At 43.1% G+C, this 72,089-nt stretch overlaps 1 protein-coding gene and 1 long non-coding RNA gene across 2 annotated transcripts; one reads left to right on the top strand and one right to left on the bottom strand.

Moving 5' to 3' along the window:
- Positions 1–24,425: 24,425 nt before the first annotated feature.
- On the bottom strand, positions 24,426–33,527 carry LOC118566351 (phospholipid transfer protein-like). Its single transcript, XM_036148146.1, has 15 exons — positions 33,421–33,527; positions 33,182–33,304; positions 32,982–33,069; positions 32,413–32,541; positions 31,999–32,154; positions 31,873–31,924; positions 31,539–31,700; positions 27,675–27,842; positions 27,500–27,550; positions 27,229–27,393; positions 27,083–27,150; positions 26,967–27,006; positions 26,817–26,868; positions 25,835–25,911; positions 24,426–24,604 (listed from the first exon to the last, which is right to left on the bottom strand). Exons 2-15 carry the CDS (start codon positions 33,291–33,293, stop codon positions 24,518–24,520), a joined length of 1,407 nt encoding a protein of 468 aa, XP_036004039.1. The 5' UTR covers positions 33,294–33,304; positions 33,421–33,527; the 3' UTR covers positions 24,426–24,517.
- A 31,965-nt stretch (positions 33,528–65,492) lies between these two features.
- On the top strand, positions 65,493–65,866 carry LOC118566362. Its single transcript, XR_004932958.1, has 2 exons — positions 65,493–65,728; positions 65,799–65,866. It is a non-coding gene; the product is annotated as an uncharacterized LOC118566362 (long non-coding RNA).
- The last annotated feature ends 6,223 nt before the right edge of the window (positions 65,867–72,089 follow it).

The raw sequence follows: 72,089 nt of genomic DNA, 5'->3' as shown, positions 1-72,089 counted from the left end.
GCTCTGGATGTTGTGGGGCTGTGTTGGTTAACGCGGCTCTGCAGCATTGCGTGGACATTGGGGGCAGTTCTCAAGTATCTTGGGGTCTTGTTCACGAATGAGGGGAAGATGGAGCGGGAGATCAACAGGCGGATTGGTGCAGTGTCTGCTGTGAAGCGGGCGCTGTACCGATCCGTTGTGGTGAAGAGAGAGCTGAGCCAAAAGGCAAAGCTCTCGATTTACCGGTCGATCTACGTTCCTACCCTCATCTATGATCATGAGCTTTGGGTCGTGACCGAAAGAACGAGATCCCGGATACAAGCGGCTGAAATGAGTTTTCTCCGTAGTGTGTCTGGGCTCTCCCTTAGAGATAGGGTGAGGAGCTCAGTCATCCGGGGAGGACTCAGAGTAGAGCCACTGCTCCTCCACATCCAGAGGAGCTGTTTGAGGTGGCTCGGGCATCTGGTCAGGATGCCTCCTGGACGCCTCCCTGGTGAGGTGTTCCAGAGGAAGACCCAGGACACGCTGGAGGGACTATGTCTCTCTGCTGGGAATGCCTTGGGATTCCTCCAGAGGAGCTGGCCCAAGTGGCCGGGGAGAGGGACGTCTGGGCCTCCCTCATGAAGCTGCTACCCCCGCCATCCGACCCCGGATAAGCGGAAGAAGATGGATGGACGGAGACGGACGGAGAAACATGACATAAGCGGGTCGAGAAGATGGATGGATGGATGGCCTTTCTGAAATAATTAAACATAAAGTTAAAGTCAAGATAGCCAAAGAGCAGGCCAGATACAGAAAAATAAACCATTCAAATTCTGTTGCATTTTTAAAATTACAGAATAACAAAACAGAAAAATATTATAAACTTGTGTTTGACATCCAAGAATAGTCTGTGATGCTCAGACCAGGTGAGGAGAGCAAAATGTAGTCCATTAATCAAGCTTGGGTAAGATGCCATCAACCTGCTGGATCTGGAACAAAGACTCCTATATCTTTCTTTAGAGGGTAGGGGTAACAACCCAACCATGCAAGCAATGCTGAAGGTCATTAATGATGTAAATGGTTTTGTGAACACACTGTTAATGGTTGATTACCAGAAGAATGGAGAGATGAGAACAAATGACTTCTCTGTAAGTATTGACAATCTTTCTCCAGTGATTTCTCTCCAGCAGTTTGCAGCTTGAGAACCAGAAATTGAGATCCTAGGGGAGGACAAATGCCCTCTATAGAAGGTCCTGAGTTGATGAGTTGTTAGAACCTGCTTACATTGGAGCCTAATTGTTCCAGTGACGCATCTTAACAATAGCTTTGTGAAAAAGGTCAGTTTGTTGTCTTGGTGAGCTTGTGAATGTGTCCTAAAAGCCAACTCAAACTCTTCCTTAGACATTATTTCATTGGTGCATGCCTACAGACATCCACACTTTTCCAAAACCTGAGGGTTTACTTGAATTTCCCTCAATCATGAACGGCGTGTGTTCAAGGTGATCGCGGGAGGCCACTCTGAGATTTTGATTCAAATCGTATACAGGGAAGTACTTAAAACATTGAAGGGTGAGGGGGCATGAAATGGTAAGAGAAGGGTACTTTTTGACACTTTGCGTTGGTTTGGGAGAACAATTTGACAAAGTGCTGGTGAAGATTTTCAGTCATCCAGGTCATGGTCTTTCCAAAAATTTAAAAAACAAAAAAACTGGACTTTTTCCCGAAGTTTGAAGACTTTTTGCTTCCTATCCTGGAAGCTTTCTCAATTCAAAAAGTCTGGAGTAATGTGGCATTGCAACCTTTATACTACTACCTAACAAAGGCCTTGTAATTGCTTAGATAACATGCACATTGAACAGAAACAGTTCCACCCCCTTAGTAATGGGGAGTCGTTAAAGTCATTGTATGCCAGGAGATTGATTGACTGGTCCACTCCTCTGTTACGAGGAGTCGTTAGGGTTGTTATTGGCCTGGTTTACAGGAACAATGTTTTGATCACCCGTATGAGGGTGAGGATTGAGGTGATGATTGGCCGGAATTAACCCTATAGCTGTATTATAGGTTTTTGAGAGTTGGAACCTAAGGCCTCCTCCTCTGTTTAAAGTTGGTTTTTCTCTCTAAACGTAGATGGCTTCCTTCACACCCCTTTCAAACCATCTGTCTTTTTTTTCCAAAATGTGAACATTTTGGTCCTCAAACGAGTGTCCTCTGTTCTTAAGGTGTAAGTCCTTGGGGTGTAAGTGGACAGCAGAGTCTTGTAGCTCTTCTGTGTTGAGCCATGCGTCTGTTGAGAGGTTGTTTGGTTTCTCCAATATAAAGATCAGAACATTCCTCACTGCACTGAAATGCATGCACCACTCCACTCATCTTAGGTTTGGGGATTTTGTCCTTAAGATGCACCAGCCTCTGTCTGAGGGTCCTGTTTGGTTTAAAATGTACTGGGATTTTGTGTTTGGAGATAATCCTCTTGATTGAGAAAGCTATTATAACATTTTGAAATGCTCGTATGGGTGGGGCCAATAATGTTTTGGTGGCCTGCCCCATCAAAACGTTGGATTTTTTTTATTTTGACAGTGCAAATATGTCACAGATTTAATGTATTCAGTTTTTGAAATACTATGTACAGTAGTCATAGTAAAGTTGAGCCATGTTGGTGATTATTACAAGATTAATTCAAATGTAATGCTCTGACCTTTTGTACTTTCATGTTGGCTGACAAAAGTACCATTTAATAAACATGTTCTTTATTGTACCTTACCTGTGAATTCACTTTAGGGTTAGGTGCCAGTATTTGTTTTCAACAAAGATTCAATTAATGACACATACATTTCTAAAAAGCTTTGATTTATTTATTGCTAAAATACAGTGTTTAGTGATCATTCATATCAATCTTCTTCATTTGCAGTATAGTGCAATTCCTAAACATAATTTATGTGACATTTAGTCTTTGAAATTAATTCCACATTAGTGTTTGAAAAACAATTCACAATCTATTGTTTCTACCAGTTTGTACTTTTATAAGTCATTTAAAGGGGTTGACAAGTATTGTTGAAGTGTTCTATCAAAGCAAGATGAGGGACTATAAATGGCACGTCTTGCTTTGTCACAAGCAACAGTGTGCATACATAACACATTCATTAACTAATCAGGGCTGAGTGGACCTTTACCATAACTTTCAATACAGATAAACTATAGAACATGTAATACAAATAACTTTGTCATTCACCAGATGAACATGTGTTGATCACAGAACCTTTAATTCAACAAAGGAGGATTATTTAGACACAATTAAGACATGTTTTATACAGAAAGATTTTGCTTTGTAAAATACATGTGTAAACGTTAGTAAATTATTAGCCTTATGTCTGCTTGGTGAGTCACGTAGCCTACAGTCAACTATTCTTCTGACTGTTTACTGAGGAATGTTAAAAAATAGAAAGATATCAAAACATACTAAGTAGGAATCCTTGTCCCATTATAGAAAATTATATTTGCCATATATGTTCTCTGGATTAGGCTAGTCTTCCCCAAAGTACTCTTACAGCACCAGTAGCCTGCTTACTTTTACAGGTGAGTATGGATGTAAGCTTGCAAAAACAGGTAAAGCTCTATTGCTTCTTCTGGAGTAGCAGGTGTGTGCAGATTGTTTTCTGTCATTGCTAGTCAACAAATGTCAGTCTTATCACATGGATGTGGGCTTCTTGACAGGCATTCCTCTCTACAAGCTTGTATTTGTTGATGGACTACTGTCTTAAGGTAGTTGGTAGAGCCAAGCAGGTGAGGAAAGATGTACAAAATCAGTGGTCGTCCACTTGGGGAAACAAATTCTGTGGCAGTTTCACAGATGAGCAACAAAAAAGTTAAATTAACATTTACATTTACATTACATTTACATTTACATTACATTACATTAACATTTACATAACATTTACATAGTTCTATGGATATTTTTCAAATGTGTACTTTTATATTATTTCACTCCATACAGGCTGCAAAGAGACGCTAAAAAACCATGAGAGAAAACATACAGTCCTCTGTAAAATACATTATAAAGCTCTGCTGAACCTTCTATAAGGTTTAAATAGAGAAAGCTGGTGTCTTTAAAATTGACAAAATTTTTGTTAGAAAATATCTTAATTTTTCTACTATCTTGAGTGTAAAGGCTTATAAAATGTGAATAAGGTTATTTAAATTGCTTAAAGATATGCTAAAAAGTCATTAGCACAGTTAATTATGGTACCTTTCATTGCTGAAATAAACTAAATGTGTTTAGAAATAGAGACATTTTGTGATTCAATTCAATTCAATTTTATTTATATAGCGCCAATTCATGAAACATGTCATCTGAAGGCACTTTACAAAGTCAAGTTCAATCATATTATACAGATTGGTCAATGATGTCCTATATAAGGAAACCAGTTGATTGCTTCAAAGTCCCGACAAGCAGCATTCACTCCTGGAGAAGCGTAGAGCCACAGGGAGAGTCGTCTGCATTGTACATGGCTTTGCTGCAATCCCTCATACTGAGCAAGCATGAAGCGACAGTGGGAAGAAAAACTCCCCATTAACGGGAAGGAAAACCTCTGGCAGAACCAGGCTCAGTATGAACGGTCATCTGCCTCGACCGACTGGGGTTACAGAAGACAGAGCAGACACAACAAGAGAGACAAAAAAGCACAGAAGCACACATTGATCCAGTAATCTGTTCTACATTAGATGGTAATAGCGTGTGAGCCGTCTTCTGTGGATGATGTCACAGTTAACAGAACGCCAGACCAGGTGTACCTACTATGAAGATAAAAGAGAGAACAGAAAGTTAAAGCAGAAATGACGACACGCAATGCATAATTGAAGAACAGTAGAACTCTATAAAGTGAGAAATTAGATCCTGATGTCCTCCAGCAGCCTAAGCCTAAGCAGTAAAACTATAAAGGTAGCTCAGGGTAACATGAGCCAGTCTGACTAGAAGCTTTGTCACAAAGGAAAGTTTTAAGATTAGTCTTAAAAGTAGACGGGGTGTCTGCCTCACGGACCAAAACTGGGAGTTGGTTCCACAGGAGAGGAGCCTGATAGCTAAAGGATCTGCCTCCCATTCTACTTTTAGAGACTCTAGGAACCACCAGCAGACCTGCAGTCTGAGAGCGAAGTGCTCTGTTAGGAACATACGGGGTAATCAGAGCTCTGATATATGATGGAGCTTGATTATTAAGGGCTTTATACGTTAGAAGAAGAATTATAAATTCTATTAACACACACCATCCCATAATAGCAAAAACAATATTTCAAACCTTAGATACAGTATAAAAACCTTTGTTTCTGCAATGATATCCGTTCAAAAACAATATATCTTGGCTGATAATAAACAAAAAATTTAATAATTGACACACAGCGGATTTATGTTGGGTAAATCGGGCCAACCACAGCTGATTCCAGTCTGGCCTAGACTTGTAGTGGCAGGGTTTTTTTTTTCTTCCATTACATTGACACCTATATATAAAAGGAGGACTTTGAGAAGTGATGTTTTTGGAAAAAGAAACATAAAAAGACAAACACTGTAATGTCTGGACAAGGAAGAGTAAGAGCAAGGGGCTCAGGGAGAATAGCAGGCCCAAGGAAAGGGCAAGGTAGAGGTGTAAGAATGCGTGGTGGTGGCATACCAAGGGCTCCAAGAACAGTAGTCAGTGATGAAATTCGTGCCACTATCATTGACCATGTAATCAACCATGGTCTTTCACTAAGAGAGGCTGGTGAAAGAGTGCAGCCCAATTTGAGGCGGTCAACGGTTGCCTCCATTATACGCATCTTTCAACAAACCAACAGGTAAGTGTTGCATTTTACATGGATTGTTTCTATTCTCACTTGATATGTGAATAAGGTCATACAGTAATGCATATGTTAAATATTTTTGTCCCTCTAAAGGATGCAACGTCTTCCACCCTCTGGGGGAAGAGGAAAGCTCCTCAATAATGATCAAGAGCTGGCCATTGTAGAAATAGTTGTTGCAAACAATGCAATAAAACTGCAAGAAATTCAAACTAGGATTGTGGAGGACCATGGAATATTTGATAACATCAATAGCATCAGCCTCTCAACAATTACGTGGACATTGTCCAAACACAGAGTGCGGATGAAGCAGCTCTACACTGTTCCTTTTGAGAGGAACAGTGAGAGAGTTAAGGAGCTACGGCGACAATATGTCCAGGTATAGTGTATATTCAATTCAATGTCCAGTTCTATAAGCTTTGCACTTTGCAAGTAGGTAACCTACACATTAACAGGTTACAGCACAGTATGGATTACAGTGATGACAGGATTTACATAAACTTTATTTCAGAGAGTTTTGAAATTGGAGGCCAACCAGGCCCCTCATGAATTCATATACATATATGAGGCAGGATTCAATCTGGCCAAAAGGCGTCGACGTGGACGAAATGTAATTGGAAAAAGGGCCACAGTTGATGTGCCAGGACAGAGAGGGGTAAACATTACCATATGTGCAGCAATTGCAAATGCAGGATTACTCCTTCACAAATGTCAGGTCGGACCCTATAATACTGAGTGCATCCTTGCATTTCTCAACGATCTCCACCAGCGCCTGTTTCCAGAACAGGATCGGGAGGGTGAAAACATGAGGACCTTTGTATTTACCTGGGACAATGTGGCTTTCGATCATTCGCAAGCAATAACAACATGGTTTGAAGTTAACCCATGACTCGTAAGTCTCTTCCTTCCACCATATTCACCTTTCCTCAACCCCATAGAGGAGTTCTTTTCAGCATGGAGGTAGAAGGTTTATGACCATCAGCCACATGACCAGATGTCCCTCCTTGAAGCCATGGATGCTGGCTGCAGGGACATCACAGTTCAGGATTGTCAAGGGTGGATCCGACATATCAAGCGGTTTTATCCCAGGTGCATTGCCTTGGATAATATCAGATGTGATGTTGACGAAAACATGTGGCCTAACCCTGAAGATCACAGAGATTAGATACAGCAATGTTGTGCTTTTTATTCTTTTTAGTTCCCCCAATATTTATCTGGACTTGTTGCTGTTGTTGTTTTTTGTTCAAAATGGTCTTGTATGTTTCACGGATATTCTGTTTACTGTGAGAAATACTGTAAAACTTTTTCTGTACTATCAAACCGTGTTTCTACTAAACCTCCTGTAGTAAACAGTAAAGGAAAAAAAAGAAAACAATGGATTTGCTTTTTACTGGAATGCTTTTGAATGTGACCCTTACTGTATATGTGGACATACAGTTACCAACCAAGAAATTTAGTGTAAAAACGGTGGAACGCATGTTTTGCATGCACATACCTGTAAAACTGAAACATAAAAGTCTATGAGTTTTTGTAAAGTCAACAATAGCCAGTATTTTGAAACCTGGTGTATTTTGATTGACTGCATGTACTTTGTGAAGTGAAAACAAGTGTCATTCTTTGACAGAATAATTTCATTTTGAGTCAGATTTCCAGTGTTTTGGTAAAGATAGTGTGTGTGCAGAGAAAAATGTGTTCTATTTTGAAATTAAGAGTTAGTATATATTTAACAAAATGTGTTTTTGAGAAGAAAATTATCCATTTGGCCAATTGTGTTTTGTAGGTGTGAGTCTGTGTTAAGAGTTTAGAAAAAGTATCTGAAGTATGGGTAAGCGCTTCTTAGCGATTGAAAAAAAACTGTAAAAGGTGCCATGCTGTGTGTTGTACTTTGCAAGAATGGATGGTCTAAGGCAGATGAGAGGCAGAGGAAGAGGCAGAGGGCTCAGAGGAAGAGGGCTTAGAGGATAAGGGCTCAGAGGAATAAGGATTCCATATTCGAGGTGGAGGTGTAGCTGTATCTAGACGGGCTCAAGTTACAGATGAAATTCGGGAAACTGTGATTGACCATGTAGTAAATCATGGCCTTTCACATAGAGAGGCTGGACAAAGAGTCCAACCTGTTCTTAACAGAAACACGCATCCATTGTCAGAATTTTTCAACTGGAGAACAGGTAATGTTACTATACAGTATATACATATACATCTGCAGTGATATACAGTATTTCATGTAATTGTTTTCCACATTTCATGTATTCTTTACAGAATTGAAAGGCTACCGGCTGGTGGTGGTAGACTCAGAATTTTCAATGTTGAGCAGAAGGCAGCCATTGTGAACATGGTTCTGGCAAATAATGCCATTAGCCTGCGTGAAATCCAGGCAGCAGTGATTGCAGATCAGGGGGTATTTAGAAACGTAAATACTGTGAGTGAGACCACAATTAACCGTGTCCTCAGAAGGAACCATATGGCAATGAAACAGCTCTACAGAGTTCCATTCCAGAGGAACTCTGATGCTGTGATGGAGTTACCTGACTCCGCCAGATAGATTTGCTCCGCATATCCATCTGGAAACCTTCCGTTGAAGTAATTTTGGGAAGGGGCGAAAATACTGGTTAGCTGATTGGCCTAAGACCTGGCTACAAGAGGACTACGTTAGTATAAATGAGTCAACTCCCTCCAATTATTCAAATTTCCACATTCCCAGATCTGTGGGAAGAGGAGGAGGAGTGGCAACCATCTTTCAGTCTGATTTATTAATTAGTCCCAGGCCAATTGATAACTACAGTTCTTTTGAACATTTAACCCTCAGTTTCCCTCATCCAAACTGCAAAGCAATAAAACCTCTTCTGTTTGTTGTTTTGTATCGTCCACCAGGCCCTTACACTCAGTTTTTGGATGAGTTGTCAGATTTCTTATCTGATTTGGTGTTAAATACTGATAAGGCTATTATAGTGGGTGATTTTAACATCCATGTTGACACAGAATGCGATAACCTTAGTGTAGCCTTTAAAACTATCCTAGATTCAATTGGTTTTGCTCAAAATGTGCATAAACCGACGCCCTCTTGGCTCCATACTTTAGACCTTGTGCTGACATATGGCATTGATTGTGAAGAATTAACAGTATTTCCTCACAACCCTGTCCTATCTGATCATTTTTTAATAACATTTGAGTTTAATCTAACTGAGTTCTCCACCCCCAAAAGAGGGTTCCATTATAGTAGATCTTTATCGGATAATGCTGTATCAAAACTTAAAGAGTCTGTCCCCTTTTTAATATCCTCCGTATTGCAGAAATGCCCTGTAGATGGCAGCAATGTTGTTTCTTCCAATTCACAAATAGATGTCTTTGTAAACGGTATGACTTCGTCATTGCGTTCTGCATTAGACAATGTAGCTCCCTTGAAAAAGAAGGTGATTATTCACAGGAAGCTGGCTCCTTGGTTTAATTCAGAGCTGCGTTCCTTGAAGCACAATGTTAGGAAATTGGAGAGAAAATGGCGCTCTACACACCAAGAGGAGGAATGAGGAATCCTACTTAATCTGGAAGAACAGTCTATTGTTGTATAACAAGACCCTTCGCAGAGTTAGAGCAGCATATTTTTCATCATTAATTGAGGAGAATAAGAATAATCCTAGATTTCTCTTCAGTACAGTTGCCAAACTTACCCAGAGCCACAGCTCTGTTGATCCATCCATTCCCTTAGCTCTTAGCAGTAATGATTTTATGGGATTCTTCATAAATAAAATTGATTCCATTAAAAATAAAATAATTGGCATCCTCCCAAACATGATTACCTCATCCTCAGTAAGTGAGGCAGCATTGGAGGAATCCTTAGAACCTGCGCAGTGTCTGAACTGTTTAAAAGCAGTAGAGCTTTCTGAGCTATCTAAAATTTTAGCTTCATCTAAACCTTCTACCTGTATGTTAGACCCAATCCCAACCAAGTTGTTAAAGGAGGTATTCCCTCTGATCAGTGGTCCTATTTTAGACATGATTAATCTATCCTTGGTAAATGGATATGTACCACAGGCTTTTAAAGTAGCTGTTATTAAACCTTTACTTAAGAAACCATCTCTTGATCAAGATGAGTTAGTAAATTACAGACCTATATCTAATCTTCTTTTCTTATCTAAAATTCTTGAGAAAGTAGTTGCTAATCAACTATGTGAACATTTACAAAGTAATGACCTACTTGAGGAGTTTCAGTCAGGCTTCAGAGCTCATCATAGCACTGAAACAGCTCTGGTGAAGGTCACCAATGATATTCTCATGGCCTCAGATAATGGACTTGTGTCTATACTTGTCCTGTTAGATCTCAGTGCTGCATTTGATACAGTTGATCACAATATTCTCCTACAAAGACTTGAGCATACTGTAGGGATTAAGGGAAAAGCATTAGGCTGGTTTAAATCTTATCTGTCAGACAGATTCCAGTTTGTTCATGTTAATAATAAATCTTCCTCAAACTCTAGGGTCACTTGTGGAGTACCACAGGGTTCAGTCCTTGGACCAATTCTCTTTACTATATATATGCTTCCGATTGGCAAAATTATCAGACAGCATGGGATTAATTTCCACTGTTATGCTGATGACACTCAGCTATATTTATCCATAAATCCTGATGAATCCAATCAGTTACTTCGACTGCAGTCATGTCTTGATGACATCAAAAGCTGGATGACTTTAAATTTCCTGCATTTAAATTCTGACAAGACAGAAGTTGTAATCTTTGGGCCAGAGTCTTCAAAAAATAAAGTTCTTAATCAATCCCTTAATCTGGATGGCATTAACTTGGCCTCTGGTAATAAAGTTAAAAATCTTGGTGTTGTTTTCGACCAAGACATGTCATTTAAATCCCATATTAAACAGGTTTCCAGAGTTTCCTTTTTTCACCTCCGGAATATCGCCAAAATTAGAAACATTCTGTCCAGGAGTGATGCTGAAAAACTAGTCCATGCATTTGTTACTTCAAGGCTGGACTATTGTAATTCTTTACTATCAGGAAGTCCACAAAATGCAGTTCGAAGTCTTCAGCTGATTCAAAATGCTGCGGCAAGAGTTCTGATGAAAATCAACAAGAGGGATCATATTTCTCCTGTTTTAGCTTCCCTTCATTGGCTTCCTGTTAAATCAAGAATAGAATTTAAAATTCTCCTTCTAACGTATAAAGCCCTTAATAATCAAGCTCCATCATATATCAGAGCTCTGATTACCCCGTATGTTCCTAACAGAGCACTTCGCTCTCAGACTGCAGGTCTGCTGGTGGTTCCTAGAGTCTCTAAAAGTAGAATGGGAGGCAGATCCTTTAGCTATCAGGCTCCTCTCCTGTGGAACCAACTCCCAGTTTTGGTCCGTGAGTCAGACACCCTATCTATTTTTAAGACTAATGTTAAAACTTTCCTTTTTGACAAAGCTTATAGTTAGAGTGGCTCATACCCTGAGCTATCTCTATAGTTGTGCTGTGATAGGCCTAGGCTGCTGGAGGACATCAGGGTCTAATTTTCTCACTCTACTGATTTCTACTGTTCTTCAGTCTACTGTTCTCCAGTTTTGCATTGTATTACATTGAAATGACTGTCGTAATTTCAGCTTTTAACTTTTGCTCTCTCTCTTTTTCTTCATAGTAGGTACACCTGGTCTGGCGTTCTGTTAACTGTGACATCATCCAGAGAAGACGGCTCACCCGCTACTTCCATCTAATGTAGAACAGATTACTAGATCAATGTGTGCTTCTGTGCTTTTTTGTTTCTCTTGTTGTGTCTCTGCTCTGTCTTCTGTAACCCCAGTCGGTCGAGGCAGATGACCGTTCATACTGAGCCCGGTTCTGCCGGAGGTTTTTCCTTCCCGTTAATAGGTGGTTTTTCTTCCCACTGTCGCTTCATGCTTGCTCAGTATGAGGGATTGCAGCAAAGCCATGGACAATGCAGACGACTCTCCCTGTAGCTCTACGCTTCCCAGGAGTGAATGCTGCTTGTCGTGACTTTGATGCAATCAACTGGTTTCCTTATATAGGACATTTTTGACCAATCTGTATAATCTGACCAAATCTGTATAATATGATTGAACTTGACTTTGTAAAGTGCCTTGAGATGACATGTTTCATGATTTGGCGCTATATAAATAAAATTGAATTGAATTGAATTGAATTGAATGTTGGTGATAGACGGGCCAAATAAACCAATCAGATTCGTTGTCGCTCTGTTACGAGCGACGACGAAAACCCAACCACAAGCCAAGCTACTCTTGCTGCTGCAGGTAAAGGCTCGTTAGCTCAGCAAAGAAATACTCTGTAATTCCGATAAAACTTGCTCGATAGCCACGCTAACGCTAGTTTCATCGGCTGAGGCCGCCATGTTCTTTAGACTGAACTGTCGCCCTTCTCGTTGCGTCACACCTCAACCCGCCTCAAAGCCAACGCTGATTGGACGTTCGTTTGGTGAACGGCTCCAAATTTTCTTTAACGGAGGGTAGCCAGACTGATCTGCGAGTGAAACCTTGAAAGCTCGCGAGATCAGGATGGTCTCACGAGGCTAGTGATGGAGGCCAGATGCCAAAATGTGGAGGTAAGGAAACATTACAGTACTATACGCTTATGCCTTGGCACATCATGCAGTTACTTTAGTGTCAACTGGGGTTACTTTTATGTACGTAAATGTAATTTTTCTTTTTCTTTTTGTTCTTTAGCAAATCATGGAGTTTGAAGCTGAGGGGGCACGTCATGTTTTCATTTATGTTGATGAAGGCGGCTTCAACCTCTGTTAAGTGAGGCGACGTGGGAGGAACCTCATTGGGCATAGGCCCACCGTTACAGTTCCAGGGCAGAGGGGCATCAAGATAACTATGTGTGCTGGCTTTTCCAATGATGGTGTCCTCTGTCATATTCCAGCGATTGGCCCCTACAATAGTAAGCGCCTCATTGCATTTCTTAACACCCTGCATGACAGGCTCATCCCACCTCAGGAAAGAGGGCTGTTGTAGCCTGGTGTCAGGTCTAAATACCTAAATCATCATACAACACAGGGAAAGAAAGGCACAAAGACAATTAGTTTGGTTTGAAGAGACCGTACAGTTACAATCTCCAACCCACTCTGCCGTTCTCAGCGTTCTCCTCGGTTTTATTAAGTTTGGGGCGTTTCCCTAGTTACAGTACTGAGGCTGTACTGAAGGGTGGGGGAACAGATAGTTACAGCCTCAGTTGCCAACAAAGATACACAGCTGAGCAATCACGTCCAGTCAGCACATAATCTTGTAGCTGAGCCTTCTTGTTTCAGGATGGGAAGAAACAGAGTGTCTTCTGTTTCTTTGTACAGACATGATTAAGCTATCATGTGAGTAATATGATTATATCAGAAGCTTACATTACTACATCATAACAAGATAAATCAGTTAATGAAGTATAAACATTAATCCCAACACCTGGCATGCCACTATTTGTGATAATCTGGGACAATGTGACATTCCACCATTCTCGTGTAGTGAATGAGTGGTTTGTGGCACACCCTAGGATGATGGTGCAATTTCTTCCTCCATACTCTCCATTTTTAAATCCTATAGAGTAATTCTTCAGTGCATGGAGATGGAAAGTATATGATCACCACCCCATATGAGCAAATGCCCTTGCTCAATGCAATGTCTGCTGCTGCCCAAGATGTAATGCAATGTTGTTGCGCTTTGTTTAATGTTGTTGCGCTATGTTTAATGTTGTTGCGTTTTGCTTAATGTTGTTGCGCTTTGTTTGATGCTGTTGCGTTTTGTTTATTGTTGTTGCGTTTTGTTTATTGTTGCAGCTTTTTGCTTAATGTTGCTGCATTTTGCTTAATGTTGTTGCATTTTGCTTAATGTTGTTGCGCTTTGTTTAATGTTGTTGCACTTTGTTTATTGTTGTTGTGTTTTGCTTAATGTTGTTGCATTTTGCTTAATGTTGTTGCGCTTTGTTTAATGTTGTTGCGCTTTGTTTAATGTTGTTGTGTTTTGCTTAATGTTGCTGTATTTTGCTTAATGTTGTTGCTTTTTGCTTAATATTGTTGCGCTTTGTTTAATGTTGTTGTGCTTTGCTTAATGTTGTTGTGCTTTGTTTAATGTTGCTGCGTTTTGTTTAATGTGGTTGCGTTTTGCTTAATGTTGCTGCATTTTGCTTAATGTTGTTGCTTTTTGCTTAATATTGTTGCGCTTTGTTTAATGTTGTTGTGTTTTGTTTAATGTTGCAGCGTTTTGTTTAATGTTGTTGTGTTTTGCTTAATGCTGTTGCGCTTTGTTTAATGTTGTTGCGCTTTGTTTAATGTTGTGTTTTGCTTAATGTTGCTGCGCTTTGCTTAATGTTGTTGCATTTTGCTTAATGTTATTGTGCTTTGTTTAATGTTGCTGTGCTTTGTTTAATGTTGTTGCGCTTTGGTTAATGTTGTTGCGTTTTGCTTAATGTTGTGCTTTGTTTAATGTTGTTGCGCTTTGTTAAATGTTGTTGCGCTTTGTTTAGTGTTGTTGTGTTTTGCTTAATGTTGCGTTTTGTTTAATGTTGTTGCGTTTTGTTTAATGTTGCTGTGTTTTGCTCAATGTTGTTGCGCTTTGCTTAATGTTCTTGGAAGGCGTCACATTTACTTCAAAAGTCCCGCAAGCAAAATAAACATACTCGCATGTATGTTAAACTACTTCTGCGCATTATTTATGTACTGCCGCGGGAGAAACTGCCGCTTCAAGAGGAGAAAATCACTCTCCGCGCACGCCAGCTCCTCTCACGTGCTTGGGATCCAAATATGTCATTGTTAATTTATAGGCCACTTAGCACCTGACAAAGCTGTAAGCACATATTCTCGACATAGAAGAAGTTCTGTAGTATCACTCTCAGCTTCATTTTCAAGCAGCAACTGCACCTCAGCCAGTTGCTGTTTATTGAATGGACATGGAAATTCCACTATTGCACCATCCACATATCCATCACACTCAGCAGCAACATCCCAGTCAATGTCAGGCTCTTGAATGTCCTTATTAAAACAAAAACAAGAAAATTCAGCAGTTACTGCACACATAAATATTACAATAAGTCTTGTGTTGAGTTATGTACATATTCTACACAAAGGTTTTTGTTTAAGGAAAGTCCCCTGAAATGTCTGTCACATTATACCCTGGAAGAGTTACAGTAAGATCGGAGCAAGGGACATGAACATTAGTTTGGAACACACATTTATTTTATGATGGGGTTACAAGCAGATCAAAGCTGCAATCAGGAATAAGTTCCAAAAAAAGGTAAAAAAAAAAAACAAATCAGGAATAAGGTTTTAAGCATTTCACAGAGTGAAATCACAACTCACCTTCCCTGACAGGAATAATTTTAAATAACAATGAAAATAACGTGTGGATTTGGACAGTAGAAGGAAAATAAAGGGCATCATGTAACCTAACAATGTAAACTCCCAGCTGAGCCTGAAACTATAAATCTCCCTGCTAAGAGACAAGAGTGTTTACCCCATCACTTTGTAGCTTGAGATAATAGACTTACAAATAAAAATAAATGAGGCCTCAGTGTTTCCCACAGGTATCACAGTAGCCATGTGTGTACTGTGGTACAGTCACTAATGGCCATTTATGAATTTATATTATAGCTGTATGTGCCAGTTTTTTTTATTTTTGGTCTGCAATGTAAATACAATTCTCTGTACTTCAAATACACTGATGATCATAAAAGCTCAAACATGGTATTTTACAAAATGAGACAAAAACCTCAAGATTCTCTGGCTGATCCATCGGGTAAACCATCATTGCGGTTTGCCAGAGCTGCTCCAGAGTTAGATTACCCTTCGCCCTAATTGGATGGTTGATCAAGCCTTTCACAAAAGCCTCCAGGTCCGCCTGCAATTTAGCAAGGATGGTCATGTGAACTCCAAAAAGGTCCTCTGTAAAGGAGAGGAAATGTTTTTTTTTTTTTTTTTTTTTTTGGGGGGGGGGAAGGGTCATACGCTTTCCTTAACTAATCAGTATTCTATGTAAGATGTTTGCACTGCATTATAACATATGCAAAACAAACCAGAAAAGATAAAGGGCATATCCTTCCTATCTTCCCAATCATGAAACTAACCCCTGGAGGAAATATCAAGAAGGTGATCAGTCTCTAGGTTGTGTAGTGGGCTGTAGTATTTTGAGGTCATAAAAGTTCTGACATCACGCAACAGCCATTTAATCCTACACACTCAGAAAACAACAATTATGTTTAACTTCAAAGACTTGTCATATAATAAAATATCAGTATGGTTACAGTCAACATTTTTCTGTAATTATATATGAATGACATGCAGAAGCTTGAAACCTTTGATTGTGGACACTTTTTTCAGGAATTAAACGTCTGTCTCTCCCTGCTCCAGCGTAAGATAAACATGGAGTTTTATTGCCCCCGTGGGGGAGGGGGTGGTCAGAAGGAGAGGGGGTCAGTCCTCCTCCCCCTGAACGAGCAGGAGGAGTTTTAAAGTTGATAAAAAGAGTGTTTGTCCAAAACTTACTTCAGACAGACTTCGTGACCGCGCGGTGAACTCATCTTGATTGGTAAATGTATACTCTGTCTCCATATTTAATTTCCATGAATTACATATGCATTTAAACTGTTCTACCTCTTGATTAATGTTTTCTCACTGGGGGCCAAATCCGGAATCGGGATAAGATGGATTTTCAATAGACATGTAACAGCAGGCCGGTAAACCTAATCTTCAACATGGTGCCGTGACCCGGATTTTGGCAGTAAGCAGAAGAATTTGAAAATTGGACACGAAAAGAGGACTTTTTCGGCAGTACCCCAGGTCGACCGAAAAAAGTAAGGAGATTTGTCTCCATTGGCAAAATGTTAGATGTGTAGGCTAAATTAAGTGGTGCTGTGGTTTAAGATACTCTCTTCTTAAAATATCAGAGGTTGAACAGAGCAACTTTTATGAGAGGTTTTGTGGAATGTATTAACTTTGATCCGTTTCTTACACTTTTATGAAGGTTTAACATGTGTTTATATGCTTTAATATGCTTTTAAGATAGCTGGCAGAAAGCTTCAAAACCGGGCCTGTTGGTAAAAGAATTTGGAATTCTTGGAATTTGCAAGACGGGTTTCTGTCTTGCAAAACCTTTTGTTTAGCTCAAGGTTCGGGGTTGTGGTCAGCGGCTTGCAGGCGATGACCGGAATAACCAGTGTAGTGTAGCAGCCTGCAAGCAATGACCGGAAGAACCAGAACAAGGCAGCCAAAGAAGCAACCCCATATAGGGTAGAAGTATTGTTAAGGTGTGTCATTTGCTCATGTAACGGTGTGTCATTCGCTCATGTAACTCTGTGAAACCCTCCCCTTTGAAGTTAATAAAAAGAGCCTGCACAAGGAAGAGGACAGAGTTGTTGCTCGCAGGTGTTGGCTGGTGCAACTTCTCTCCTTTTGCAAAGGTGAAACTTTCAATTCTGTTTCCTTGGCTAAGTTTTTGTTGCACTCTTAGACTAAGTCCTGCACATGACTCAACGGACCCGGGGAAGCAAGTGGCTTCAACAGTTTGAATGGAATTTATGTATAGAAATAACAGTCGAGAATCCTTAGATGTTGAGACTGTAGGAAAATAGAAATAACAGTCGAGAATCCTTAGATGGTGAGACTGTAGGAAAATAGAAATGGCAGTCGAGAATCTTAGATGGTGAGACTGTAATAAGACAAAATAAAAAAGATTTAACACAAAAGACATAAAATATGTCTGGGGATTGGCCACACGGAAACCAGCCTGTCAAACTGGTGTTATATTAGGGCCGAGGTGTGCGCTACCTCTTGAGAATTAGGGACACTCAAAAAGAAGCAGCGGATAGGAACTGCAGAGAATACATAACAAATCTAAAATTTGAGGCTAAGAATAGTTAAGATCCTAAATGGTGAAGCTGTTATAGAAGAATAGAGATTAAAAAGGGGCCCCAGGAGAACAATTAGATTGGGGATTCTGATTGCACGACAGTTAGACTAAGGAGTTATTAAAATAAGTGAGAAAGTTTTATCGACTACGGAAAGGGCGAATAGGTCCTTCTGTGGTGCACTAGGCTGTCTGTCTTAAATGTTATTTTTGTTATGTCTTGTCTAATATTTTGAATGTCTCGGTTGTGAATGGGATCCATGCTGTTTGAGAGAGTGTGAGAGAAACTGGTGGGGCCTGCGGATCTGCAAAGAGTGGGGGTCTGTGTGTGGGGATTTCTGTGTGTGTGCGTGTCTCCAGGATGGTGTGAATTTCTCCACATGCGTGGGCCTCAAGATAAGAGAAGTGACTGTGGAGCAGATTTAATTTTGTTAAGTAAAACGTGATGGTTAAAAATATGGGTAAAAAACGAAAGGGGAATTTGGAAATCATTGGATAAAAGGTTGATGCATTAATGATGTTTGTTGGAGTGCAGGAGAACTTTCAATGCAGTAAAGCATTTGAGGTATTGGCTGCAAGCTGATTGGAAGAGTTGCATTGGGAAGTGCACGGCCGGCTGCATCTTGGTGAGTTTTGGAGAAATTTTTTATTTTAAACTGTAGCCTAAAAGTTAGAAAGAGGTTAGAAGTTTGGAAAAGTTGTTGAAAATTTGGGAGAACATTAAACATCTGTTTGAGGCATTATAAATTGGGAAAAAACAAAAAAGGGAAGATGCCTTCTGTTAGAGTGTAATTTTAACTAGCGTTATCTATTGCAAAATAGCATTTTAAAATGCCTAATGAATGTATGCACTTTCAGACATAAAATATAATTTCCGATTAAATAGTGATTATAAGGTTTTCATTGCTTTATAGCCCTAGTTATAATAGATAAATAAATAGATAGTATCCGTCAGACTTCAATCTAGCTGATTAATAGAGAGTAGTAAACCCTATCAGCTTTTGCTAATTTGCAGGCCTGGGAAAACATGAGTAAGCAGAACTAAAAAAGATTTATAAGCTAACATTAAACTGTACCTTAATAGTGTGGGCAAAAGGATATTGCGGCTGATTTGACAGATTTTGTTAACCCTGCATTTAGTCATGAGTCAGTTTTGAAGTCATCCTCAAATGCAGCAGCTACAATTGAGGAATCTATGACCAATGTTAATGGCTTGCATTGTTTTATTATAGATACTGATATTATAGAACGGCAGAAATTAGTAAGAAACGGGAATATTATGGGATAATCACAGGACGGTCCCCATATTATTCAGTATATGTATCCACGTTTTCAAAGTCCTACCAAAATGCAGATGCCCTTGTCACACAGTAATTTAAGAACAGAGGAATTTTCTACTTGTTCACTTGGGGATGTGCAACTTCTGGTGAATAAACTCCCCATCATCAGTGCTGGTGGTCAATCATGGTTGGTTGAATTACAAAATTTAACCAAGGCTTACAACTGGCTCTCGGTGATTTTAGAGCCATTTTAAGACTTTCTTTGTCTGCGTCTGTAATAGCTGTCATCAAAAATGTTGCTCAAACGTCCCACATGCCTGATGACACTTTATTGTCTTCAGTAATTTCTTTCTTGGAAGTTGCAATTACACAGCACTTTCCATTATCCACATCAGCAGATTTTCCTGAATTTGCCTGGGACCTGCAACAGCGTCATAAAGATTATATAACTCAAGCTGCAGAGAAATGGATCAAACACACAGGTGTGGATCCTAAAACAAATTGCTCCAATCTGGGTGAATTATTTAGAGGGGCAGTTTTGGATGGGGTTCCATCTTTAGTGTCTCTACTTATGACACAAAATCCTGATATGCCTGGGTGTTCGTATGCTCTCTGGGAAACCCGTTTGACTATTTGCATGTGGCTCAAAGGGAGGACAGAAAGTTGAAGTGAGACTTAGAGAACTTGCAACTTCAATTACTTGAATTACAGTTACTAGAAGCAAAGCAGAAAGTGAGCAAGAGAAAGCAGGAGATGACACAAAGAAATGTCTCTGCGGGTGTATCATGTGATGCTCAAACCCTTAAGGTTCCACCACAGTCTAATTTCATTAAAGGAGGGGGGCCGCCTCCTCTGCTTTTTTATTCTTCATTTAATTCCAGATTTGTTGTTCCTGTGCATGGACCCATATGGCAGTGTAGCAGTCAGCGCAGACATGGGGGAAGGAGCAGAGGCCCGAATAGACGAGGTGGACATGTCAGAACTTTTCGAACATCTACAGACATCTGCTTTAACTGTGGTCACTCTGGACACTGGGCCAGGGACTGTTTCGTATCAGCAAGTCAGCCTGGCATCGAGTCACCAAGTCCTGGCATGAAGTCCCAATACAACCTCACCTCAAGAAGGTCAGTACCCCAGCAAGGGGATAACACTCCCATGAACAATGTTTCCTCACCCTGGAAAAGTGGCCAGCGCTCATGAACAGCACAGATCCCAAGCTGTCAAGGGAAGTGACTGTATGAATTTTTGCGCACATTGGAGCCACCTGTTTAATCAGACTCTGAGTTGTGAAAAGGGGACTTTGTCACTGAGGTGCTCGCAGAGACATTACAGCGATCAGCTCCTGCAACACTGGGGAAGAAATGTGGAGTGTCACACATGAAAGCCTTGAATATGACGTCTTAACTCCGATCTCATGTCTGCCTGAATCTGTTGCATGTCAGTCCGAGTCTATCTCAGGTGCCACAGCCTGGTATCAAACGTCTTTAAGATAAAACACAGACAGTTATTTCTAACAATATACCACTGAACAAATTTAATGAGATGTGATATGGCCTGTATTCTCATATTTTTAGGAATCAGGGACATGGTTAAACATTCTTTTCGGGCAACTGATTGAGCGTATCCCAGCGTACAGGTTTGCGGTTTTGAAAAATATTCTAATTTCTATTAAATCTTTGGCTATGTAACTGATGTGTTCCTTTTAAATATGAGTTTTAATTATATTATGCACAAGACCATATTGCTCATAATTATACAGCAGCAGGTGTATTTTACCATATATTTTATGAGCAGAAAATCCAGTGGGGTGGGTATATTCTTACATGTTACACTCACTCATTTAGGTTTCTGTGAGTTGTCTCTCTGATTTACTAGTGCATGTGATAAATTTACACAATTGGGGTTGCGAACGTCCTGGGGAGACAGGTTTATTATGCGAGCCTCTCTCTGGAATGCAGAGCGGTGCCCTGGTTTCTACATCCTGTGTTTACACAAGATACTGGGACACATTTTAGGTTAAACGGATTTGTTTGGTTATTCCATATTAGCTCACAAGTATTGAGATTTTTCTATTGTACATATAACAGTTGCCTGCTATAACATACCAGATTTTCACCAGAATTTGCTACCTATTACCAGGTGTTTTATTATAACTTCGAACATCCAGCTTTCTCACAAAACCAAATTGCTGTGTGCAACTGAGGCCATCAGTCTGCAGTCATCATTTCAATGGGTACACTGATCTTCCACAACTTTTGAAGGACCTCTTGCAGATATATGGTATGATGAAATTGCATTATGTTTTGATTTGAATTCAGGATATAAGGCAGTGTTTTTCATACTTCAACACAGATAAGCACTTGCAGTTAAGTTTTTGTAACAAAATTAATTTTGTTCCATGGAGGGAAAATTAGGATAAGATACAAAAAAAACTACACATAATGGAAAAGGGGATACCGTTAATTGACCTTGATGAAGGGTTCTTTTGTAGGACCAAAGGGGAGGTATGTGACTGCGTTATAAATTAGATAACAGTTGTTTAAAGAAAACAAAACATGTCATGTCGGGGGGGGGGGGGCAGAAGGAGAGGGGGTCAGTCCTTCTCCCCCTGAACGAGCAGGAGGAGTTTTAAAGTTGATAAAAAGAGTGTTTGTCCAAAACTTACTTCAGACAGACTTCGCGACTGCGTGGTGAAATCACCTTGATTGGTAAATGTATACTCTGTCTCCATATTTAATTTCCATGAATTAAATATTAATTTAAACTGTTCTACCTCTTAATTAATGTTTTCTCACTTGCGGCCAAATCCGGAATCAGGATAAGATGGGTTTTCAATAGACATGTAACAGCAGGCCGGTAAACCTAATCTTCAACAGTATCATCTCTGAATGTGAATATCATTAGTTTAATAAAACCAAGACGTTTGCTGTCACTTACATGCAAATCCTCGAATGCTGCTGACGTATCTCTATCCATTACTTATCGTCAAGGGGTGAATGTCAATACTGCAATGCCAAAATGAACCACAAACATGCACAAACAATGAGAGAAAGAGAGAGAATAATTTAAGCCATGAAAAACGCTACAAATATTGAAATACAAGTTAACATCAGAGTTAGTGTAACTGGTTCACCCTGCTTTGTGTTCTGTTCGCGTGTGGCTCGAAGAAGGACAGAGGCTGGATCTGGGTTGACTTGACATTTAATCTCTCTCTGTTTGAAGAAGACAGACTGCAATGAGTAATTGTACAATTTGGTCCAAAACACCTTCCTGTACAAGAAAATAACGTGCAAAATAAAGAATAATTAATACAAAAAGTCCGCTAAGCTAACCGTATCTCCACTATAAAACAACAATGCAGGTTAGCTTATTGTACATTCAAACAACACACTGACTTCGACTCTCATCTGCCATTCAACACTCAGTAGATAATCAAAAAGCATTCTCGTCCAATTAGAGGTAAGAATATATCACCTATGGACTGCAAATCAAACAAGAAAAATGTTTTTATATCAGGACCCAAAGTTGTGCACGTCTTACCGCTAACAGCCGAAAGCAGTATTAACCCGCCCCTTGTGAGCGTGGGGCTACGTGACTGCTTGCTTGAGCTGCGTTTAAGTGCACTAGGACATACTCATAACTCTTTTCTAACAGCTACTAACATAATAGAACCTGCTTTTGTAACATTAATAACTTATTTGGTGGAATTTGAAGCTTAATCTAAGTCATATTATTAACCTGTTACATTAGCATCGGTTAGCATCATCACTGAAGAGCCGCAGTAGCTAACGCTACCATACAGCAGTCAATATTTTTCTCTCATGCCCAAACACTGTAACTCTAACTATATATCCCTGAACAATTCGACCAAATAGAATTATGTAATTCTACGGCTTTTTATTCAAAGATAGCACTACTCCATGAGGAATAATTGTGCTTTTTTGAGGGCGGTTGTAAATTTCACTTAACCCCCCGTACTGCAAACATTGGAGAAACCTCCACCATTGTCCCACCTCCAGCCGTCGTCTTCTCTTATTGATGACGAGTTGTCAGTCAAAGGCTTCCTGACACTACTTCCTGTGTGATCATGTCTGCAAGGCCCATTCAGGAGGAGGCTTACAGAGAGGTTTGTCTCTGCCCAACCTGTCAAAACACATTATCCTTCGCGCGAGGAGATAATCAGTCCAAACGCAGAGAGGCTTTTGAACCATTTGAGAGCGATTTTCTCCTCTCGAAGCGGCAGTTTCTCACGTGGCGGTAGATAAACCATGCACAAAATTAGTTTAACATACATGCGAGTATGTTTATTTTGCTTGCGTGAATCATGACCTGGGCTGCACAGTGGCACAGTGGGTAGCACTGTTGCCTTGCAGCAAGAAGGTTCTGGGTTCAAATCCAACCCTGGGCCTTTCTGCATGGAGTTTGCATGTTCTCCCTGCGCATGCGTGGGTTCTCTCCGGGTACTCCGGCTTCCTCCCACAGTCCAAAAACATGACTGTTAGGTTAATTGGCTTCTCTAAATTGTCCTTAGGTATGAGTGTGTGCATGAATGGTTGTTTGTCCTGTCTGTCTCTGTGTTGCCCTGCGACAGACTGGCAACCTGTCCAGGGTGTACCCCGCCTCTCGCCCAGTGAACGTTGGAGATAGGCACCAGCAACCCCCGCGACACCATGAGGGATTAAGTGGGTCAGAAAATGGATGGATGGAATTATGACCTAAACGTGATTCCAATTGTTGCGCTTTGTTTAATGTTGTCGTGTTTTGCTTAATGTTGTTGTATTTTGCTTAATGTCGTTGTGTTTGTCAGTATGTAGTGGTGGGAGGCAGATCCTTCAGCTATCAGGCTCCTCTCCTGTGGAACCAAGTCCCAGTTTTGGTCCGTGAGGCAGACACCCCGTCTACTTTTAAGACTAATCTTAAAACTTTCCTTTGTGACAAAGCTTCTACTCAGAGTGGCTTATGTTACCCTGAGCTACCTCTGTAGTTATGCTGCTATAGGCTTAGGCTGCTGGAGGACATCAGGGTCTATTTCTCTCACTCTGCTGAGTTCTACTGTTCTCCAGTTTTGCATTGCTTGGTGTCATTTCAGCTTTTAACTTTTTGTTCTCTCTCTTTTTTCTTCATAGTAGGTACACCTGGTCTGGCGTTCTGTTAACTGTGACATCATCCAGGCAAGACAGATCACCCGCTATTACCATCTAATGTAGAACAGATTACCGGATCAGTGTGCTTTTTTGTCTGTCTTGTGTCTGCTCTGTCTTCTCTAACCCCTAGTCGGTCGAGGCAGATGAGCGTTCATACTAAGTCTGGTTCTGGTTCTGCTGGTTCTGAAGCTAATGAGGACTAGCTGGATGTCAGAGAAATGCAGAACAATATGAAAGTTTTCATTATTTTGTCTTATAAAGACTGTTGAGAATTCATTATCAAGTGAGCATGTGGGCCCAGACTTTTATGCTACAGCCATGGCTCTAACTGGCTCTTTCTGCTCCAGTGTGTCAGATTGAAAACAGACTATGAGATGCTGAAGGTTTTTATTTCTGAACAAAGTTGTGGTTCTGAAAGCCGGACAGCAAGTAGCTTCTTGTCCGCGGCACCGCCTGAGCAGTTTATCTCCCGAGACCTCTCAGCCTGTTCACCAGCTGCTGCCTCCCAGCTGGAGTAAAGCGCAGGTCTCCTCCCACAACCACAAAGCCCTGCATGCAGGAAACAGATCACAGGGCCAGGCAGGAATCAGTTAAAATGGGGATAAATAGAAGAAGGCTGGGAAAAGATATACAGTTAATAACGAGCAGAAAGACATAATGAAGGTAGGCTTGAAATTTGCAGGAATGTTTAGTAACAGATAGTTATAGATTATAAGAACAAATCTCCATCTGGACCAGATTTTGTTCTTGGAAAACTAAGAATTATCTTTTTATTTTATTTTATTTTGATTTTCATTAATGGTTTCATAAAACTACAAACTGTGTTTTATTGACTCAGGGATCTACACACTATGATAAAATCAGGGTTTGACTTCTCAATATGAGGGAGTTTTTATTTTCTTCATTGACATAAAGCAGTTTAAGGTCAGTGTGAAGGAGAGTATAAGGTCCACATGTTTTTACTGACTCATGTATCCATAGATTAAGGGTTTTAAAGAACATATGAGACTCCGAGTACTTAAACCCCCCACCCCCCCCCCGTTCAGTACCTCCATCCCTCCACCTCTCTTTCACACATGGTGTCTGTCCTCCTCCTCCGCCAACCTGCACCTCTTCAGACTCTCCTGCACATTCTCCCATCTTTTGCTAAAGTTCACAATGTCATCTGCAAATATGGTGATCCATGGGGATTGCTGACCTGATCTATGATGTAACCATATGCCCCTCTTACCTCACCTTGTCTCACATTAACGTCACATCAGTAGCGCTCTTACTCACTCTGAAACTAAGCTGATCGCTGCCTTTGACTTTCTGAATGTAGCTGTGACAAAACTCATGGTTTGGGCCATAAAATCTATTCTTCTGTTTCCATCTCTAGTCTGATATAAATGCATTAATAATTAGCTGGGTGGGTGATGCTCCAGGAAGTGATGTGCCTTATTTTCTGGTCATGTGACTAACCACAGGAAGTGCTGCTGTCTCCTCTGCAGTGATTAACAGAACCAATGATGCTGAGCTGATGCAGCAGTATGCATTTTAACCATCTGAACATGTTTTAACCTCAGAATGTAGCTACTGAACCAACAGCTTTAACTGTATTAAAGCTGTAAATTAAATCACACTGGATCTAAACGTTTGCTCTCTGATTCAGGAATCGTTCTGACCCAGAGATGTGAATATTTAAATAAAATGTTAAAGGAGTCTGGATAATAATAAATCTGTATTAAACGAGCAGCTCAATGTCCAATAAAAAGAGATCAATGTTCTAGAGAGACTCACATTTTGATATTGGATGTTTCCCTGGGTGAAGTTCATGCCTTCAGGAAAAGGAATCTTCACTCCATCACCAAACCAACCTGCACACAGTTCATGCTGTCAGTATGATCGCCATCTGAATTAATTGAAGGGGCAGCACAGTGACGCAGTGGTAACACTGTTGCCTTGCAGCAAGAAGATCCTGGGTTCAAGTCCTTTCTGCATGGAGTCTGCATGCTCTCCCTGTGCATGCATGAGTTCTCTCTGGGTATTCCGGCTTCCTCCCACAGTCCAAAAACCTGACTTTTAGGTTAATTGGACTTTCCTTAGGTGTGAGTGTGTGTGAGAATGGTTGTTTGTCCTGTTTGTCTTTGTGCTGCCCTGCAACTGACTGGCGACCTGTCCAGGGTTTACCCCGCCCATATACAGCTGGAGATAGGCACCTCTAACCCTAGCTAGCAGCTCTTTGGGAACAGTTGCCGTTAAAAAAATATATATATTCTGTCTGTTAAACTGTCACCTTCGGGGTTTTCTAGAGATTCCGGTAAAGAAATAGCAACAGGTGGTGTGTTTGTGACTGGCTGCTGGTAACAAAGAGCCCAAAGAGAAATGTAATGCTGGGTAAGAACAGTGTTGACCCAGTACATGTTCAAAGGTTCAGGAGCCTTATTGTGATGGAGTCAGTCTTGATCAGAGTCAAGTGATATAGAAACCATGGACTGCACTAAACATTTTTGGAGCACAGCAAAATTCCAAAGTAAAACCCTGGAAGATCTTCTGGAAGCTTAAAGAACGGTTGGTCCAGACCTTAGATGGTTCCAGGAAAGCCCGGATCACAGGAAGGAAATAGGATTAATAGGAACTAACCTGCCCAACCAGATGGGTTTAAATGTTACCACAGCCTGGAGGATTGAACCCGGACTCTAAGTCTGAAAACTTTTTGTGTTGATCTCCTGATGGTGGATCTCTGCTGGTCAGCCTGAGTGTCTGTTTTTCATCAGCTCACCTGTCAGGAACTCTGTGGCTTTGTTGTTCAGCAGACTGTTCAGAGGTGCCACCTGTTCAGCAGCAACACACAAAGTTCATTATTTAGCAATCACCGCAGGGAGGTCAAAGGTCATGGTAGCTGACAGATGAAGGAAAAGTATTTTCTTACCAAAAACCTCGTGAAAACATTGCTGGTTTGAAGTTGGCAGCTGAAAGGGAGAAGAAACCAAAAGCTTCATGTCTGAACACTCCAAGAACCCATCCTGTTCACGTGTGTTTCCAAACCTGACATCTCCAGAAAGCAAAGTAAGACGAGTTCCCTGAACAGTAACCTTTATTCTGGTGGGGCAGACCTGCAGCAGACATGGAGATCAGTGAGAGGAAGGAAGACCTCGGTGGTCCACCTGGAGCTCCTCTGTGGGTCTGTTTACCGCGGATAAGGAGAAGACGGTGTTGGGCGTTCCGCTTCCTTTGGAAATGACCGCCATTTTTATTCTCATGTTGAAGATGAAACCATCCTGCTGGGTGATGCTGATGGTGGGCGCCTCGGTGAGTCCCACGTTAGCTTCAAGGGCTTCTCTCAGGTTCAACGGTTGCTGTGAAAACAGCCTAATGGTTCAGTCTTGCCTTCAGAAGATCCGGTTCTAAACAGCAGCTTTTGTAAAGATATTTTACTTTTGGTATAAATCTGATTCCACTTACGGTGAAAACCTGCTTGATCCTTAAAAGGGCCTGTGCAACCCTCGAGTTTATCTGGCGTAAAAGACAAAGGCTTCTTCAGTCTCAAATAGGAAAACCATATAATCTTTAAAAACCCTGTTGCAGAGTTTCCTCTGCTGAGGTCTCAACATGACAAGATAACGGAGCTTCTTCCCACCGCGCTTAAAGCTTTCTCAATAATTCCTGCTTCGTAGAGCGATCTGGATGCAGAGTTGAAGAAAAACTCAGAGATGCCCACATAAGCCATCAGGGCGTCCTCCGTGAAAAGTGGCTCCACGGCATCACCAACCACTGGAGGAGGCTGCGGCTGCCTGTACGCCTGGCCCTGGCAAAGAAAATATTTTCTAATCAGGAAACTAACAGAAGGACTCAGGAATGGCAGGTCAGCTGACTGTCCAGTCAGCTCTGTCTCATTTTTACCCAAACAGACATGGAAGTAAATATCTTACTTTTATTAAAAAGTGAAAGAGAAGTGTTAACACGCTATTGTTTAGTTAGTGGGTTAAACAGAAAAAACGCACAAATGTTCAAATAATACTGAATAAAGTAATAAAGTAGTTTTAAGTTATTGGTCGTACTATTACACTCCTTTTTAAGAAGGGAGAACTGTTGTTATTTTATTTTATTAAGAGTCCCACTCATGCAGAGCACCTCAAGGCTCAATGCTTGGCCTTTTCGTTGATCCATCCATTCCCTTAGCTCTTAGCAGTAATGACTTTATGAGATTCTTCATAAATAAAATTGATTCCATTAAAATAAAATTATTGGCATTCTCCCAAACATGATTACCTCGTCCTCAGTAAGTGAGGCAGTGTTGGAGGAATCTTTAGAATCTGCGCAGTGTTTGAACTGTTTAGAAACAGTAGAGCTTTCTGAGCCATTTAAAATTTTAGCTTCATCTAAACCTTCTACCTGTATGTTAGACCCGATCCCAACCAAGTTGTTTCAAGAGATATTCCCTCTGATCTCTGGCACTATTTTAGACATGATTAATCTATCCTTAGTAAATGGATATGTACCACAGGCTTTTAAAGTAGGTGTTATTAAACCTTTACTTAAGAAACCATCTCTTGATCAAGATGAGTTAGTAAATTACAGACCTATATCTAATCTTCTATTCTTATCTAATATTCTTGAGAAAGTAGTTGCTAATCAACTTTGTGAACATTTACAAAGTAATTACCTACTTGAGGAGTTTCAGTCAGGCTTCAGAGCTCATCATAGCACTGAAACAGCTCTGGTGAACGTCACTAATGATATTCCATGGCCTCAGATAATGGACTTGTGTCTATACTTGTCCTGTTAGCTCTCAGTGCTGCATTTGATACAGTTGATCACAATATTCTCCTACAAAGATTTGAGCATACTGTAGGGATTAAGGGAAAAGCATTAGGCTGATTTAAATCTGATCTGTCAGACAGATTCCAGTTTGTTCATGTTAATAATAAATCTTCCTCAAACTCTAGGGTCACCTGTGGAGTACCACAGGGTTCAGTCCTTGGACCAATTCTCTTTACTATGTATATGCTTCCGATCTGCAAAATTATCAGACAGCATGGAATTAATTTCCACTGTTATGCTGATGACACTCAGATATATTTATCCATAAATCCTGATGAATCCAATCAATTACTTCAACTGCAGTCATGTCTTGATGACATCAAAAGCTGGATGACTTCATAATTTCCTGCATCTACATTCTGACAAGACAGAAGTTGTAATTTTTGGACAAGAGTCCTCAAAAAATAAACTTTTTAATCAACCACTTAATCTGGATGGCATTATCTTGGCCTCTGGTAATAAAGTCAAAACTCTTGGTGTTATTTTTTTACCAAGACATGTCATTTAAATCCCATATTAAACAGGTTTCCAGAGTTTCCTTTTACCATCTCAGGAATATCGGCAAAATTAGAAACATTCTGTCCAGGAGTGATGCTGAAAAACTAGTCCATGCATTTTTTACTTCAAGGCTGGACTATTGTAATTCTTCACTATCAGGAAGTCCACAAAATGCAGTTCAAAGCCTTCAGCTGATCCAAAATGCTGCAGGAAGAGTTCTGATGAAAATCAACAAGCGGGATCATATTTCTCCAATTTCAGCTTCCCTTCTTTGGCTTCCTGTGAAATCAAGAATAGAATTTAAAATTTTCCTTCTATTTTTTAAAGCCCTTAATAATCAAGCTCCATCATATATCAGAGCTCTGATTACCCCGTATGTTCCTAACAGAGCACTTCGCTCTCAGACTGCAGGTCTGCTGGTGGTTCCTAGAGTCTCTAAAAGTAGAATGGGAGGCAGATCCTTCAGCTATCAGGCTCCTCTCCTGTGGAACCAAGTCCCAGTTTTGGTCCGTGAGGCAGACACCCCGTCTACTTTTAAGACTAATCTTAAAACTTTCCTTTGTGACAAAGCTTCTACTCAGACTGGCTCATGTTACCCTGAGCTACCTCTATAGTTATGCTGCTATAGGCTTAGGCTGCTGGAGGACATCAGGGTCTATTTCTCTCACTCTGCTGAGTTCTACTGTTCTCCAGTTTTGCATTGCATTGTATTGAAATTGTCTTGTGTGTCTTCTCTGTCTTCTGTAACCCCCAGTCGGTCGAGGCAGATAACCGTTCATACTGAGCGCGGTTCTGCTGGAGGTTTTACCTTCCCGTAAATGGGGAGTTTTTCTTTCCACTGTCGCTTCATGCTTGCTCAGTATGAGGGATTGCTGCAAAGCCATGGACAATGCAGAAGACTCTCCCTGTGGCTCTACGCTTCTTCAGGAGGGAATGCTGCTTGTCAATACTTTGATGCAATCAACTGGTTCCCCTATATAGGAAAGTTTTTACCAATCTGTATAATCTGATTGAATTTGACTTTGTAAAGTGCCTTGAGATTACATGTTTTATGAATTACCGCTATATAAATAAAATTTAATTTAATTTAATTTAATTTAATTCCTCTTCTCTCTTTACCTGTCCCTCAGGAGTCAGTTATAATAAATCAGTGTTTAGCCTTCTCTTTTAGGCAAAAGACAGTCAGACTTTTATGACACTAAAATAGTTGCTCTACAAATAAACTTCTCAAAAGTTCCTGTTGCCATTGATGTCACTAACATCAGTGTTGACCTTAAAGTCAGTATCTGACACTGTTACGCAGACCTGAGTGTAAGATCTGAGAATAATCTTAACTTTGATGCTCAGTTAAAATCTGTGGTCCAGTCCAGTTATTTCAAACTGAGACAGCTGACTAAAGATTTTTTATTTATGCCTTAATTACAACTTGCTTAGATTCCTGCACTGCACTTTAATTTGGGCATAACAAAACTCTTGTGGCTTTACTGCAGCTGGTCCAAAATGCTGCTGCTCTTCTTTTAGCTGCTAACAGAAAATAAGAGCACATTTCTCCAGTTTTAGAGAAACTAATTCATTGGGTACTGGTTCACATTTGGATTAATTAAAAATTTTTGTATTTGTTTTTAAATATCTTCATGGCTTTGCTTTCCAGTACGTGTCAGACCTGCTTCATCTGCACGCTCCCTCTCCTTTGCTCAGGTTGGCGGACTGGTTTTTATTAGTCATCCGAAATACAAAGAGGGCAGAGAGGTAACCACACTTTCTGTGCCTTTGCACAAAACTCTGGATTCAAGTAGCTTTACATATCAGGCAGGCCATTTCACTTTCTGTATTTAATATGCCTTTAAAACAAAGTTTGAGATGTTAGCTTTTGAAGTTTTTATTGTTTGTTTTTTCGTAGATCTGCATCTTATTTTATATTTTGCTGACATTAACTTTTTATTCTGTTTCGAATTACTAGTTTTTCGATTGTACAACTAATGTTGAGCTGAGAATACTATTAGTTTTTAAAAAGGGGGAAATATTGTTGTATTGCTAGCAGAAGTTCTTCAAAAATAGCTCAACACAATTTTCTTCCCCTGACTTTTTTAAGCAAATATTGCAGTTGATCATAAAAGGCACAATATGAATTATCACATTCAAATCCAGGAAAGAAAAAAGTTGAATGTAATTTTTGTCTCACTTTGAAAGACATGTCCAGGGCCGTGGTGGTCACTCGGATGTCTCTGGTTAGGGAATAGTCAAAGCTGATGCCAGCATCTGGGAGGACATTTGCTACCATCGGAATTGTTTTCAGCTTCTTGTTGACTAAATCTGGGCCGAGCCTCCTGAATACGGGGCAGAACTGTAACCAGAGAGGGCAGAGAGATTAACCATCCTACGGCTGGATAAATATGAGCTGCTTTACAAAGAATTCAGGTTTATCACATCTGGTTAGTAAGCAATGCAATTTATTAATAACTTTAATGTGTGATGACAATTAATCGGCAATCAGGTTCAGACTGAAGGAAACAAACCATTTTGGAGACAAAATGGGCCAGAATTCTCTGAGCTGTCTCTTCAAAAATTCTGGGAAGAAAACAGGTTTCAGTACTTTCACAGAGTTAGAATCTACAGCCTGATTTAGTCCAGGTGTCGGTTACCTTGGTATTCCTGTGCCACTAAATCCCATTCGGTCGGCTGAAGCCTGGCAGGTCCTCATGTCAGCTGCCAGTCGTCTGTCCTTGTTTCTGGTCAGACCAACCTCCATCGTGGCGGTCACACCAGCCAGGACGAATGCCAAGGATCTTTTTAACTGACTGTGGAACCAGAAACGGACAACTTTACTTATGAGGATCAGGAACGTGGTCAAAGCTTTCTGAAATCAGATGGGTCTGCTTTGGCTCTTGCAGCTTAAAGTGAAAGACAGAAAACTCAGAGGACTGAAAAGATTTCTTGGATGGGCCATCACATCATTGATCAGATTATCTAAAAACATAATTAATTCTGTTCATTTACTGATGGTTCCCCACCAATTTGGACCTGAGAAACTGGACCGAACCGGACTGAGTGCTTACATGAAAGGCAAAAGAAAGGTGCTGTCAAAGTTTATGGTGAAGCCAAAGTTCTTGATCACGAACTTGAAGCCGTAGTTTTCCACCAAGCGAAGACTGGCTTGATTGACGTTGACGTGGGTCACCCTCACACTGAACACAGAGAAGAAACTTTGATGCATTTCATGTTTAGGATGTTCACTCACTGAGCTTCATGGAGAACCAACCAGAACCTGAAGCTCCCTACTCATCCTTATTGTTAGGAGAACCACTGATGAAGGGCTGCTCACAGTCAGGCCTGAAGTTCATGCCCAGGTTTAACAAAGTCTGGAACTGATCGCACTGATTGGTCCATGTGAGTTGGGCTTTAAATGTAGACTCCAAAGTCAGTTTTCAGATAATTTTCACTGAGGACTCTTGTTCTAGATTGCTATCCAGTAATCTAGAACCAGACCAGCAAGACTCTTGAACTGGAAACAGCAGATTTTTAAATAATACTGTGGTCATCTGCAATTAGACTTGAATCAGACTCTGGTTAGTGAAATGGGGTCAGACTTTGTGTCAGTGGGTGTTTAGTTGAGATCTTCTCTTACTTGCTGACTTTCCAGTTCAAAAACTGAAAGCTTTTAAACTTTGTTTTAGCCACTTGCTCCTGAAACATGTCCCGGGCTTCATCTCTCACTGTGGAAACACAAACAACTTCATGGCATCACAGAAACTCCAGATACCGGGTCAACAAGCAAAGCTTCCAGCTCCATTTCCATGTTCAGACTCAAGGTAACAGATATCTTACACATGTTTAGGGCGCGGTTGGTGATCCGGATTTTAAGGGCTGCGGGATCGACGGCACTGGCAGGGAAAAACACGAAGATGATGAAGAGGAGGGAGCACATACAGGAAGCCATCCTGATTGCACCTGTGAAGTTAGAAGACAATTTATTTTCAGAGAATTAGAAGCGACATCTAGAATCATTTTGGGATTCTGGTCATCACTGTTCCACATCTGGGTCTGTTTTTTGGAGTTACTCCTACTTTTTTCCTGGATCAACGTCGGCTGGTTTCTGGTCAGGCTGAGGAAGAGAAACTGATGTTTCTGAGATGAATCGAGACTGATCGGTATCCACGGAGATGGACGTCTGCAGCCGCTGATCTGAACCCCCACAGACCCACAGTGTGGGTTTTATACTCTGGATTCTGCAGTTTCATCACAGAGTTGACTGGAAGAGGACGTGATGTTGTATTTTTTCGTTCCTCTGAGCTTGTCAGAGGTTCCTCCAACCAGCAGGGAGGTTTCAAAATACGGCAGAGTAGCAGGTGTTCCCACGACTCATACAGAAACAGAAAAAAACTGTTAGATAAGTCACAAATAACATAAATATGAACTGTTTTAAGTCGAAAGGAACTTTTACCATCTGTTAGCTCATCCATGATCAATTTGCTTATTATGTGCTTGATTCATCATTATGTGAACAAAAGTGCTAATAATCTGATGACAGCTCTGAGGACAGTTCCTCAGTCTTATTTAGAAAAGAACTTACTCTATCTCCAGCACTCAAACACTTCTCTCTCTCAGTTAATCAGATTACTAGAATCTTTCTCAAAAGTCTCAGATTACTCTATAAATTGGTCTAAATCTACAGTACTGCCAATTAACTGCTCTTTACAGAACCCCCTAGATTTATAACTGCAGTCAGGGAGTATTACATATTTGGGTAAATTACTGTCACCTAAATTGGTGGATTTAACAAAACTTAACCACATCCCTCTTTTAAAGAAGATAGAAGAGGGTCTTGACAGATGGAAAGCGCTACAAGTTTAATTTATGGGAAGGGTTGCTTCACTTTTCATAGATTAAATATACACTATGGTATTAATAAAAAACAAATTCTTAGAATATCAACAAATTAAATCTATAATAAAAAAAAATAATTCAAACTCATCAAAGGTGCTTTACAAATTCTGACTGTTCACCTGCTTCCTTCCGGATCAAGATTGGGGTCAGGGCCAGAGCAAGGACCGAATAGGTCGGGTTGTGGTGGTCCCCACCTTCCCCTAACCATCTTGATGTTGGGGTTAGCCTCCCAGGTCCAGGGGCTGAATACCCATCTGGGATGCCGGTGCCTGGACCTGGGAGTATAGGATGTATGTGGTGAGTACGAGTGTGTGTACTGCCTCCCCTTTATTTGTTTAGTTTGTTTTTTGTGATAGGATTGTTCGCAGGGGCACTAGAGTGGGAATGTGTGAATGTGATTGTGTGCGTGGTTTTCTGTTTGTCTATTCGTCAGGTTGGGTGTGTACTGCCCCCTCTCCTGGGACATCTCAGGTCTCCACTGAGTAAGAATCAGAATCAGATATACTATAATAATCCCAGAAGGAAATTGCTGTTTCAGTACTATCACCATAACATAAACATCCCAAACATTTCAAGGGGGAGACGGTTCACTGAGGCCGTGCTGCCAAGGACACTACTGTGTCCACAAGGCGCTGCCCTTGGATCTGTTGAAGGAAGATTACAACAACATGGGGGAAGTGGAGGGAGAAAAAAACAACAGATGCTTGACAATTTATGCTCTCACGAATAAAGAGTGAAGCATCCGACAAAAAACCTCATTGCACCAGAAGCTCAAATAACACAAGACACATATATGCAGAAGGTCAACATTTGAGACAGGTCGGGTGCAGTTCATCTGTATTTGTGAGCATCAGTTATGAGTGTGTGTATGGGTGAAAATGTTTATATTTCCGTGGAGCTCTCCAGAGGCCATTTGTCCTTGGTCTTATCTGGCAGCCAACAGTTCAGAAAAACATCCACCGATGTCAGCAGGGAAGGTGGGGGTGGGGGGCAAGGGATTTTTGCGATGTCGCCATAACAACTCAGGGGAGAATTTGATAGTGGGAAGTCTGATTTGAAAAAAAAATGAATTTATTATGAGAAACAAGCTGAACCAACTTTTCCTTTAGCTTTAGAGTTCTTTCGTCGCTTTCTCCTGGATCCAATATTCCAATCGATGGGCTAGTTAACGTTCACACTTCCAGGTTTTATCCCATCTCACCTCTGTGTATTACCACTGCAGTCAGCTTATCAAGCTTACAGTTCTGTTCATTCAACGCCTTAGCGATCACGTCGACTGCTGCCGGCAGTCTGATCAGGGCCATGTTGACCGGCAGCAGCTTCTGAAGGTGCTGATACATTAAATATCCTCCGAGACCAAAAAAAGGAATCCAAGTATCATAAATCCAAATAAGTAGACATCTTCGACGTCCTCAACAGAAAGAATTGAGAGGCACACCGTGGACCATTTCTCCTACGGGTCTAAGATGTATCCCACAAAAAAAGTTCCGTCGCGACAGGCACACTCCCCGGTCCTTTGCTTTCCAGTTGAAAAAATTTGATCAATAGCGTTGAGAGATCAGCTGACGAGATTCATAATTTCCTTAGAGCTTTCGGTTGCTATGAAGAAATGGCACAAAAGACGCAAAACGAAGCAAACAGCAGGAGAGGGGGGGCAGGGTAATAGTAGATAAGGAGCTCTAGAGAGCTGAAGAAAAACCGACGGACCTCGAAGAGAGACAGAACAGATTGCGTGTGGAACCCATCGCCCCGTCCACCTCTCCTCTGTTGGCTGGCGTCTTGGTGCTCCTCTGGGGTTGGTGCTTGGGCGGGGCCTGGGCCCTTGTGGCTCTGTTGGGGGCCCCCCGGGGGGTGGGGGGACAGGGCGCCCCTGGGTGTCAGGTTCCTCGGGCCCAAGGCTGGATCCGCTCTGGTATAGCTGACTGCCATCGGAGCCCATGGGCTTGGCCAAGCAGCTTCAGCATTGTTGCTGTTGGGGAGTATCTTGGGGCCCATCTCTGCTCTTACCTCAGATGGGGGAGGCAACTTTCCCTGTGTTGCCCCACCCCCACCTCCCCTTTTTCTCCTGGCGTATGCCTCGGTGCTCTGGGGAGGTGGGGTGGGGGGGGGGGGGCTTTGGCTCCTCACAACCTCTATTGAGCATTTAACCTTACAGACACAAGTGCAGTCTCACAAAGATCTACAGGTGTAAAGATTCACTTCTATACAGAAAATCCCTGTTATTACCTTCAGCTGTCACTTTCTACATGTCATATTAATTAATCCTGTATATCTTTCAGTGAGGGTATCAAGGCGTCGGTTGTTTGTACCTGTAATACTTTATCAGCTGGTTCTGTTGTTCTTATATATCTCTTTGCAGGTGTAGAAGCAGACTCAGATGATGTTGTATTGTTCTCTCCCATTCCTCTCCTCTTTCTCTTTTAGCATTTTGTCTCATCTATTTCTCTCCTTTTTTCCCTCTTTCACCTTCCCATTTCAGTGTCCATTGAGCATGAAATAGTCCCTGTATAAATTCTAATAAAGCTTCTTGCATATATAAATCTAGCAGAGCAGTATGAGCACTATGGGGAAAGCAGTAAGGCTCCACTTATGAAAGTAAAATCTGTTGTGCTCTTTTTGGCATTAAGACAACAATTCTTAATGGCACACAGCCAGATAGGACACAAAAAAGAAAATAATTTGTCCAATCTGTAGCTTTTCCACAGAAAGTAAGTGATTGAGTATCCTGGAACCTTTGTTTCTGGGCAGAAGACAGGCAGAAGTCTGCAGTAAGTAGCATGTTGTTCCACTTAGCTGGGGTAGAGAGGAAGTTGAGAAGAGCTCCACCTTTGCCACATCCAAAGGCCTTAATTAAGGTCTTTGGGCATCTGATCAGGAGGCCTCCTGGATGTCCCCCTGTTATCCCAAGAAGTCAATGGAGGGAATAAATATCCCTTTTAGCCTGTTGACACGTTGCAATCCTCTAGGAAGAGATGGAGACTGTTGCTAGGAAGAAGGAATCTCTGTGGCTTCATCATGATGGTTTTACCTTCTCAACCTGACCCCAGTCAGTGAAGACAATAGACTGGTGGTTAGAGATGGCTGCATGCTCATCTGTTCTGGAGGTTCTTCCTTCATTCCTGCCAGTAGTGAAGTACCTACAGTAAATGATTTTAGGCAGTCTTTTAAATACTAGACAGAATAATAGTGATCCGCTATTATTATTTGGAATGCTGACGAAGGCTCTGTGGATCCTTCCAGCTGCCCTGTCCCTCACAAGGAACAGAGTTCAAACCTACAGAAACTTCAAATAACTTATTTCTTGGTTGCCTCTGTAACCTTCTTGATATCAACGGAAATATCACAGACACTAATGTGGTTTGAGCATAGAGCAGAAAGCCCCAGTTCAGACTATTACCCGCTGTGGTTTTGCTTCAGGTGTGAGAAAGGAAAAGAGTCGCAGTCACCATGACCAAGATTAAAATCATGTTGAAGTAGCTCTTATTAATGTCTGAGCAAACAGAGAAGCAAATTGATCTTTATCATCAGTGAGAACTGAAGACAGACCTTATCTCCTGCACAGCATCTGTCCTGACAGGATCTTACCAAACAACCGCCAGTGATTCTGCAGCTTTTCTATATAACATGGCTGTTTACTAAGATCAGAAAAGGGAATCAGCATAAATTAATCTAATCCCAGATCTGCTTCTCAGCATCATGATTAGCAGATGAGCTAAGGTTCATCTGAGGAAGCCCCAGAAAGAGCAATCTGCAACCATGAACATACATTCTGATGCATAGCGAACAGCGTTCCTTTGTTCTGCTTCTGATGTGATGGATGAAAACAAGGGCATATGGTTGATTTCAACTTTGGTAGGGACACTATTGGTCCAAAGTTTCATTGGTCTTATGCAATACGCATGCTCCTATTTTTTGATGCTTGACTTGAGCCTCAGGGTGCGTTTTGTATGGTCTAAAGAGAAAAGTAGCATTTCTTGCTACATTTCTACAAATTTTATAAGCGTTAAACACACTAGATGCTGTTTGTCAGTGTTGAAAGCATCACCGGCTCTGATGAATGTTAAATTAGGCCTGATCTCCACTTCGAAAAGGTTTGCATTTGAACTTACCACCAACAGAGACAGACGGTAAATACATGGCTATTTAATCAAATATAGTCAAAATACAGGGGTTGGACAATGAAACTGAAACACCTGGTTTTAGACCACAATAATTTATTAGTATGGCGTAGGGCCTCCTTTTGCGGTCAATACAGCGTCAATTCGTCTTGGGAATGACATATATAAGTCCTGCACAGTGGTCAGAGGGATTTTTTTTCCCCCAGTGTCCTGTCTAGCAATGTGGCAATAGGAATTGATGTCTCAATGCCAGGTACAGCTCGACAGATTTTGCTTTTACAAGTGGAGCGAACAGCTTTCGCCATAGTGCTCCGCTTGATTTATGCTTGTAAATAGCTTTATTGTGATTCCTGCAGGGAGAATTTCAAATTATATGGACACTACAATGGCAGAGTAAAGGAAGAACAAGAAGAAAAAAAGAAAGAGAAGAGGTGAAAGAAAGAAGAGATAAAAGAAAGAGAGTGATAAAACGTTCTCCGTCTGCTCCATCACCTGGAAAGAGAGATGCAAAAAGAACAGCACAACCAACAGACATAAAGCAACAGATACAATCGAATAACACCTTCATGCCATTGCTAAATCATATGTACTATTATTGAAGCTGACATGTGTAAAGTGAAACCTGAAAAAAGAAAGTGAAAGAACAATAAATAAATAAATTACAGGCTTTCTGTATATAAGTGAACACTTAATACCTTGAACCCTGCACCTGTGGGAGTTTGTGAGAGTGCACAAGGGAGGGATTTTAAGCCATTCTTCTTGCAGGATAGTGGCCAGGTCACGACATGATGCTGATGGAGGAAAATGTTTCCCGACTCGCTCCTCCAAAACCCCCCAAAGTGGCTCAATAATTTTTAGATCTGTTGATTGTGCAGGCCATGGGAGATGTTCAACTTCACTTTCATGTTCATCAAACCAATCTTTCACCAGTCTTGCTGTGTGTATTGGTGCATTGTCATCCTGATACACAGCACCTCCTTCAGGATGCAATGTTTGAACCATTGGATGCACATGGTCCTCCAGAATGGTTCGGTAGTCCTTGGCAGTAACGTGCCCATCTAGCACAAGTATGGGGCCAAGGGAATGCTATAATATGGCAGCCAAAACCATCACTGATCCACCCCCATGCTTCACTCTGGGCATGCAACAGTCTAGGTGGTACGCTTCTTTGGGGCTTCTCCACACCGTAACTCTCCCGGATGTGGGGAAAACAGTAAAGGTGGACTCATCAGAGAACAATACATGTTTCAAATTGTCCACAGCCCACGTTTGGCATTGGCACAAGTGACTAAAGGTTTGGCTATAGCAGCACGGCCGTGGATATTCACCCTGTGGAGCTCCCGACGGACAGTTTTGGTGGAAACAGGAGAGTTGAGGTGCACATTTAATTCTGCCGTGATTTGGGGAGCCGTGGTTTTATGTTTTTTGGATACAATCCGGGTTAGCACCCGAACATCCCTTTCAAGACAGTCCACAGTTCCCTGTCCACAGTTAATCCTGTTGGATGTGGTTTGTCCTTCTTGGTGGTATCCTATGGCAAGCCGTTTTAACATAAATTCGGTTTTACCGCCCTTAGATTTGAGATATCTCAAATTGTTTTATGACTAGACGTTTTAGCAATTTAAGATATCTCTAATTACATTCTGACTAGTCGAAATGACATCAGATTTTCCATTGAGTTGTATGGAGACGTCAATTCAAGATATCTCGAATGAATTACTGACTATCTGAAATACCCATTTCAGATATCTACAATTAAATTACGACTAGTCAAAATTACAATTCAAGATATCTTAAATTTAGTTTTGACTAGTCATAATTCTAATTAAAGATATCTCAAATGCCACCATAATTCAAGATATCTTAAATGTATTTTTGGATAGACTAAATGCAGTTTTGAGTAGTAAAAACTAAATTTAAAATATCTTGAATTGACTTGACTTGAATTACAAGTCAAAATTCCTTGTAAGATATCTTGAATTGTAATTTTGACTAGTCAAAATTCCTTTTAAGATATCTCTAAATGAATTAGATATCTCTAAATGAATTAGAGATATATATAATTATTCAGCTTTTACATTTAAGATATCTTAAATTGACACTCTGACTAGTCAAAATGACGTTACTGATATCTTGAATTACGAAACGGCTTGCCATATGTCATCACACATGAACCGGAGGCGTGCGCTTTTGTTATAAGAGGAGCTAAAGGAGGGTGCTGTAATGCCTTGTGCTATCTAGCATGTCAAAATCAAGAGCTAGCTGGCTTTACCATAATTTCCGAAGAGGCAGATAGCTTTACCACAGTATAAAAACTGCATCTGGTTATTAACTGAAGTGGCCCGGTCTGCAGAATATTCATTATTTCCAGCTTGGACATGAGTCGATAGTAGCGCTTTCAGCTAGCCGTTTTTCAGAGTGTGTCGGCAGCAACTAAATCCGAAATTCTTTGCAAAATTCTTAAGCATTCTTCAAGTATACTGTTTTTGCGCTCTCTGCATATCCCATACTGAAAAAGCTCTTTCTATATTGTGGCGTTTTCTTACAATTTTGTCGAAAACTGCCAGCGCCATTGAATGTTCAGGCAATTATTTGGACAGCTTACAGCCAATAAGCGGCTTACACGCAATGTCTTATTTTAGATATCTTAAATTGTAACTGGCTAGTCATAATTACGTTTGAGATATCTTAAATTACAATTACGGATGTGTGACGCTTTCAATGACGAATCCGGTGACGTAATTTGAGATATCTTGAAAGGAATTTTGACTAGTCAAAATATAATTGAAGATATCTTGAATTATTATTATTCCTAGTCAGAAAGTAAATAAAGATATCCTAAATTACCGTTCCGGATAGTCAAAATGTAGTTTTGTCTAGTCAAAATGCATTTTAAGATATTTGGAATTTAATTACGGATAGTTAGACGAAACCGAATTTCTGTTAAAACGGCTTGCCATAGGTATGCTAACATTACCCTGGATACCGTGGCTCTTGATACATCACAAAGACTTGCTGTCTTGGTCACAGATGCGCCAGCAAGACGTGCACCAACAATTTGTCCTCTTTTGAACTCTGGTATGACACGCATAATGTTGTGTGCATTGCAATATTTTGAGCAAAACTGTGCTCTTACCCTGCTAATTGAACCTTCACACTCTGCTCTTATTGGTTTAATGTGCAATTAATGAAGATTGGCCACCAGGCTGGTCCAACTTAGCCATGAAACCTCCCATACTAAAATGAGAGGTGTTTCAGTTTCATTGTCCAACCCCTGTATGTCTGCTGTCTGTAGATTTATCCTGTATTTTCTTTTGAAGATATAGGAATCCGCCATGGTAAACCCCACCTTATTTTTTTATCTAACATACTCATTAAAAAACAAAATGATACATTCAAGGGACTGCAAATACATGTATTGTATTGTATCTCCACTGGAACTAAAAGTGTAATTCAATTCAATTCAATTCAATTTTATTTATATAGCGCCAAATCATGAAAAATGTAATCTCAAGGTACTTTACAAAATCAAGTTCAATCATATTATACAGATTGGGTCAGATTATACAGATTGGTCAAAAATGTCCTATATAAGGAAACCAGTTGATTGCATCAAAGTCCCGACAAGCAGCATTCACTCCTGGGGAAGCATAGAGCCACAGGGAGAGTCGTCTGCATTGTACATGGCATTGCTGCAATCCCTCATACTGAGCAAGCTTGAAGCGACAGTGGGAAGAAAAACTCCCCATTAACGGGAAGGAAAACCTCCAGCAGAACCGGGCTCAGTATGAACGGTCATCTGCCTCGACCGACTGGGGTTACAGAAGACAGAGCAGAGACACAACGAGAGAGACAAAAAAGCACGGAAGCACACATTGATCCAGTAATCTGTTCTACATTAGATGGTAGTAGCGGGTGAGCCATCTTCTCTGGATGATGTCACATCATCCATTTTGACTTGACATACACCTGGTACCTACCTTCATAGTAGGTACCAGGTGTACCTACTATGAAGATAAAAGAGAGAGAACAGAAAGTTAAAGCAGAAATGACAACACAAAATGCATAATTGAAGAACAGTAGAATTCTATAGAGTGAGAAAATTAGATCCTGATATCCTTCAGTAGCCTAAGCCTATAGCAGTAAAACTATAAAGGTAGCTCAGAGTAACATGAGCCACTCTAGTTATAAGCTTTGTCAAAAAGGAAAGTTTTAAGATTAGTCTTAAAAGTAGACAGGGTGTCTGCCTCATGGACCAAAACTGGGACTTGGTTCCACAGGAGAGGAGCCTGATAGCTAAAGGATCTCCCTCCCATTCTACTTTTAGCCGGCAGACCTGCAGTCTGAGAGCGAAGTGCTCTATTAGGAACATATGGGGTAATCAGAGCTTTGATATATGATGGAGCTTGATTATTAAGGGCTTTATACGTTAGAAGAAGAATTTTAAATTCTATTCTTGATTTAACAGGAAGCCCATAAAGGGAAGCTAAAATTGGAGAAATATTTTCATCAGAACTCTTGCTGCAGCATTTTGGATCAGCTGAAGGCTTTGAACTGCATTTTGTGGACTTCCTGATAGTAAAGAATTACAATAGTCCAGCCTTGAAGTAACAAATGCATGGACCAGTTTTTCAGCATCACTCCTGGACAGAATGTTTCTAATTTTGGCGATATTCCGGAGGTGAAAAAAGGAAACTCTGGAAACCTGTTTAATATGGGATTTAAATGACATGTCTTGGTCAAAAATAACACCAAGATTTTTTACTTTATTACCAGAGGCCAGGTTAATGCCACCCAGATTAAGTGATTGGTTAAGAAGTTTATTTTTTGAGGACTCTGGCCCAAAGATTAAAACTTCGGTCTTGTCAGAATTTAGATGCAGGAAATTTAAAGTCATCCAGCTTTTGATGTCATCAAGACATGACTGCAGTCGAAGTAACTGATTGGATTCATCAGGATTTATGGATAAATATAGCTGAGTATCATCAGCATAACAGTGGAAATTAATCCCATGCTGTCTGATAATTTTGCCTATCGGAAGCATATATATAGTAAAGAGAATTGGTCCAAGGACTGAACCCTGTGGTACTCCACAGGTGACCCTAGAGTTTGAGGAAGATTTATTATTAACATGAACAAATTGGAATCTGTCTGACAGATAAGATTTAAACCAGCCTAATGCTTTCCCCTTAATCCCTACAGTATGTTCAAGTCTTTGTAGGAGAATATTGTGATCAACTGTATCAAACGCAGCACTGAGATCTAACAGGACAAGTATAGACACAAGTCCATTAGCTGAGGCCATGAGAATATCATTAGTGACCTTCACCAGAGCTGTTTCAGTGCTATGATGAGCTCTGAAGCCTGACTGAAACTCCTCAAGTAGGTCATTACTTTGTAAATGTTCACATAGTTGATTAGCAACTACTTTCTCAAGAATTTTAGATAAGAAAAGAAGATTAGATATAGGTCTGTAATTTACTAACTCATCTTGATCAAGAGAAGGTTTCTTAAGTAAAGGTTTAATAACAACTACTTTCAAAACCTGTGGTACATATCCATTTACTAAGGATAGATTAATCATGTCTAAAATAGTGCCACTGATCAAAGGGAATATGTCCTTAAACAACTTGGTTGGGATTGGGTCTAACATACAGGTAGATGGTTTAGATGAAGCTAAAATTTTAGATAGCTCAGAAAGCTCTACTGCTTCTAAACAGTTCAAACACTGCGCATATTCTAAAGATTCCTCCAACGCTGCCTCACTTACTGAGGACGAGGTAATCATGTTTGGGAGGATGCCAATTATTTTATTTTTAATGGCATCAATTTTATTTATGAAGAATCCCATAAAATCATCACTACTAAGAGCTAAGGGAATGGATGGATCAACAGAGCTGTGGCTCTGGGTAAGTTTGGCAACTGTACTAAAGAGAAATCTAGGATTATTTTTATTCTCTTCAATTAATGATGAAAAATATGCTGCTCTAACTCTGCGAAGAGTCTTGTTATACAACAATAGTCTGTCCCTCCAGATTAAGTAGGATTCCTCTTGGTGTGTAGAGCGCCATTTTCTCTCCAATTTCCTAACATTGTGCTTCAAGGAACGCAGCTCTGAATTAAACCAAGGAGCCAGCTTCCTGTGAATAATCACCTTCTTTTTCAAGAAAGCTACATTGTCTAATGCAGAACGCAATGAGGAAGTAAGATTGTTAGCAAAGGTATCGATTTGTGAATGGGAAGAAACAGCAATGCTGCCATCTACAGGGCATTTCTGCAATACTGAGGATATTAAAAAGGGGACAGACTCTTTAAGTTTTGATACAGCATTATCCGATAAAAATCTACTATAATGGAACCCTCTTTTGGGGGTGGAGAACTCAGTTAGATTAAACTCAAATGTTATTAAAAAATGATCAGACAGGACAGGGTTGTGAGAGAATACTGTTAATTCTTCACAATCAATGCCATATGTCAGAACAAGGTCTAAAGTATGGAGCCGAGAGTGCGTCGGTTCATGCACATTTTGAGCAAAACCAATTGAATCTAGGATAGTTTTAAAGGCTACACTAAGGTTATCACATTCAGTGTCAACATGGATGTTAAAATCACCCACTATAATAACCTTATCAGTATTTAACACCAAATCAGATAAGAAATCTGACTCATCCAAAAACTGAGTGTAAGGGCCTGGTGGACGATACAAAACAACAAACAGAAGAGGTTTTATTGCTTTGCAGTTTGGATGAGGGAAACTGAGGGTTAAATGTTCAAAAGAACTGTAATTATTAGTTGGCCTGGGACTAATTAATAAATCAGACTGAAAGATAGTTGCCACTCCTCCTCCTCTTCCCACAGATCTGGGAATGTGGAAATTTGAATAACTGGAGGGGGTTGACTCATTTATACTAACGTAGTCCTCTTGTAGCCAGGTTTCTGTGAGACAAAACAAATCAATCTGATTATCAGAAATCAATTAATTAACTAACAAAGTCTTCGGAGGGAGAGACCTTATATTTAATAGACCACATTTAAGTCTTTTATTTTTTGGCTCAAAGTGATCCGTATGGATTTGTATTAGATTTTTATGATTTGTTCCTTTTAGATCTGTTGTGCCAGTTCAGACGTGACAGAAAGCGGGCATCAATTCGGGACGTAACGGACTGCGTTACCCATGATGCAATGTGGTCAAAATGGCCACCAACTCCCATCACGCAACACGGCAAAATGGCCGCCGATCAAGATAAGGTTGCTATGGTGATGGCTATAAAAGCCGATCACACACGAAAATCTTCCTTCTTCCCTGGCTGTTAGCCAACCCGAGAAGACACAGCTGTTTCCGTTGGGGTGATTCCCCGCCACGTGTTCGATTGCTCGCTGGACCGAGATTTTTCGACGCAACGGTTATTCCCTGCTTGTTATAACAGGAGGTCGACTTAAATAAGTACTTTTAAATTCCCTCTGATCAAAAGACTGAGAGACGCCGCATCTCCCAGTGATCGAAGAGGACCCCGCTTTGTCTGGCCAACAAAGCGACTGTTGAACCCGTAGGAAGAAACGAAGGAGCTTTTTCCCCGTGCCGCTGCAGCCTGCGGAAAACTGCGCTCGTCAAGACGCGTCCAGAAAGCCGCACTACTCGGAGCGCTCCGGACCAGCCCCGAGGCATCTCAAAGTAACGGGGTTTTCCCCCTTTTATTTCTGTCTCACCAACAGGGTGTTTAGAAGTGCCTGGGCAGGCGGTAGAACTTTGTAGGTGTTGGTTAATGCTTTTATTCCACGACAAAGTTGGAATTATTTTGCTGAACATTTTCTTTGTATGTGCATGCATTTTACAATTGATTTGCTGTGTTGATTTGTGATCCATCAAGAACCCCGCCGTGGGTTACCGCTTTATTCCTTTCCATCTTCTTCCCTGCTTCCCCCCTCTCTCTCTCTTCGCTTCTTATCAGTTTAATTTCTTTGTCCGAGCTCAAGTCGCGGGCTTTGCTTTAAACTCCCAGTTAGCTGCCCCCTCTCGAAGCGAGGCATTATCCTATCAGCGTAAGTGTGGTTACGTCATTAGGACCTCCCCTCATACGTCATCGTAGCAGCCATCTTGGGAGAGTGACGTATATCTGAACTGTAGGTAGCTTAGCTGAACTAGCTTTGTGTAAGACATCAAAGCGTCCAGTGAGATTCCCGAAGCTGTTCTGTCTATCAATGCTGATACGTCAAATGCCGATGTTTCGAGGGCGGTGTTGAACAACTTTGAGTTAAGTTAAGATCTGCTAACCGCTCATTTTAATCCATTGTTTATTTTTGTTTGTTCTTTATTTCTACATATATATTTTTGCATGTTTTAGTTTAGTAATGAGTAAGAATTCCAAAGTTGTTTGAATCAGAGAATTACTGTAACAGGGAATTGCTTTTGGTTCAATAAAACCAACCACTGCGGAATAGACATTGTTTTGTGTTCAGTCCAATTCACAGTTACATGGTTATTCAGAAATCAGAGCTAACCTCCTTTGGAGTTAACATCTGATATTAATACAGAGACAATATCATTGGATGGTGATAAGGAATAAGGATTTAAACTCTAATTGCAGTTACATTGGGGTTCTCACAGCCTGCTGGATAAACCTGGTCGGTTAACAGTCCGACCTGATCATTTATTCCAGCATAAATGAGTTCATAACAGCAAATTAACTAATACATTAGTGGTATAAATACTTATAAGCTTATAGCTAACATCACCACCATTTGAACTATATTTGTTATAGCGGAATTTTGAGTTGAATGATTTATTTAAATTATAATACCAAATTATAATTAATAATAATAATAAGCATATTCAACCAGCTTATGGCATAACAATCAGTTTTTGATCTGTTAAGTTTTGGCCGTGGGAAAGACACCGTCTCAATAGGATAATGGGTGGGTAACAGTACAGAAGCTGCAGAGAGGTGTGTTAAACTACATTTTCTAATATTTACTTACATATTAGTAAGTAAATATTAGTAAGATTAATTTATTTAGATTAAATTATTTTGGATCTGGTCAGGATGGTTGGGGGGGCAGTGATGATGAAAGGGTAACAGCTTGATGATGTATCAATGAATGAAGGTTTTCTCTGAGGAACATTAAAGCAGCAAAGACATCCCACATTGGAACTCCTGTTGTGTAAAGAACATCTTGAACGGGACATAAGGTGAGATCCTTACAATGAGAGACGTTCCACACAGGGGGGTGTTGAGACCCCCGGGGCATGGCACCCAGGACGAGCTGTTGTGGACTTGACACAGCTGGTGGAACCAGAGAGACGACGAGGTGGTCCCACAGGTTACCTGACACCTAACACTGACTGTAAAGTAGGGTTCTGGGTTTTCAGGGTTGCTGAAAACAGAAAGCTTCAGAGAACCTTAACCCTTCCTGACCAGGCACTCAGAACACATAGATCAGATTACCGAGGCCTAGACAAATAGGAACGCAGAGACGCGTTCATCCAAGAACTTCTTAATCAAAGTCCTCAATCCTCGGTTTAAGAAGATAAATAGATAAATAACCACAATGTACACAATGTAAGGTTTACTTTATTTTAGGATTAATTTGGGAAATAATTCGGATTTGCTTAAGTAGCTTTGGTTGTTCAACAAAGTTAGAACGTTTTCAAAAGCTCCTGTTCTCTCCTGCTCACTGCTTTGTTTTGTAGAACCTTGGCATCCTTGAACAGTAACAGCATGGTATAAATATTTTGTCTTTTCTGTGCAGAACAGCACCTCACTTTCTTCTTAAAAAAAGAGAGAGAGAAAGAGGGAAAAGGCTTTCACATGGAAAGGCTTTCTTTTTCTCAGTTGGGTTTTCAAAATAAAACAGGAAATGTCATGAAACGAATATGTTGATGAACTTATGTTGCAGAGAAGTTCAACTGTCAGACAACAACATTTAAGACACACATTAAAAGCATTCTGTTAAGAATTACTATGAATTTACTGCAGATACATTTGAACTTAAAGATTACTCTTTTAACTAATAATTAAATTGCAGAATTCTGAGAGCTAAATAATTGTGGACAGAAATATCTTGAAAGTGAAAGTGCTTGGAGGATGTTTTAATAAATGACACATGAATGGGTTTTTTTGATAAGAACACTAATTACACCTTGTGTCTTTTCTCCAGTGGAAACAAGGTCTGCAGACCATCTTCACAAAGTGTTTTATTAGAGAGAAATGCAAAATAAAATGCTCAGTGCCCATCCAGAACTGAACACTTATTACCATCCAGCTCAATCGTCCAGCCTGCGAGGAGGAACCAAGAAGAGGACTGGGGATGAAGAAGCCAGAGAACTCTGATTCCTTATTCTTCAACGGGAGGAGTTGCCTGAAGAGACCCTCAGTGCGATTAGATTATTTTCTGCCTTGTGCCTGAATGGCCTGAAGGCTTCCTTAACTTTTCGTTCTTGATGTTTCAGACTCTTCTCATATTGTGTTGCTGTTTGTTTAACTGCTCTGTTCCACTGACTCACATGGTTGATTTTTTTTTTTGTGTTATTAGATCTACACTTTAATGTTATATCATGTTGATCAATATGGTTTTATGGTAAAAATGGAAACTGTTTGCTTCAGACACACAAGGATCTATGGTTTATGCACCTTTTGATTTGATATAGGAAGAACCAGGATCGGATTGGCTCTAAAGATCCTTTAATATTAGCTGGTAATGATAACACTTAGATTCAATACAGGGTTTTCAGGCTCAGATTGGCCGAGAGCAGATCTCCCTGGTAGGGGGGCTTGCCAGTTTTTACTACCCCCTAGGGGTAGCTTTTTTCTGTTGTTCCCCTGCCCGCACTGAACCTCTCCTGCCTTTGCTCCTGGTGTTGTAAGTTTGGAGTGGTGGATTATTGTCCATCGTAGGGGTGAGTGGAGAAAGGAGTTGAAGGGTATTCAGGGTGGGTCAGAGTAGACGGATTCGACCTTGGTTACTGAACAGGTTTAGCTTACCATAGTCTAATGTAATTTTAAAATAATGTGCGCATAGGTACCTAAAACAGGCCTTACTTAAGTAGACAAACCCTAAATTGTAGACAAAAGCTAAATCTTTGATCTTGTGTGTTAACCTCTTTGAAGCATTCATGTTGATCTGTACTAAAGGTTCCAGCACTACCCGGTTCCAACACGGGAACCCTTTGGGTCCCACTTTACGAGTTTACAGAAATGGTTCCTCTGTGCTTTGTTCACATTTTCAAGTGATGGGTCATCTTGTTTTGTCTTGATGCTGACAACGCCATCATCAAAAAAAAAAAAAAGAGAGGAATGTTATAAGAATTATTATTCTGAAGTCACTATGGCCTCACACCACTCCGACAGAGGAGGCCTGGAGACCTGATGTCTGTGTATAAGTTCCACTGTTTGCCGAGTGCAAGGCTGAATGCTGCGTAGAATGATTATTGTCTATGATAGACTGTCTTTGTTATGTCTCTAGCCAAGGCCACGGTGCAGTATTAGGGGAAGCCGGAAAGTGAGACAGACAGAGACAGGGCAGACGCAGACTGCAGCGGAACCGTGGGGTGCGATTACTTTCCAGCTATGTGAATCTCTGCTCTGTTTCTCAATAAAAGTGCTGGAACTATATCACCACCGTCTCCTCCTTTAGTAAAGATGGGAACTCAGTTACTATTGTTTAGAATTCCACCCAAAACTCCCATAACACTCTGTGAACACTCTCCAGAGGCCATTGTCCTTGATGTTATCAGCCGGCCCACAGTTCAGAGAAGCATCCTCAGGTGTCAGCGGGGGAGGGGGGTCTGAGCACTCTCCTCCATAACAATCCAGGAGTAGAGATAGGGAGGGAATCCATTTATGTTATTTGTTATGAGACAAGCTGCACTGCCTTTCCTGTCAGCTTTTAAGTCTTTTGCTGGCTCCACATAAATCCAATTTTCCAAATTATTGGGCTTTTTCACGCTTCACTGCCAGATTTTATCCCATCTCCACTTGAGTTCAACCACCAAAGTCAGTCTGCGTTCCAACACAGGCAGCTTTTCGGCTTCGCTCCATTCACCTGCCAGGTTTGTCCGTTCACAGCCACAGTGAGCGCTTCATGCAGCCGGCAGCCTGATCAAGGCCAAATGGCTCCGACATCCGCTGTATTTGCCGATACTTCAAAAATCCACAAAGACCAATAAGTAGAGATCCCAGTATCCTTAATCCAATATGAAAATTTCAAACGTCCAGGAATGAGAAGGTCGAAAGACACACCGTTTTCCTCCAGGAATTTAGGGTGTATCTCACAAAATAAGTCAAATCAGGACCAGACGGGTCCCCCTTCCGTTGCCTACCCGTCGAAAAAAATGTATCAATAGTATTGAGAGACCAGCTTACCAGATCCATGTTTTTCAGAGTTCAGTTGATATGAAGAAAGTGCTCAAAAGACAAGACATGGCAAAGCAGGAGAGGGGGGGGGGGGGGAAAAGCTGCAGAGAGAGAAAAGACACGACCGACCTCGGAGAGAGACATATATATGTATTATACTCTAGTTATAATACATACATATGAATATAGTACACCAGACTTAAATCTAGCTGATTAACAGAGAGCAGGAAACAGCACACTGACAACTTCTGCTCATTGCAGGTTTGAGAAAACACAAGTTAGCAGAACTAAAAGGTAAAAGTTAAAGGTTAAATGGTAAAATGGAGCTTAATTGTGTTGGAAAAAGGGCAATGCTGCTGATTTGATAGATTTTGTTAACCCTGCATCTAGTCATGAGTCAGTTTTGGAGTAATCCTCAAATGAAGCAGCTAATCTTGAGGAATCTATGACAAATGTTAATGGCTTGCATAACTGTATTATAGATACTGGTATTGCAGAGTGGCAGAAATTAGCAGGAACGGAAAGTATTAAGGGAAAATCACAGGATGGATCCCAAAGTATTCATTATATGCAACCACATTCTTAAAGTCCCAAGAAAATGCAGATGCCCTTGTTACACAGTAATTTGGGAGCCGAGGAATTTTTTTTTGTTAATTTGGTGATATGTAACTTCTGGTGAACAAACTTCCCACAATTGCTGCTGGTGGTAGATTGTGGCTGGCTGAGTTAAAAACAAATTTAACCAAAGGCACAAAACAGAGTTTAGAGCCATTTTAGGATGAAACTTTATTGTTTTTAATAATTTCTTCCTGGGCAGAAGCAGTTACACAGCATTTTCCCTTGACCCCCCTCAGGGGAGCTTCCCAAGTTTGACTGGGATTCACAACATCAACCGAAAAAAATCAGAATAATGGATCAAACATACAGGTGTGAATCCTAAAACAAATCAGTCCAATTTGGGTGAATTATTTAGAGAAGTAGTGTTAAAAAGCATGTCCTCTTCAGTTTCTCAGCTGATGAACTTAAATCCTGATACCCTCGCCGGGAAAAACATTTGATACACTATTTGCATGTGGCTCAAGGGGAGGAGAGAAAGATAAAGCTTGAGTTTGATAATTACTAAAAGTACTAAAATTACAGTTAGTGGAAGCAAAACAGACAGTGAGTATGAGAAAGTAAATGATTGAACACAGGTCTGTGTCAGCAGTTACTTCTCATATTGATCCAACCCTGACAGTCCCACCTCAGTCTCATTTAATTCAAGGAGGGGGGGGGGGTTGCCTCCTCCTGTTTCTATCCTTCATTTAATTGCAGGTCTGTTGATCCTGGACATGTAGGCAGATAGGTGATGTGGTGGTCAGTGCCGATTCGAGTTTGGAGCAACGCACTGAGCATTTAGAGCTGATATGGTGAATCTGTTAGAGCACCCATCATCTGCCACAACTGTGGCTATCTGAACATTGGCCGTGTGATTGTGGGCTGTTTCACACCACCAGCAGGTCAACCTGGCATGGAGTCCTAATATGACCTCACCTCCAGAAGGTCAGTACCCCAGCAAGGGGATAACGTCCCATGAACAATGTTTACACACCCTAAGAAGGATGCCACGCCGCATGTACAGCGCAGATCCCAAGCTGTCAAGGGAGATGACTGCATGAACTTTCAGAACACATTGGAGCCACATATTCCATCAGATTCTGAGTTGCGGACTGGGACTTTGTCACTCAGTTGCTTCTTAGAGACATTACAGCGGTCTGCCATTGCAACACGTGGGGGAAGGAATGCTGACATCTATTCAAGCATCTGGTGTTCTTTCGGGGTTCCACACATGGAAGCTTTTGAATGCGAAGTCTAAGTTCCTAATCTCCTTTCTGCCTGATCTGCCGAAATGTCAGTCTGAATTAATGACAGGAACCACACTGACTGGTAACAACAATCTTTAAGGTTAAATACAGATAGTTACTTCTAGTCATATGTCTATGGCAACCAAGCTGCTGAACAAATTTAATGGGATGTGATCTGGATGGCATGTCTCCTCATGTTTTTCTTTCTCTCCATGTTTTGAGCGCCAGGCAAATGGATCAGGGAAAATGGTTAAACGTCTCCTTTGGCCAATTGGATGAGCATCTACCAGCATACAGGTTTGCTGTTTTGAAAATATACTTATATCTATTAAATTCTTTGCTATGTAACTGATAAGCTCTTTTTAAACATGAGTTTTGATTCTATTATCGCCAGGAATGCATTGATCAGTGTTAAGCAGCAGAAGGTGTACTTTGCCATCTCATCTTTAAGAAGGAAATACACTGTAACTGGAGCATGTTAAATACTTAAATACTTAAACGTGCTCCAGTTACATTTAGGGTCACAGTTAGGGTCACAGTTGAATTGTCTCTCTGGGTTAACTAGTGCATGTCATACATTTAGCGCAGGGGGGTTACTATCAGTAACAGTTTTACGCCATGGGGCCTCACTCTGGAATGCACAGATGTCGTCTGAGTTAAACATCCTGTTTTTAAACAAAATACTCTTCATTACTAGTGGTACACATTTATAGGTTGGACAAATCTGTTACATTATTTCTTATTAGCTGAAAATATAGAGATTTTTCTATTTTACATATAACAGATGCCAGCCACGATATACCGGACATTCACCGGGATTTGTTATCTTACAAGGTATTTTTAATCAGGTTATATAAGATGTTTTACATTTTCTTTGTCCAGACACATCACCCTGACTAGGTATTTTTAATATTTGGAATATCCAGCATAATCACAGAACCGACTTGTGTGCAACTGAGACCATCACTCTGCAGTTATCATTTCATTCAGGTCCACTGATCTTACGCTACTTTTGAAGGACTTCTTCAATACAGATACATGGTATGATAAAATTGAAAATGATTTGGATTTGGATTCAGGATACAAGGAAGTGTTTTTCCTACTTTAACAAAGATATGCATTTGCAGGTTAATTGACTCCCCTTGACGATTTTATATTGTTTTTGTAACAAAATTATTTTTGTTCCAAGGAGCGAAAGAGAGTGCATAAGTAAATATTGGATAAAATAGAAAAACAACAGAGGGTAACTTAATGCAGATCTAAGCTAGTTCTATTAAAGGCCCCTATCAGGTCTAAGCACCTTGTTAACGTTCCTGCTCACTCTTCTGACCGTGGTCAGAAGGACACAGGGGAGTTCTTCCTCCAGGACCGAAATGGATTTTACTTCGGGGTTAACTCCATCATACGTCTTGCACATGAACCAAGCGGTGGCACGAATATGGTGGGAAGTCAACTTTTAATAGGACCAGCCAACAGTCAAAAACTGCACCAACTTTTCCTTAACCGCTGCTCCGGTCGTCCACTACACACACATTCCCCGTCCCACACACGTCTCTTCTTCCCTCCCCCCAGCATTTCCGTTCATGCAGCACACAGTGCCCCCACCTCTCTGGCCGTAGGGCAGCTGCCGCTCATCTCTCTTGCCCACTCAACATACACATCACAAAGTGAGCTATCTTCAACATACAGCGGAGGCTCTTTCCGCAACACTACCCACACTCTGGATGGCAATTAAGTAATAATTCCACTCCAGCATTACGGCACATAAAACTGTTACACAGTCTCTATCGCTAACAAGAGAAAAAAAACTGTGACAGTCGTTCTTACATATAGGTGGAGTGTAGCATCAAACCACATATCTCAGTGATGTCTTTAACCTATTCAAAGTGAACCTCATGTGCCAAATTAAACTTTGCATACAATAGAGGGGAAGAGAAACTACTCAGGGACATCTAGGACAACCAGGCAGGACACTAACTGAACCCCATCAGATATGAAAAACAAACAACAACACATGCCTGTGAAACAAACCATTTGCTCCACAGTTAAATTTTCTCTGCAGTACGGACAACTGAATAGTAATAAAGAAAACAGATACAGGTGGTCAGTTTGAACAGTTTTAACCAACTTCTGGAACCTTAAACTGAGTCCATGGCCTTACTTGGAATTATCCATGAGCCGTACCGGTCTGGTGCTCTACGCCGGCGCCTAGATCCTCGAAACGGCGGACCCAGAGGAGGTGAATATCCCACCGCACCCCCACCATCCTGAGGGTTGACATGGGTAGGGGAGGATGGGACAAACACACCCGGACTGGGATCCTTTACAGTTGAGGTAGGCAACAGGGCACAGTCAGTGCCTCCACTGGTTGCATCAGAGAACAAACCCTGTAAATTCAGGTCACAGTCTGCAGAGTCCCCTTCCAAGGCTGGTGGTGGAACCTCGGTTGGTTCCCAGTGCTGACTCTGATCCAGGGCCCATCCGTTGTCCAGAGGCTCCCGGCTGCAGTAATGCTTTAGCTGATCATGGTAGACGACTTTCACTTTGGACCTAGGGTTTTTTGTATCCGGTAAACTAGGTCATCCAGTTGGCCTAGGACGAAGAATGGGCCTTCATATGCTGGGAGGAACTTTTTGACTTCGTTCTTGACATGATGTGTTCCTTTAATGAGATACCACACAGGGTCTCTAACTCTGTACTGTGTGTGGCAGCAGTTTTTGTCGTACTGTCTCTTTGCACGTGTGACCGAGTCCCCCAGGGTGATTTGGTGGGCCAACTCCAACCGTTCCCGCATCTGCTGCAGATACTCTGGAGCAGTGGGTTGGTGTTCCGAATCAGGGGGCAAACCTGCGACGAGGTCCACTGGTTCACTTACTTCATAAAGTTTGGAGAGAAACCTGTAGCACTATGTTTGGTTAACCTGTACGGCATAACAGCATAAGGAATCATTAGGTCCCAATCCCAATGGCAGCGTGTTGCTGTGGTAGCAGGATCTTTTGGAGGGTACCGTTGAAACGCTCGCCTTGACCATCTGACAGCGGCCTGAATGGTGTTGTGTGAGTCTTGTCTATCCCAAACAAACTGCACATCCCTTGGAACACCTCAGACTCAAAATTGTGTCCCTGGTCACCGTGTAGCGCTTGAGGTATTCCATAGCGGCACACCCACTCACCAGCAATGATACCGGCAACGGTCACAGCTCGTTCGTTCGGAATAGGAAATGCTTCATACCACTTTGTGAAGTAATCTTATATCACAAGCACATTGCGGTTTCCACGCTCTGTCTCATTTAGTGGTCCCATAATATCCAACGCAATGCGCTCCATAGGAGCTCCTACCTGGACTGTTCCCATAGGGGCTTGCGGTGTCTTCTGGGGTCAAGCCCTTGACGCACAGCTGGTACAGGTCTTACACCAGAGGGCAACATCCTCCCTCATGTGGTACCAATAGTATCGGGTTCTTAATCTGGTCAGGGTACGCTCTACGCCAAAATGTCCACCCACTGGCCCCTCTTGCATCTGTCTCATCACGTCGAGTTGTAGTTTATGTGGCAGCACAATCTGTGGGTAGAATTGGATGTCGTCAAGGCAATAGAACCGACGGACCAGAACTCTACCTCTGAAGTAGAGTCTTTTCCATTGAGTCCAGTACGTCTTAGTGGCCAGGCTGCATGGCGAGACCGCAGACCACGGGGGGGCGTTTGTCATTGGCCTTCATCCAGCTGCGTATGGGTGCAATGTCCACATCAGCATCCTGAGCCTGGCTCAGCTCCTCCATGGTCCAGCCATGAAACAAAGAAGCGGTTGTCAACAGTCTCAGCCACATATATTTTCTCAGTCAATTTGACAGTGCATCCATCAGTTTGAACATCGGCATGCATTCTGTCTGTATCAGTGGCAATGTTTTGGTCTAAAGTCTCTGTATCTGTTGCAAGGGTGTTTTGACTTACCCCCACTGGACAAACCTCTGTGGTGGAAGGTTGGTCCTCCACCCCCATTGAACTCAGCAACAGGGAGCTGACGTTAGAGTTCAAATCGCACTGGACAGCTCGATGGTTGATGGTTTTGGGTGGTGTCGAGGGATCCTGCACTTTACATGGGCAGGACTGGCGGCAGGGTCTCCTGGAGAGGCTGTCGGCATTTGTGTGCTGTCGACCCGGACGGTGGATAATCTCAAAGTCGTATTCAGCCAGTTTCTCTAGCCATCGAGCCAACTGTCCTTCTGGCTCTCTCATTTTGGTCAGCCAGCGCAGACTGCTGTGATCCGTATGCACCTTTAACGGCTGGCCGAGAAGATACTGACGAAAATGCGAGGTGAACTCCACTATGGCCAGAAGTTCACGTCTTGTTGTGCAGTATTTTTGTTCTGGCTTTGGCAACTTGCGACTGCCATAAGCCAACACCCTTTCCACACACCCCTGGATTTCCGACAGTACAGCACCAATGCCGGTGTCACTTGCATCAGTGTCGAGTATCATTTCACCAAAGTCTATGGGATATCCAAGGATGGGGGCTGAGGTGAGGAGACACTTTAACTTGTTGAAAGCAGCCTGGTGCTCAGCATACCACTGGAAGCGAGCATTTTTCTTAGTTAGGTTATGAAGAGGTTTAGCAATGGATGCAAAGTCCTTCACAAATCGGCGATAGTATGAGGCCAAACCGATGAAGCGTCGGACCTCCTGGATGGATGACGGTGTGGGCCACATTTGGACTTTTTGGACCTTGCTGGGGTCCGTAGCTACACCATGCTCAGACACTATGTGATCTAGGTTTTCTTCCTCCCGACGAAAAAGGCAGCATTTGGCAGGTTTTAGTTTCAGGTTAGCTTGTTGCAGTCTATAAAACACTTGGCCCAGCCGCTGCAGCATCTCCGACACATCCCTCGCCAGCACGATGATGTCATCCAGGTAGACCAAACAGGTCTCCTACTGCATGCCAGCCAAAACGCGGTTCATCAGCCACTGGAAAGTTGCAGGGGCGTTACATAACCCAAACGGCATGACATTCCACTCAAAGAGACCCGTCCTGGCGCAGAATGCTGTGCTCTTGGCGTTACCTCCACCTGCCAGTAACCCGAGGTAAAGTCCAACGTGCTGAACCACCTGGCAGTGGACAGTGTATCCAGCGTATCCTGGATACGGGGCAGGGGATAAGCGTCCATTACGGTTCCCTCATTGAGAGCCCTGTAATCAATGCAGAGCCGGTATGTCCCATGCTTCTTGCGTACCATAATTATGGGCGAGGCCCAGCTGCTGTGGCTGCGTTGGGCGAGACCGTTCTGCAGGTTGTCGTGTTTCTGCCGGTCGGCGAATTGCTGCTTCTCTTTCGCCATTCTACGTGGAGGTTGTTTTATCGGGGCACCTGGACGAAGTACAACATCGTGCTGGACGAGATCGGTCCGGCCCAGGTCAGCCGGCCCTGTGGAGAACACATGTCCATAAGTAAAAAGCAACCGTTTAAGTTGGAGACACTCACCATCATTGAGGTTTTTAGAGCTCTGAGCATAAAGCTCCTCTAGGTGCAGAGGGACCACTGGAACGCTGGCTGGCGAGTCTGTGGCTGATGAGGCACAGGGAGGCTGCAGGGCTTCAGCTGGCTGGAGGAGACCAACCAGGGATCCTTCTTTAATGGTCACAGCGTTATTGCCCGGATTAAAGAGGCGAAGAGGGAACGTTTTGGACGTCTGGGGATGAACTAAGGCTCTAGCGAGGAGTACTTTATGCTTCTCAATAAAACCTTTAGTAGGGCTAAGTATCATGTCACTGCGGGCTGTCCCACTTAGATGCACACTGCCCCTCACAACATACTCCTGTCCTGGTTCCACCATCACGGATCTAGATATTTTCACTGCATGCGACTTCAGGTTAGAATCAGGTTGGTAATGGGGCACCACCAAACCCACCAAACAGGATAATGCAGTGTCTGCCGAAATCAAGACGGGCTTCAGCTTGTGCGAGGAAAGGATGGCCGGGCAGCACTTCTAACCTTGCTATATCTGCTACAAGAAAATCCATATCCACCTGACGCTTGTTGATGCTGACAGGTATCTGGCCTCACCCAGCACTGGCACATCTACAGGTCCCACCCCCAGTAAAGTCTCAACAATTGATGGACACAGCTGAGGTCTCACATCAGGATGGATGGAATTATAACAGTGCAACGGTAGCACATTTCTCAGCGCCCCACTGTTCAACAAAGCGCACACCTTCACTTCATAGATTTGCATGTGGATACTCATCTCCTCGCTTTGGCTTTTCAGGTGGAGCACAGTGGATTCTTGGATGTCACAGAGGGAACCGCCAGATATCAAACCCTTGGTGGTCTTGTGGGGAGAGGGGCACTGCTTCTGGATATGACCCCAACCTTGACAGTTATGGCAGCGAACCTTCCCTTTTGTAACATTTTTGCGGTTATTAAAGGCTGAGGGTGTGTGTGGAAACCCAATTTGGTGAAGAACTTGTCACAGGTGTAGTTTTAATAACTCTTTCATGTTCATCATTGGCTCTAACTACAGCAGTTCGGGGCCGTTGTTCCACCATGTTGCGGGCTCCTGGCTGCAAAACACCGGCAACATAAGCTGCAGCCCTTCTTGTGGTTTCATGGGCATGAGCTATTTCATATGCACGGGCAAGTGTGGATGGTCATTGCTCTAATAATTTCTGGACTATTTCTGCATCTCCCAGACCATTTGTGAAAACTGCGACAGCGATAGAGTCCTGTTTGACTTCAGCCCTGTCACCATAGGCCACTGCCACTTTTCCATAAATATCATGTAATGATCTCAGTACTTTTGCTGGGCTGATCATCCACCCTACACACCTGCCCAAATTCTGCCCAGTCCTCAATCAGCCTTCATCTGATCCACCTGTCTCCAGCTCCATTTAATCAGCCTTCTGCCCAAGCAAAAGTGCCAGAACGTCTTGTGCCACCTCGGTGAGACTATCCAGCATTCTCTGTTATCTGCCTGCCTGTTTGTTGCCCGACCTGATCTGTTTTTTGTCTCTGAGTCTGCCTAACCCCTTTCAAGCTCTGTTGCCGGTCTGGACTCCCACCGATCAGCCCGTGGTCCTCTGCATCGGACTGGACTCATCCTGGACCTCTGAATCTGGACTGCCTGCCTGTTGCCCGACCCCGATCTGTTTGTGAGTAACCGCATCTGTCTAACCCCTGTGTGCCTCTGAACTCAGCCGGACTAAGGACCTGGACTGGACCCCGACCCGCTCTGGACTATCCCTCGGACCTTCTCAGGATTTCGGATTCCACCGGAACTGGACTGCCTGCCTGTTGCCCGACCCCGATCTGTTTGTGAGTAACCGCATCTGACTAACCCCTGTGAACCTCTGAACTCAGCCGGATTAAGGACCTGGACTGGACCCCGACCCGCTCTGGATCCGTCTCTGGACCCTCACTGGACTTCTAACCCCTCGGCTCCTTCCCCGGACCCCCGTTTCTCTGCCCCGCTTCCTCGTTACTAGCCGGCGCTCGGATTACCCGACTCTCCAGGTTAGTGCCTACTCCCTGTCCATCAAACGCCAGCATTTCCTGGTCATTAACCAGCTGCTCTGCCTCCAGGGTTCCTGCAGACGTGAGCCGCTCGGGTTGCCGTGCGACCGCCATTAAATAAACACTTGAAAGCGTCACTGACCTTGTCTTGGTTGTTTACTGGGTCCAGTCTCCGTTCCTTACATTACGTTCTGGCCCATGGACCCAATACCAGACAGTCAGTGGCGGGCTGGCGTGGAAAGATCCATTTCCCAGCTGGAGGCTGGCGTTTCGGAGATTTTATCCCATCTTCGCAGCCAGGCTTCCTCGGCCCCGACACTTCCGCGTGCGTCAGCTTCCGCCTCCGCGTCACACACGGTGACGTCAGCGGCGCTTCCCGAGCCGCGTCTTTCCCCGCCCGAGCCCTTTAGGGGCAATCCTGATCAGTGTCGGGCTTTTCTCACGCAATGTGAGATCCATTTTGAATTACAGCCCTCTGCCTATCCCACTGACCGCTCTAAGGTTGCCTATGTTATTTCCCTGTTGGCAGGCAAGGCAAGGTTGTGGGGAACTTCTGAGTGGCAGAATGACTCCCTCATCTGCTACTCCTATCATGATTTCTCCCGCGAACTAATCAGGGTTTTCAGCCCCGTTTTACCCTGCCGGGAGGCCACCAGGGGGCTCCTGACTCTCAGGCAGGGCGAAAAGTCAGTGTCAGAATACATTATTGACTTCCACCTGTTGGCTGCAGACAGCACCTGGAATGAACACGCCCTAATGGATGTCTTCATTACAGGGTTGAACGATAAAATAAAGGATGAACTCGCTACTCGGGACTATCCCAAGTCTTTAAAGCAGCTCGAAGATCTAGCTACCAGGATAGATCTCCGTCTCATGGAACGGAGAAGGGAGCGACGTGCAACCGCCCCGTTTCGTTCTAGGGTGCCCTCATCCACTCCCACGCCTCTCCCGTCGCTCAGCAGTGCAACTGATCCTGAACCCATGCAGTTGGGCAAAACCAAGCTGACTAAGGAGGAACACCAGCGCAGGCTACGGCTAAATCTGTGCCTCTACTGCGGAGGGGAGGGTCACCGCGTCGCTAACTGTCCAGTAAAAGGTCTGGCTCAGTAGGAGGGGGGAGGACCTTTCTGAGCCGTACAAGTCTTTCTGTCTCCCCAGACCTCCTCTTACCGGCAGCTCTGAACACTTCTACCACATCTCTTAACCTGTCTGTTCTGATTGATTCAGGGGCAGACACTGAATTCATGGATGAGGGGTTTGCCAGGAGATTAAATATCAGACTCCTCCCCGGCCCATCACCCCACAGCGTCCTCGCCCTGGACGGTCACAAGCTGAGTCACTCCCACCTGATTACGGAGCCTGTTGAGCTATTGGCCGGAGGTAACCATAGAGAGAAACTCACCTTCATGATCATTGACTCCCCACAGGTTCCAGTTGTCCTGGGGGTCACCTGGCTCAAGAAGCACAATCCTCTGATCGACTGGCAGAGAGTGGAGGTAATGGGGTGGGCACCCTCTTGTTCTGAGTTCTGCTTGTTGTCTGCCCAGCCTCTTCCTGCACCAGTGAATGAGGTGGAGGAGGTTTACCCTGATCTGTCTAAAGTCCCTGCTGAATACCACGATCTAAAGGAGGTCTTCAACAAATCCAGAGCCACAGCCCTGCCTCCTCACCGCCCGTTCGACTGCTGCATTGATCTGCTGCCAGGAACAACCCCCCCCAGGGGTCGACTGTACTCCCTGCCTCTGCCGGAGTCTCAGGCCATGCAAAGGTACATCAATGACTCACTAGAGGCTGGAATAATCCGCCCATCCTCCTCTCCCGCCAGTGCGGGTTTCTTCTTTGTGGGGAAGAAGGATGGGTCCCTCAGGCCCTGCATTGATTACAGGGGGCTAAATGAAATCACAGTAAAGAACCGCTATCCAATCCCACTAATAAACACTGCCTTTGACCAGATCCGGGGGGCTAAGTTCTTCACTAAGTTGGATCTGCGGAACGCCTACCACCTTGTCCGTATTAGGGCAGGAGACGAGTGGAAAACGGCCTTCAATACACCTTCTGGACATTACGAGTACCTGGTAATGCCCTTCGGTCTAACTAATGCCCCGGCGGTGTTTCAAAACCTCGTTAATGAGGTTCTCAGGGACATGATCGGGCACTTTGTTTTCGTGTACCTGGACGATGTCCTAATCTACTCTAAAGACATCTCTACCCACAGGAAACAGGTCCGCGCCGTACTTCTCCGCCTGCTTCAGAACCAACTTTTTGTGAAGGCAGAAAAGTGTGAATTCCACGTGACCTCCATGGCCTTCCTGGGCTTCATGGTGTCTCCTGGTCAGGTCGCCATGGATCCAGCCAAGGTCCGTGCGGTTACTGACTGGCCAGTTCCATCAGACAGGAAGCAGGTCCAGAGGTTCCTGGGGTTTGCAAACTTCTACCGGCGTTTTATCCGTGGGTACAGCCAGGTGTCAGGTCCCCTGCATGCCTTGACCTCCAGTAAAGTTAAGTTTCACTGGAGTGAACAGGCAGATGAAGCATTCAGAACACTAAAGTCCCTGTTTACGTCAGCACCAGTCCTGGTCTCTCCTGACCCAGAGAGACAGTTCATTGTGGAGGTGGATGCTTCAGGCTCAGGGGTCGGGGCCATCCTCAGCCAGAGGGCCAGCGACGGCCGAGTTCACCCCTGTGCTTTCTTTTCCAGGAAGCTGACCAGTTCAGAACGCAACTATGATGTAGGCAACCGGGAGCTGTTGGCGGTCAAGCTTTACCTGACTCCGCCAGATAGATTTGCTCCGCATATCCATCTGGAAACCTTCCGTTGAAGTAACTTTGGGAAGGGGCGAAAATACTGGTTAGCTGATTGGCCTATGTTGGTGATAGACGGGCCAAATGAACCAATCAGATTCGTCGTCGCTCGTAACAGAGCGACGACGAAAACACAACCACAAGCCAAGCTACTCTTGCTGCTGCAGGTAAAGGCTCGTTAGCTCAGCAAAGAAATACTCTGTAATTCCGATAAAACTTGCACCATAGCCGCGCTAACGCTAGTTTCATCGGCTGAAGCCGCCATGTTCTTTAGACTGAACTGACGCGCTTCCCGTTGCGTCACACCTCAACCCGCCTCAAAGCCAACGCTGATTGGACGTTCGTTTGGTGAACGGCTCCAAATTTTCTTTAACGGAGAGTAGCCAGACTGATCTGCGAGTGAAACCTTGAAAGCTCGCGAGATCAGGATGGTCTCACGAGGCTAGGTCAAGCTGGCCTTGGAGGAGTGGAGACACTGGCTGGAGGGATCCAAGCTCCCCTTCCTAGTGTGGACTGACCACAGAAACTTGGAGTACCTCAAGACAGCCAAGAGATTAAACCCCAGGCAAGCCAGGTGGGCTCTGTTCTTTGGACGTTTCAGCTTCTCCCTGTCTTACAGGCCAGGGTCCAAAAACACTAAACCAGATGCCCTGTCCCGGATGTTTGAAGCTGGGGAGAAGGACCCCAATGAGGAACAGGGGTACATCCTGCCTGAAAGCGTCAGATGCTCTGTCACTAGGCTTGCTCTGGAGGAAGAGGTAAGAAGGTTCCAGGACAGAGCGCTAATCCCCAAAGCCTGTCCCAATAACAAACTGTACGTCCCAGAACCCCTAATTAAGAAGGTCCTGGATTTCTGCCACTGCTCCCGTCTGTTCTGCCACCCAGGAGTCACAAAGTCCATCAAAATCATCCGGTCCCAGTTCTGGTGGCCCACCTTGATAGCGGACGTCAAGGAGTTTGTTGCGGCCTGCGTACAGTGTAACCAGGCCAAGGTCTCCCGGCGGCCCCCCTCTGGCCTTCTCCGCCCTCTCCCTGTGCCTTCCCGACCCTGGTCCAGCCTAGCCATGGACTTCATCACTGGCCTCCCAGTTTCCGAGGGTCACTCAGTCATTCTTACAATCGTGGACCAATTTTCGAAGATGGTCCACTTGGTTCCCCTTCCCAAACTCCCATCAGCCAAGGAGATGGGTAATATTCTGGCCAGAGAGGTTTTCCGTCTGCACGGCCTGCCGGCTGACATAGTTTCTGACAGGGGTCCCCAGTTCGTGTCACGTTACTGGCAGGAGTTTTGCTCCATGCTGGGGATCTCTGTCAGCCTCTCATCTGGGTTTCACCCTCAGACCGATGGTCAGTCAGAGAGGGTTAACCAGGAGGTGGAAACCAAACTCCGCCTCCTTTGCGAGTCTGATTCCACCAAGTGGGCACAGAACCTTTCCTGGGTGGAACATGCCATCAACGCCACGCCTTCCAGTTCTACCGGCCTCTCCCCCTTCTATGTGGTATATGGGTTCCAGCCACCAGTGTTTACCATTGAGGAGAGGGAGTCAAGGGTTCCATCAGCCCACCTGTCTGCCTTGAGGTGCCATCGTGCTTGGAGAAGGGCAAGAAGAGCGATCCTCAACGCAACCCAGGCACAGGCCCGAGCGGCCAACCGTCGGCGGGTCCCAGCCCCGTGTTACCAGCCTGGTGAGAGGGTTTGGCTCTCCACTAAGGACCTGCCCTTGAAGGTAGACAGCAGGAAGCTGGCACCTCGCTTTATCGGGCCCTTCCCTATCTCAAAGGTGGTGAACCCGGTGGCCGTCCGTCTCCGCCTGCCTCAGGCCATGAAGATACACCCCACGTTTCACGTCTCTCGAGTTAGGCCGGCTAAGGTCTCAAGGTTCGTGCCCACCTCCAGACCCCCTCCTCCCACCCGTCTGATCGATGGAGGACCCGCATACACAGTGAGGCGCATCCTGAGATCCAGGAGGTGGGGCAGGGGCATCCAGTACCTTGTTGACTGGGAGGGTTATGGGCCGGAGGAACGGTCCTGGATCCCTTCCCGCTTTGTCCTGGACAAGTCCCTCATCCGGGAGTTCCACAAGGCCCGGCCCGACCAGCCCAGGAGGGCGTCTGGAATCCGCCCTTGAGGGGGGGGTTCTGTAATGATCTCAGTACTTTTGCTGGGCTGATCATCCACCCTACACACCTGCCCAAATTCTGCCCAGTCCTCAATCAGCCTTCATCTGATCCACCTGTCTCCAGCTCCATTTAATCAGCCTTCTGCCCAAGCAAAAGTGCCAGAACGTCTTGTGCCACCTCGGTGAGACTATCCAGCATTCTCTGTTATCTGCCTGCCTGTTTGTTGCCCGACCTGATCTGTTTTTTGTCTCTGAGTCTGCCTAACCCCTTTCAAGCTCTGTTGCCGGTCTGGACTCCCACCGATCAGCCCGTGGTCCTCTGCATCGGACTGGACTCATCCTGGACCTCTGAATCTGGACTGCCTGCCTGTTGCCCGACCCCGATCTGTTTGTGAGTAACCGCATCTGTCTAACCCCTGTGTGCCTCTGAACTCAGCCGGACTAAGGACCTGGACTGGACCCCGACCCGCTCTGGACTATCCCTCGGACCTTCTCAGGATTTCGGATTCTACCGGAACTGGACTGCCTGCCTGTTGCCCGACCCCGATCTGTTTGTGAGTAACCGCATCTGACTAACCCCTGTGAACCTCTGAACTCAGCCGGATTAAGGACCTGGACTGGACCCCGACCCGCTCTGGATCCGTCTCTGGACCCTCTCTGGACTTCTAACCCCTCGGCTCCTTCCCCGGACCCCCGTTTCTCTGCCCCGCTTCCTCGTTACTAGCCGGCGCTCGGATTACCCGACTCTCCAGGTTAGTGCCTACTCCTCTGTCCATCAAACGCCAGCATTTCCTGGTCATTAACCAGCTGCTCTGCCTCCAGGGTTCCTGCAGACGTGAGCCGCTCGGGTTGCCGTGCGACCGCCATTAAATAAACACTTGAAAGCGTCACTGACTTTGTCTTGGTTGTTTACTGGGTCCAGTCTCCGTTCCTTACATATCATCTCTGAAGGTATGCAGGGCCTCTTCGTGTTTCCGTACTCGCTGCCTCAGTTCGACTGCCACCGCAGCGGCATGATCAGAGGATGGACCATATGCAATTTCCAGTTCGTCCACTAGGCGGCGGTAATCCCACTTGGAAGAGCGAGGATTTCTGTGGACAATGGCACCTGCTGCGCCAACCAGGCAGAGTTTCAGCTGCACTGTCATTGTCTTTTCAGACCAAATGGTTCGCTTCGGCGCAGCTTTCAAACCTGTGCAGAAATTCTTTCCATGGTGTGGTACCGTCGTATTGGCCTGGCCGTAAGGTGGGGACCCTCTTTCTAGGATCTCCATCCTCCTCACTGTCAGACAAGGGTTGCCGCAACACGAAATGGGTTTTATCAGGTTTTAAGCGGGGCTGGGGCCGTGCAGTGGTTTGCTTGTAGCTTATCGTTCCATCCAGTTCGGGGTTACATTGCACTGCGGGAAATACCACAGGGTTAAATGGGGCCGGCGTGCTGTGCACAAAGCTTCGTATATGAGCCGGGGCGAACGGGTTGGAGTCCGTGTAATTACTTTTCATTTGAAACGCGGGGGCTGCGTAGTAATGCGTCCCATCGACTGCATTCCCTCCATGGGCAGTGCCAACAAGTCCCCTCATTTAGCATACGAGCCAAAACAGCATTCATCACAGAGAAAAGGGTTGAAATGTTCACATTTCCCCACCGTCGCGTCTTCAGTAGCCTTTCCACACTCAGCACCCTCGGAAGACATATCTAATGTCATAAACGGGTTAAAATAATCAGTTTCGAGCCCAAAGTTTTTAGGGGTCTGGCGAGCGGCGGCGTCCATCTTGCGGTCGTTCAGCAACGGGCTAATGCAGTCTCTCGGCTTTATTGCTAGCTGCTACTTCCTCTCTTACTCCAAACTCACCGCTTATCCAGCAAGGCGAAGATGTCCCTTCGTGGTCGCCAGTGTTAACCGTTCCTGCTCAGTCTTCTGACCGTGGTCGGAGGACACAGGAGTTCTTTCTCCAGGACCGAAGTGGATTTTACTTCGGAGTTAACTCCATCATACGTCTTGCACATGAACCCAGCGGTGGCGCGAATATGGTGGGAAGTCAACTTTTAATAGGACCAGCCAACAGTCGACAACTGCACCAACTTTTCCTTAACCGCTGCTCCGGTCGTCCATTACACACACATTCCCCGTCCCACACACTGTCTCTTCTTCCCTCCCCCCAGCATTTCCATTCATGCAGCACACAGCGCCCCCACCTCTCTGGCCGTAGGGCAGCTGCCGCTCATCTCACTTGTCCACTCAACATACACACCACAAAGTGAGCTATCTTCACATACAGCGGAGGCACTTTCCGCAACAACCTAGAACATCATACAAACAGCGAAAGAAAGACACAAAGACAATTAGTTTGGTTTCATTCTCGAGGAGAGTAGGAAGAGACCGTGCAGTTACAATCTCCAACCCACTCTGCCGGTCTCAGCGTTCTCCTCGATTTTATTAAGTTTGGGCCGTTTCCCTAGTTAAATGACTGAGGCTGTACTGAGGGGTGAGGAAACAGATAGTTACAGCCTCAGTTGTCAACAAAGATACACAGCTGAGCAATCACGTCCAGTCAGCACATAATCTTGTAGCTGACTCTTCTTGTTTCAGGAAGCGAAAAAACAGAGTGTCTTCTGTTTCTTTACACAGACATGATTAAGCTATCATGTGAGTAATATGATTATATCAGAAGCTTACATTACTACATCATAACAAGATAAATCGGTTAATGAAGTATAAACATTATTCCCAACATTTCCCCCTGTTTATGGTGTATAATGTCAGATGAAAAATACCATTACAATTTTCACTAAACAGCCACTTCATCCACGATTTTCGGCTGCTAGATCATGGAGTAACAGCAACATTACCACGTACACTCGGAGGGGTTGTGAGTTTACACCTGGTAGACAAATAAAGTTTCTATGTTACAATTGTCTTCTTCTTCCTGGTCATCTGCATGGTCACTGGGAGCCAAAAGAGGATACTGTTTCTGCGGAGGAGCTATTGCCGTAGTTATTAACTGCTGTGTTAGACCTCAAAGACGTGGGATGCAGCAGCAGCCACAAAGGGTCAAGATGGCCGCAAACACAGCTGTGGACATAAGCACTGATGAAATAAGGGTGCGGTATTTTCCAAAAACATCCAACCATGAGTCCCACATGGACGTGTCCACGCCGGAATGCTCCTTCATTTTACCATTCAGTGACCGTAGGCCGTCGAGGGCGACAGTGAGACTGCCGTCTGAGGCTGTGTTGTTTGGAATAAAAGTACAAAATTACTCACCAAAAATTGCACAGATTCCTCCTTTTTCTGCCAGCAACATATCTAGAGCAATTCTATTCTGAAAAGCCATGAGTGAAGTCGCAGCCAGTTGTCCATGTACTGTTTCAAAACCACTCTGTGTCCAATTTCTTAGTCGTTGCACATTGTAATGAATGTAATTTATTCTGTCCACATTCTTGTTGATAGTACACCACCAGCACAGTGCTGATTCAATGCTGATTCAAGAACAAAGGCTTTTGTTCTTGTGCTGTAGCCCAAGTTTAAATTTTGTCCCATTGTGAACAGTTGGTAGTTGGAACAGTTTTGTTCATCGCCTCAGCATCCATTACTGCTAGAACAACTTGGAGAAGCGGCCTGGGACCCATACACACTACGCAGCTTTGTCCAGGCATGTTAGCAGCTTGCTCTACCATTAACAGCCAGTTGTTTGTTTGTCCTGAGACTCCTGTTGTGACCTGAAACCATTCATTGGTAGTAAGGGGGCAGTTTATTATTAATCCCAACAGCCCTGTTAAAGTAGCAGTTTAAAAAGATGGCTGTTGTGTCATGCAGGATAGTTAAGGATTGTAAGTTGCATATATCATGTTGGAGTTAACTGGATCAGGAGTTGTAACAAGTTGATAGAAAGATAAGTGAATGTGCATGGGGGTTCAGTATGTGTTGGAAAAACAGTGCATGTCAAATGATGCTAAAGGGTGGAGGCAGGAATTTTTGACATGAGGATGGTATCTATTGAAGTTAAACGGAGAGAGGAATTCATTGCATGAGGACTAAGGGTGCTGTAAAATGGCCTGATGGAGGTTTGCGTTTTCTCTAGGATTAAAACAGGGACTTTTTTCGCAGCACACGGGGTAGGATATCTAGGATTGGAGTAGAGGTTACAGAAATGTTTTGTGTAAAGTGGTGCGATGCATGGGTACTTTGATCCAAAGAAGACGCTGACATTCTTACAGGAAAAATGTACTTTGATTTCAAAACCGAATTAACTAATTTTTGATTCCACAGACACAGGGGTCCCCATCAGAGGTTTAAAGTATTTGTGTGTGCGTGGATTCTTTTGCAGGACGACCAGAGGCCTGTGAAAGGAGAGGACAGAGAAACTGTGATAAAATGTCTCATTAAATATTACACTTCTAGGCATAGGTTTCCTGACAGGATGAAGATGGACAATGGAAAGTGGTAAGGATTAATGGGAATCTAAAAAGACAATTGGCTAACATCTGTGCACAGACTAAATTAACATGGGGTAATGCTTTGATGTTTGTTTCTTGTTGGGATGTCAAATTGGAGTGTTCAGTTAATTTCATTACATGATACATTCCATATGACTGAAAGGAGTGTTTTGGGGTGCGACGTCAACCTCCAGGATTCACAGATTTCCCACAAAAATTTGACATATAAAGACTGTCGTGTAGTTTCAGATTATATTGGAGACATAAATCAGGAGATTCCGAGGAATGTAAAGGAGGGTACACCAACCCCCAGACATCGACTAAGTGCGTGCCAAGGTAATCAAAAGACAGATGTGGGGGCCAAGGATCAGGAGACCCATCAGACTGTGGAGCCGTGCGTGCCAGTTACAGAGGGTTCACGGACACATCAGGGAGCGACTTGAAGTGCCGAGCCACTCGCGGAAGAGGCAGCAGGATTTTTATGTTATTTTCGTTTTTTTATTTTGAAATAAAATGATTCGTCCGGATTCCATCCGGCTCAGTTAGAGTGTGTGCAATGATAAGATTGGTGGCACCACTGTTGCTCATGGGACCAGGGATGAAGCAGGGAAACTTGTTACATAGATTTAACCCGTAATTCTCCTACATATATCGATGCTATAGGGGTCCCTAGAGGGGTTCCAGATAAAAGAAATTAGTGGATCAGGTAGTGGCCGGATTTGAATCCATATTCCTTTGGGTTACCCCTAATAAGAATGTTTATAGAATAAATTACATACTTTACAACGTATTGCGTTTGTCTTTTTTTCCCCCCAGTGTCCTGTCTAGCAATGTGACAATAAGAATTGATGTCTCAATACCAAATAGAGCTCGACAGATTTTGCTTTCACAAGTGGAGCAAACAGCTTTCGCCATAGTGCTCTGCTTGATTTATGCATGTAAATAGCTTTATTGTGATTCCTGCAGAGAGAATTTCAAATTATATGGACACTACAATGGGAAAGTAGAAGAGTAAAGGAAGAACAAGAAGAGAAAAAAAGAAAGAGAAGAGGTGAAAGAAAGAATGAATGATAAAACGTCCTCCGTCTGCTCCATCACCTGGAAAGAGAGACGCAAAAAGAACAGCACAACCAACAGACATAAAGCAACAGATACAATCGAATAACATCTTAATGCCATTGCTAAATCATATGTATTATTATTTAAGCTGACATGTGTAAAGTGATACCTGAAAAAAGAAAGTGAAAGAAAATAAATAAATAAATAAATTACAGGCTTTCTGTATATAAGTGAACACTTAATACCTGGAACCCAGCACCTGTGGGAGTTTGTGAGAGTGCACTACATTAGGTGAAAATTATCCAGAAGGAAAAAGCTCGATAGTGGTTGTGGAGAACCAAAGACCCGCCTTCCCCGAGCACAGAGGCAGGGGTCAGGGGACCCATAACTCCGGACTCCCAAAGCAGGGCGCCCAAGAGGGGCCAACACAGGAAATCTGCAACCCCCCCCGAGGAAAGAGGAGAGATGACCCCGAGGAAATCCCCCAGCCACCGCAATGCCGATGCCCCCAGGAGCCGCGGGGATGAGCCCGTGTGCTCCGCCGGCAGCCAGCCGCACTGAAGTGGACCCGGCCAGAGGCCCCAGGGGCGCCCCGCCCCCGCGGCGGGGGCCCCGGCCAACCCCCGGGGGGCCAGGCCCCGCGAGGCCACCACCGGGATTGGGCTGGCACCCACCCGGGAACCTGCCCCAAACCCGAGGACCATCAATGCGCCAGAGGGCCAGCCTGCCAGCGCAGTGGAGGAGGGCAGGACGTGGGTGGATGGGCTCCGCACCTAGCGGAGACTTGAGATGTTCTTGGGAGAGGGAGCGGACCGGACCCAAACCTGACAGAAAAAAAAAAAAACCTCATTCACACCATCCCTCCCTAGTGCTCCACTCATCACACACACAGACTTACAAAAAAAGGACTAGAGATACAGTAGGTCTGGCTGAACAATTAGCTCCTACCTCTCTTATGGCTGCCAGAATAGGATGGCCCTGGACATGCTTTTGGCGGAAAAAGGGGGCGTTTGTGCTATGTTTGGAGATATGTGTTGTACATTTATTCCTAATAATACAGCACCAGATAAGTTGGTGACTAAAGCTTTAGAAGGAGCAAATAGAGAATAAATATAATTTGCGAGGTTTGCTTATATTTTAATGTGCAAAAGAGAAGAGCCAGATAAAGTCTAGATGTGTTTCAGTTATTGGTGTGAAACTGCGGAATGAATTGAATTATGATTTTAAGTTATGTCCTGTCTTGGTGAACTATAAAAGAGCTTTAACATGTAAAATGATAAAATCTTACGCCGTTATGTAGATTTATACATGTATTGTGAAGGCTTCCTGGTAGGTTGTAAGGTATAGAAACAGGGTAGGCAAGAATAAGCTTTGCTTCAACCTATTCCTTTTTTGGCAAATTGTTGGTTTGTTTATTGTTGTTCTTTTGCTGTTTCCTGTGGTTAATGTGGACAATTTACCAAAATAAAGTGATTGATTGATTGATTGATTGATTGATTGATTGAAGTACTCTTACAGCACCAGTAGCCGTTTACCCAGGATAGCCTGCAAGGATCATAGGATACAGAGGAGACTAAGGTCATAAAACAGGAGCTACAGTACTAAACATGACCCCT

Source organism: Fundulus heteroclitus, chromosome 16, assembly GCF_011125445.2.
Source record: "Fundulus heteroclitus isolate FHET01 chromosome 16, MU-UCD_Fhet_4.1, whole genome shotgun sequence".
Taxonomy (NCBI): Eukaryota; Metazoa; Chordata; class Actinopteri; order Cyprinodontiformes; family Fundulidae; genus Fundulus; species Fundulus heteroclitus.
This window is presented reverse-complemented; position numbering and strand designations above follow the sequence as displayed.

What these genes read in the sequence shown, in the direction of transcription:
- LOC118566351 (XM_036148146.1), bottom strand. Translation starts at nt 33,293, where the DNA reads ATGGCTTCCTGTATGTGCTCCCTCCTCTTCATCATCTTCGTGTTTTTC. An exon ending in AGTGGCACAGGAATACCAAG is followed by an intron (nt 31,925 to 31,998) that starts GTAACCGACACC and finishes TTTTCTTCCCAG; the next exon opens with AATTTTTGAAGAGACAGCTC. An exon ending in GGATCAAGCAGGTTTTCACC is followed by an intron (nt 27,394 to 27,499) that starts GTAAGTGGAATC and finishes CTGTTTTCACAG; the next exon opens with CAACCGTTGAACCTGAGAGA.